The sequence below is a fragment of the Nicotiana tabacum genome, chromosome 6, assembly GCF_000715075.1.
Source record: "Nicotiana tabacum cultivar K326 chromosome 6, ASM71507v2, whole genome shotgun sequence".
In the NCBI taxonomy this organism is placed as follows: Eukaryota; Viridiplantae; Streptophyta; class Magnoliopsida; order Solanales; family Solanaceae; genus Nicotiana; species Nicotiana tabacum.
The window spans coordinates 215,602,829-215,674,917 of NC_134085.1; the positions used below are offsets into that span (position 1 = coordinate 215,602,829).

General features: G+C 37.2%; 3 protein-coding genes across 4 annotated transcripts; all 3 read left to right on the forward strand.

Annotated features, from left to right (window-relative positions):
• Positions 1-14,513: 14,513 nt before the first annotated feature.
• Positions 14,514-30,015, forward strand: LOC107763529 (protein LEO1 homolog). Of its 2 annotated transcripts, none has more exons than XM_016582014.2 (12): positions 14,514-14,775; positions 15,787-16,151; positions 17,523-17,655; positions 17,746-17,928; positions 19,327-19,503; positions 20,616-20,747; positions 23,151-23,330; positions 23,417-23,548; positions 23,793-23,903; positions 23,991-24,227; positions 28,744-28,902; positions 29,742-30,015. In XM_016582014.2, the coding sequence occupies exons 1-11, from the start codon at positions 14,647-14,649 to the stop codon at positions 28,873-28,875; spliced, it is 1,911 nt and encodes a 636-aa protein (XP_016437500.1). In that variant the 5' UTR covers positions 14,514-14,646; the 3' UTR covers positions 28,876-28,902; positions 29,742-30,015. The 2 variants fall into 2 exon arrangements, with proteins under 2 accessions (XP_016437500.1, XP_016437501.1); XM_016582015.2 differs by having other exon boundaries at positions 17,526-17,655.
• A 1,776-nt stretch (positions 30,016-31,791) lies between these two features.
• Positions 31,792-36,919, forward strand: LOC107763527 (chaperone protein ClpB1). The gene is made up of 7 exons (XM_016582013.2): positions 31,792-31,950; positions 32,603-33,780; positions 34,303-34,484; positions 34,572-35,194; positions 35,384-35,663; positions 35,767-35,964; positions 36,235-36,919. The coding sequence occupies exons 2-7, from the start codon at positions 32,628-32,630 to the stop codon at positions 36,532-36,534; spliced, it is 2,736 nt and encodes a 911-aa protein (XP_016437499.1). The 5' UTR covers positions 31,792-31,950; positions 32,603-32,627; the 3' UTR covers positions 36,535-36,919.
• A 4,367-nt stretch (positions 36,920-41,286) lies between these two features.
• Positions 41,287-47,193, forward strand: F3'H (flavonoid 3'-monooxygenase). Its single transcript, NM_001325161.1, is given in 3 exon segments — positions 41,287-41,772; positions 43,639-44,091; positions 46,294-47,193. Coding segments are annotated over 3 exon segments (1,545 nt in total). The 5' UTR covers positions 41,287-41,322; the 3' UTR covers positions 46,936-47,193.
• Positions 47,194-72,089: the final 24,896 nt, after the last annotated feature.

Consider the following 72,089-nt stretch of genomic DNA (forward strand, 5'->3'; position numbering starts at 1 on the left):
AGGAGGGGCAACTTATCGTGAGATCTCAATCAGGAATCAGGAACGCGTGCCGGATGAGTAACTAGATGCACCTGTCTCATATTCTGTACAGTTAAGTACATAAGCATAGTATTAGTACATAAACAATATGTATCCAGCAAGTATCCAGTCTAACCTCGAAAAAGTAGTGACGAGGGTCGACTTGACACTTACTAAGGTCAATGTCAATTATATGTAAGGCTTACATTAAGCATGGTTAGAATGAGTATAATAACAATCTCAGAATCAAGGAGAAAAGGATATATCAATTTCAGTCATGTCATACAATACTTTACACTTCAAGGCATTTAAATAGAGTAAATCATGAGCTAATTCCACATAAATAACATTACCGAGGTCTTATGGCCCGGTCCAACATAAAAGTAAATGTGCACTGCCAGAGAGTTGAATGGAACGAACCATAAATGCATCTATTTCTACCGAGACGATCGGGCCGATCCACATATAGCAATTGTTATCAAGAAGGCACATAAGGACACATTTATAGTCAAGTAAATTCATACAATTCTCAAGTAAGTGCGTACATTCGTTTACATTTATTTTCAATCCCTAACATGTCCTAAGTGATCTCATTAGCAAGCAAGAACATAAGCATTTGCAAGTATGGCATGATACGGGTCCTAAACTACCCGGACAATTAGCATTATAGTAGCTACGCACGGACTCTCGTCACCACGTACGTACGTAGCCCCCCCCAAAGACAATCAAATACATTTATTATTTCACTTAGGGGTTTATTTCCCTCGTACGAGGTTAGAAATGATACTCACCTCGTTCCAAAGCTTACCCCAGTATCAAGAACGCGCACAAACCTTCGATTCGAAGCCAAACCATCCAAAATTAATCAAACGGGGTAAGAAATGGTCAATACAAGCTCAAGAGATCATATTCTAACTATTAAAGTAATTTTCCAACCCTAACATACAAGTTTCCTAAAATCCATCCCCGGGCCCACATGCCCGAATTCCGAAAATTCTCGAGGAAAGTTGTTACCCATAACCTAAGGATCAAGAATATATGATTTTTACTTCATTCTCTAACAAATTTCGTGGTAAAATCTTGTTTTTATCAAACCCTAGGTTTTACTCTAATCCCCATGATTTTCACCAATTTTTGTGTGTTAATCTACCCAAAAACCAAGTATTAAACTCATATTAAGTAGAAGTAACTTACCTTACAAATGCTAGGTTGAAATCCCCTCGTTGGAAGCTCCCAAATCGCCAAAACAATGAATGAAATGTGTCATAAATGACACATTCCAGTATTAAATGAAGGCACTGCCTGCAACGATTTCTGCACCTACAGTTAGGAGACCGCATATGTGGTCTCGCTTCTGCGAGGGAAGGTCCGCATTTACGAAATTGGACCAGTTTGAGAGACTGCATTTGCGGTCTAGGGGCCGTTTCTGCGGTTAGGGGACCGCATCTACGAAGGGTCGACCGCTTCTGCAGTCTCGCACCTGTGGCTGGCCAACCGCAGGTGCGGTTATGACAACAACCTGTAGCATCAACTCTTTCCAAATTTATCTAACTCAACTCGGGCCTTGCCCGATTGACGCTCGGGACCCCCGGGGCCCCGCCCGAACACACCAACAAGTTTGAAATCATAAACGAACTCGCTCGAACCCTCGGAATGCCCAAAGCAACACTAAATCTAAGAATCACCCCTAAAACCAATTGATTCAAACTTATGAACTTCAAGTTCTTCAATTCACATCCAATGCGACGAAACACACCTATACTATTTGGATTGATACCAAATTTTGCGTGAAAGTATTAAATGACAATACAGAACTATTCTCGGTCTCAGAACTCTGTTAGGACCTCGATAACACAAAAACCCACTCCAAACCAAATATTTAAGAACTTCAAAAATCTTATGGAATCAACTTTCACTATTAGGCGTCAAAACACTCTCAGGTCATCCAAAACCTGATCGAGACATACTCTCAAGTCCGAAATCATCATACGAATCTGTTGGAACCTTCGAATCCGAATTTCGAGGTCTTTTACTCAAAACGTTGACCGAAGTCAAACTTGGCCTTTTAAGCCAACCTTAAGGAACCAAGTATTCCGATTTCAACCCAAATTCTTCCAAATCTCGAACCAACCATCCCCGCAAGTTATAATTCAGGAAAAGCAAGTACATAAGTCTTATTTAGGGGAAGGGGTTCTAGAAAGAAAAATGACCAGTCGGGTCATTACATTCTCCACCTCTTAACAAATGTTCGTCCTCGAATGGGTTTAGATTCATAATTGAAATGCCAAATAAGCGTGGATATTTTCTCCACATGTCCTCCTCGGACTCCTAAGTCGTCTCCTCGACTGGTTGGCCCCTCCACTAGACTTTTCCCGCAAAAATCCTCTTGGATCTGAACATGCGATCTTGTCTATCAATAATGGCAACTGGCTCCTCCTCATAACCCAAACTCTCATCCAGCTGAATAGTACTGAAATCTAACATATGGGACAAGTCGGCATGATACCTCCGAAGCATAGATACGTGAAAAACTAGATGAACTCCCGATAAGCTGGGAGATACAACAAGCTCATAAGCAACCTCCCCAACTCACCTCAACACCTCAAATGTGACAATAAACCTTGGGCTCAACTTGCCCTTCTTCCCGAATCTCATAATACCCTTCATCAACGAGACTTTCAAGAGGACCTTTTCACCTATCATGAATGATACATCATGTGCCTTCTGATCCGCGTAACTCTTCTGTTTAGATTGTGCTGTGCGGAGCCTTTCCTGAATCAACTTTACCTTTTCTAAGGTATCTTCCACCAAATCTGTACCATACAACTTAGCCTCACCGGGCTCAAAACACCCGATAGGAGAACGACATCACATGTCTTATAAAGCCTCAAATGGAGCCATCTCGATGCTGGACTAATAACAATTGTTGTAAGCAAACTTGGTCATGGGCAAGAACTGACCCCACTGTCCTCCAAAGTCAATCACACATTCTCTAAGCATGTCATCCCAAATATGAACTGTCCACTCCGACTGTCCATCGGTATGAGGATGAAATGTTGCGTTGAGCTCCACACAAATCCCCAACTCACTCTGAACGGCTCTCCAGAAAGGTAAAGTGAACCGAGGGCCTCTATCTGATATGATGGAAATAGGCACACCATGCAACCGAACTATCCCCTGAATGTAGATCTGAGCCAACCTCTCTGATGTATAAGTAGTCACCACTAGAATGAAGTGTGCCGACTTGGTCAACCTATCGACAATGACCCAAATTGCATCAAACTTATGCAATGTCCGCGGTAACCCAACTACGAAGTCCATTAATGCGCTCCCATTTCCACTCAGGTATGGGTATCTGCTGAAGTAGGCCATTTGGCCTCTGGTGCTCATACTTAAACTGCTGGCAATTCAAGCACCTTGCCACGTATTCAACTATGTCTTTCTTCATTCGCCGCCACCAATAGTGTTGTCTTAGGTCACGATACATCTTTGTAGCACCTGGATGAATAAAATACCGTGAATTGTGTGCCTCCTCCAGGATCCTCTCCCTTAAGCCACTGGCTTTAGGAACACATAGGCGGCCCTAGAGCCAGAATAACACCATCCTCGCCAATATAAACCTCCTTGGCACTACCCTGTAGCAACGTGTCTCTGAGATATGCCAAGTGTGGATTATCGAACTGTCGAGCCTTGATCTGCCCCAAAAGTGAAGACTGAACAACAACATACGCAAGGACTCGGCTGGGCTCTGAGATGTCCAACCTCATAATTCTGTTAGCCAAGGACTGAATGTCCAAAGCTAGTGGCCTCTCCTCCGCTGAAATAAATGCCAAGCTACCCATACTGTCTGCCTTCCTACTCAAGGCATCCACGACCACATTTACCTTGTCTGGATGATAAAGAATGGTGATGTCATAATCCTTTAGTAACTCCAGCCATCTACGTTGCCTCAAATTGAGATCCCTATGTTTGAACAAATGCTGCAAGCTGCGATGATCAGTGTAAACCTCACATGACACCCCATACAGATAATGCCACCATATCTTAAGAGCATGAACAATCACTGTCCATGTTGTGCACAGGGTAATTCTTCTCATGAATCTTCAACTCACGTGAAGCATAAGCAATAACTCGCCTCTCCTACATCAACACACATCCTAAGTTGATGCGTGAAGCATCACAATATACCGTATACATCTCCGAACTAGAAGGTAACACAAGAACCGGTGGTATAGTCAAAACTGTCTTGAGCTTCTGAAAGCTCGTCTCACAATCATCGGACTAACGGAAAGGAGCATGCTTCTGGGTCAATTTAGTCAGAGGTGATGCAATGGATGAAGAGCCCTACATAAATCGGCGGTAATAACTTGCTAATCCTAGAAAAACTCTTGATCTCGGTCATTGAAGTAGGATGTGGCCAACTCTGAACTGCCTCAATCTTCTTGGGATCCACCTTAATACCCTCTCCCGACACAATATGCCCCAAGAATGCCACTGACTCTAGCCAAAACTCACACTTAGAGAACTTAGCATATAACTTCTACTCTCGCAAGGTCTGAAGCACTACTCTCAAATGTTGCTCGTGCTCCCCTAGGTTACGTGAGTATATCAAGATGTCGTCAATGAAGACGATAACAAAGGAATCAATATAAGTCCTGAACACCATGTTCATCAAGTCCATAAACGCCGCTAGGGCATTAGTCAAGCCAAAAGACATCACCAGAAACTCGTAATGGCCATATCTAGTACGGAAAGCAGTCTTCGGAACATCCGGAGTCCCGAATCTTCAACTGATGATACCCTAATCTCAAGTCAATCTTAGAGAACACCCTAGCACCCTGCAACTGGTCGAACAAATCATCAATGTGCGGCTACATGTTCTTGATAGTAGCCTTGTTCAACTGACGGTAATCAATGCACATCCGCATAGTCCAATCTTTCTTCTTCACAAACAACACCGGTGCACCCTAAGGTGACACACTCGGTCTAACAAACCCTTTTCTAGCAACTCCTTAAGTTGCTCCTTCAACTCTTTCGGAGCCTTACAGTACGGTGGAATAGATATAGACTGGGTACCTGGAGCCAAATCAATGCAGAAATCGATATCACAATCCAGTGGCATGCTAGGAAGGTCAGAAGAAAACACATCGGCGAACTCCTGGACTACTGGAACTGAATCAATCATCGGACACTCTACGGTGGTATCCCGAACATAGGCTAGATAATCCAAACAACCCTTCTTGACCATATGTCGAGCCTTCAGAAAAGAGATAACCCGACTAGATATACTAACTGAGGAACCCTTCCACTCCAATCTCGACATCTCTAGCATCGCTAAAGTGACTTTCACAACATGTGCCCATATGCCATAACATTTCCTCAAAATGGTTTCAATACCACAAACACACATAGCCCTCGGCTCAATAACTCTAAGTATAACAACAATAACACTAGAATACGGTAAGTAAATCAACTCGGGAACTTCAGAAAACAAAGAAACAGTAGAACGAGCTCACAAGGACAAACAAAACAAGGAATACTGGTCTGAACAAGAATAGCTCAACAAGGGAGAGATAATACGTAACAATGATTCCACAAAAGTATAATTCGATAATAAGAGAGGGATAACATGAATCAGTGATTCCAAATAAGGATAAGTCAACAATGAAAAAGGATAACAAAAAACCTTCATTTAAGGCCGAGCAATTACAGAAGAGATAACAAAAAATTCAATTAAGGATAAGTAATTTCGGAAGAGATAATACTAATAACTTCAAGTAAGGATAAGAAATTACGGAGAAGATAATAATAACTTTAATTAAGGATAAGCAATTACGAAAACGACAATAATGACTTCAATTAAAGATAAGCAATTACAAAAAAGATAATATAACTTCAATTATGGATAAGCAATTACGAAAAAGATAATAACGAGTTCAATCAAGGATAAGCAATTACGGAAAAAAACGTATGAAAAAATAAAAGAGGCAACAACTTCAATTAAGGCACATAAGGGTTCAATTGACAACAAAGGTGAAACATGAATCAATTAATTCCAAATAAGACAAGTAAGGGTAAACTTAATAAGTGGAGGATTTAACATGATAAAACAATTTCATATCTAATGAACATAAGAACCTAAGGCCCTAAACGGTCAAATTTCCACAATTTAGCCCGAGTACGTGCTCGCCACCTCGTGTACACGACCTTCACATGAAACAATTAGCACAAATGACTCAAATCCTAAGGGGTAGTTCCTCCACACAAGGTTAGGCAACATACTTACCTCAAAGAAGCTAGACCGATACTCTAAAATGACCTTCTCGAGTGAAACAACCTCCGGATGGCTCAAATATAGCCAAAATAACTTTAAATCTTAAATAAAACTCATAAGAAATAATTCCAGATAATAAAGCTTCGATCTTTAATTAAAACAAAAAAGTCAACCCCCGTGCCTACACCTCAAAACCCGACCAAAATTACAAAATTCGGATGCCTATTTGATAACGAGTCCAACTATACAAGAATTACTCAAATCCAACCTTTAATCGCCTTTCAAATCCTCATTTTACACTTTTGATAGATTTTACAAACTTTTCCCAATTTTCCAACTTAATTCATTAATTAAATGATGAAAATAGCAATGGATTTATGAAATATAATAAGATTCGGGTAAAGAACACTTATTTACCCCAACGAATTGCTTGATAACCCCTACGAAAAATCCCCCAAATCCGAGGTCTCTAGCTCAAAAGATAAAAAATGTACAAAACCCTCGATTTTGGAAATTATATTCTACTGCCTAGGTAACATGAATCGCAATCGCAAAGACTTATATGCGACCGCAAAGAAGAAAAATAGTAGCTCCCAATTATGCATTACGCGATCGTGAACAAAAGGATGCAATCGCGAAGGTGAAATATCACTGCCCAAAGAAAAGCACTACTCGATTGTAGAAAGAAAAGTGCGGGCGCGGTTCATCACAACCTTAAAGTACACGATCAGAGACCTATCCATGCAAATGCGATAAAGAAAATGTGGCAATTCAACAATACACTACGCGATCGCGGCTAACACTACACGGTCGCGAAGAAGGTTATCAGACACCAGCTAGCAGCAACTCCAAAACAAGGGGAATTGTCCTGTAACCCATCTGAAACACACCCGAGGCCCCCGGGATCCCATCGATACATACCAACAAGTTCCATAATGTAACACAGACCCGCTAAAGGTCTCAAATCACAGCAAACAACGTTGAAACTACGAATCGCACCACTAATCGAACTTATGAATTTCCAAATTTTCTAACTTCCAAAACTCATGCTGAAACATATCAAATCAACCCGAAATGAAGATAAATTTTGCATGCAAGTCCCAAATAACATAACAGAGCTATTACAAATCTAAGAATCGCAATCCGAGCCCGATATCAACCAAGTCAACTCCCGGTCAAACCTCTCAACCTTTCAAACATCAACTTTCCAATTTTCGCTAAAATGCTTCAAATTATCCTATGGACCTCCAAATCCAATTCTGGACGCACGCCTAAGTCCAAAATTACCATACGAAAATATTAGAATTATCAAAATGCTATTTTAGAGTCATCTATACAAAAGTCAAAACCCCGTTCAACTCTTACTCTTAAGCTTTAAAAATAAGAATCTCTCTTCCAAATTGATCCTGAATCATCCGAAAACCAAACTTGACCATACACGTAAGTCATAATACACAATATGAAGCTTCTTGAGACCTTAAATCACCGAACAAAATGCTAATCCTTAAAACGACCGATCGGATCGTTACAATGTACCTTAACATCATCCATGCGCAACTCTCCATTGCTATTGACATGGCCTAATAAGTGCACTTTTGATTGTGCAAGCTCGCATTTCTCCCTCTTGATGTATAGCTCGTTCTCCCGCAAGACTTGGAAAACCATCCTTAAGTGCTCTATTTGCTCCTCCAAGGTATTGATATAGATGACTATGTCATCTAGGTAGACCACCACGAATAGATCAAGGTAGGGATGGAAAATCTTGTTCATAAGGGTGCAAAATGTAGCTGGTGCATTGGCTAAGCCGAAGGGCATCACCAACAACTCAAAGGCTCCATATCTCGTCATATATGTTGTCTTCAGCTCATCCCCTTCTGCAATACGAACCTGGTAGTATCCTTTGCGAAGATCCACAATGGTAAAGTACTTAGATTGCCCATGTCCATCGAACAAGTTATAAATGAGCAAGATCGGGTACTTATTCTTCATTGCGACTTTATTAAGTGCTCGGTAGTCTATGAATAAGTGCATCGATCCATCCTTCTTCTTCTGAAACAATATTGACGCATCGAAAGGTGCCTTTGATGGGCGAATGTGACCAACATCTAGAAACTCTTTCAATTGTTTCCTAAGCTCCTCTAGCTCGGGTGGTGTCATACGATATGGGAAAAATGCGGGTGGCTTAGCCCCTAGCTCCAACTCAATCTTGTGATCCACCTTTCGCCTATGTGGCAAGTGCTTAGGCAAATCCTCGGGCATGACATCTTTATTTTCCTCAAGTAACTTCTCTATGCAAGGCAATAGTATCTCTTCAAAACCTTTGTCTTCCTCCAGAATTACAATGGTTGCCACGAATGTCAGCTCCCCCTTCTTGATTCCCTTGACAACCTACATATATGAAAGTTTTGCTTGGCTTTGTCCGTATGGCATAGTCACTATCGGTACCATGCAAGATCCTTCTCGCTCCATAACTAAGAGATGTTGGAGGTAGGGTCAATTAAAGTATGACAATGTCTAAAGAACTCTTGCCCCAGTATGATGTCGAAGATATCCATAGCGGTTACGGTAAAGTTTGTCATACCTTTCCAAGTTTCCAATTTGATACCAACTCCATTAGCTACCCCACGAGAATTTTGTACCTAGGCATTCATGGTCTTGACGCGAGAGTTGGTTGGATCAAGCTTCAATTCTAGTCTCTTTGCCGCAGCCTCAATCATAAGTTGCTCCAGTATCTACCATTGCACGAGCAAACTTGTTATTGATGGTAAGATCTACGTATTGATTGCCATTCTCAGTAGGTTGATAGCTTGCTTTGTGACAACACCACATAATCCGATCATACCCAACTGCAATATTGATCTTGGCCTCGTCATCCCTCACTTTGTCATGCCTGAAGTAGTTCTCGAAGTGCCAAAGGATGTTTTCCACTTCTTGTGCATCACAAACACCTTTGAACACCGGGGGTTTGGGAGCCTCGATATTGACCTCCCTTGTCACCACAATATTGTTGGATGCCTAAGTCAGGCCAGCATCGACATGCTCCTCTAGTAACTTTATCTTTGCCTTCATAGCATCAATAATATTCAAAGCCTCCATGAGTCTGCACTCTAAGGCAGTGATGGTTTGCCTTAGTTCACTCTTGGTTTGTGTCGTCCCTCTAAGTCATTTCGGATACTCTCAATGTTTTCAAGAGTGTGTCCCTCGAAAACGCTAAGGGTGACTTCCATCTTACCCAAGTATTGGCTAAAGATCTTCACAACGTCCATCCCCGTGTTCATCTTCATCACCCACTCTTTACCGAGCGAGACGTCCTCGGTTGGAACCTCCCGGCTCTTGTTGGTGGCATTACTCTTCTTGTTACGACCCTTCTTGCCAACAGTATCTTGGATGACGTTGGCTTAGGTGTTGGTAGCATTAATTTCTCCGTAGTTCGTCATTCCATTAGTTGTAACCTTTGATCTAATACCGCTTTATCACATCCTTAGTCATTACATAAGTACCCGTGCGGCACTTGACAACTCGCGCACGATCTTGCACAACTTGCTCACTTTCTTGCTATGCCAAGTTAGCCTTACTACACTCAAGATCGCTAAAAGAATGTTAGAAAGAACACAAGAGAATTGTTAAAGAAAGCTTTGTATTAGAGAGAACTTGAATTGTTTGCTTGATGAATTATAAATGAATGGCCCCCTTTATATACTAGTTTCACAGGGGCTAGTGTGTAAACATTAATTGTAGCACAAGTCCTTAATATTTACAAGATAAGGGGTCCTTAATATTTACAAGATAAGGTCTTTCTCTATAATTCTCTACAAATCTAGAAAATTCTAAGGAATTTCCTAGCAAATCCACAGGAATCTAGGGTATTTCAAAGGAAGTGTCCATACTTCTCTAGAATCTTCTCACAAATGCTAGATTTCCTCCGATGTAAGCTTCCAAATAGCATTAATATATGCCAAATGGTATTTATGCAGCATAATGGCATGGCGGGTCATTACATAACAATCAAAACCCTTCTTCTCGTTCAGTTTTTTGTGGGCTTCTTCTGGGTTTAATCAAAAAATGATCTTGGGACGAGATTTTTTATTTCTTTATGTGAGAAGCAATTGCAATTGAATGTTTAAAAGTGGTGAATGAAGAGATTAGAAATAGCAGTAGTCCTCTCTAAATTGTAGTAAAATATAGAGAGGAAACAATAAAGTCTTCAACTCGATCTCACCGAAAAATATGGAGAATGCCGGGGCTAATTTCCGACCAATTTATTAGTAATAAAATTGGATGAAAGAAAAAGAAAAGTAAGAAAACAAGATAAAAGAAAAAAATAGAAAATAGTACTATAATATAAAAATAAAATTTCACCATTCTCTCTCTTTCTCACTCTCCCAAGGAGGGTGACATAAACTCTCTTCTGCTACATCAACACTAAGAGTATACTATTCCATTTGAAAATAGTTATTGAGTAATATAATCCCCATAAATATAATGTATATAGTTAGAAATCCAGGTTAGGGGTACTTATGCAACATGTTATAAAACAATAAAAGAAGAAGAAGAGTATTGCGGAGAAAACTAAAGAGAGAGGGAGAGAATTTTTATTGATTTTGGGATGAATTACAATGGAATATAACCCTCTATTTATAGGGGGAAAATGACTTAGCCACCAAGTAATAAACCCTAAAATCTCTCTATAATATAGACATTCACCATAAATAAAATACTATTTATAACACCCCCCTTGAATGTCTATTAAACAGATAATGTGCCTCGTTAAAACCTTAACTAGAATAAAACCTACTGGGAAAAAATTATTGTGACACATATCTGATAATACGCATTTTGGTTGCCTTGTTAAAAACCTTGTAAGAAAAAATAATACAATGTGTATTAACTCCCCCTGGTGAGAGCATCAATTCACATCCTTGAGCTTTCACATTCCAATCATGTGAATCATCTTCAAAATACCGTTGGTAGAAATTTGATAAATAAATCAACCATATTAACTTGAATGAATATGTTGCACCTTAAAATCATTCCCGATAGAGATGAATTGTCTTCATATGATCTTGTTGGAATCGTCATTTTAATATCATCACATAGGGGGAAAAACTCATGCTATCATATTATCATGTATATAATTATATCAGGACACATTTGTACACAAATTGCATTGAAGATGCGCTACTTCAAGATCAAGAATTGTATATGCTTTAAGCAATTTAAATCTTTTGGGGATTGTCATATAAGTATAGTCAAATAAGTAATTTAAATAGACTTTAGATGCATATCAACTTTTCGAGTCATGCTAAACATATAAGATAAATAAAAATGATTTCACACACCATTGACTTTATAATTTCAAGTGTTTGAACCACATGTCCAAAACAACATGTCTTTCATATGAAACCAATTCTACTTGAATTGTTTCTCTATACTTAAGATGCTCATATATATATTTAGCACTATCATAGATGTTGTCGACAAACATTTGATATCGGTTCCAACCTCCTTATTTTTCATAAAGACATAACATAGAGATATCTTCATTCATATATTCAGGTACCTGAATCTCTCATGAGATTTTATGAACCGTTATGTCATATGATCTTCTAGATCACTTGCCTCCTTATTATGATCATAGCTCGTCTTCTCTATCAAGAATTTTATTTGAAACTGATTTGTCTATACGCTTTAAGCGTATCATAGACTTTGTCATTCTAGAACTTATTCTAATAGGAGCATTTGTAGTGAGAATGTAGTTACTTTCTTTGGGTCAACAAATGCGTCTAGTATGCTTTGCTATATATTGCAGATGAATTATTTTTTTATGAACTTCAAGTTCATATTATCTTATTCGAGGATCTAGATGTAGAAATGATAATTCATTCCACACAACTTTTTCTCAAATGTTTATCATGTCTCTCCCTCATGTTAGAAAAACTAACTTGTTTCCTCAACTTTGAGAACTCATATTTGTGCGTTATGGTGTTAATCAAAATATATACCGTACATCAATAATAATAAGATGGAATTATTTGGTTCATGACCCCGAACCACCTGTGAGGGGAGAATGTAATATATTTTCGTATATAACGTATATCAAACTGATATACATAATTTTGTTCTCATAAGCAATAGTTTAGCTATTAAGTGGAGGCACTCGATAAATCATTTTGCTAAACTAGCTGTGATAAAACCAACTTATCAAGATAAACTGTCTTGAATAGAAAATATGAAAAATATGCTCGAAATTAAATTAATGAGCAAGTTACCTCGCAAACACCAGTCATGTTGTGAGTTAATAATAATCGCACATGTAACCAACTCATAGATGCATCTTATGTGGTATACATGACAGGTGAATGAGTTCATATTCACCTTTGATATTTCCAGCATTCACGAGATTCAATCCCAACTTTAGTTGGTCTATTAATTAGTAAGAACAAGCAACATAAGAGAATTCTTAAAGAACTTTCTAGTTTTTTAATATTTACCCATGTGATTTTTTATTTTATTTTTTGATACATCATACTTAAATTAACATGACTAAACCAATTATGCTAGCTGAATAAATTTTTAATATTGATAAACTTCAAGTTTACACCATGACGTGTGCAATTATGAATAAACTCCAAGTTTATTATGATATGAGTTTTTATATCAATAAACTTCTACTTTATTGTGACATTTTTTTTGTTTGTGTAGTACAAACTGGAGAACAAAGCGGGTAGCTTTTCACATACACGTCGCCCCAATACAAGTTGTATATATATATATATATATATTAAATCTTTACTTTATTTATAGTTTCAATATAACCAATCGCTTCACGAATTTAGAAACTAAATAAGTTTCTTTGAGACTTACGATAACATAATGCCTTATTGATAATTAATTTTGTTTCTCTAAAATAGTAATAACTGGCTTTTCCAGAGCTCTCAATTAATTTTGTACTACCACATATTCATCAACATCCATATGATGAATATCTATTTTAAAGAGAAAGTTATACCACTATGGTTATGGTCAAAATTATATGCAAGATCTGTTTCTTGCATTACCGTTGTCTTTTAATAATCACATTACCAAAATATTTTGGTATACAATAAGTACGTGATCAATGATCATTTATGCCATAATAATAACATTATTTTCTCATTTCCTCTCAAACCTCCTTCTAGAGGTGAGTGTGGTATATACTACTAGCACGCTCATATTCTTCCAATAATGAATATGTATTCATAAATCACATATTGTCACATTTACATCATGAATGTACCATAATCATCTATATGTGCTTTACAAAATCTCATGTCAAATCGATGACAAATATTACTTTCACAAAGTGAAGGATTATTTTGAGAATCTTTATTGTTCTCATTACCACAATGATGACGATTATAATTTCGTATATTGTCACGTCCACATCCATTGATACATTCATAGTAATAATTTTGTGTTCTTTCAGACGTATCACATACTACTATCACATTCTCTTAAAGGAACGAGAATGAAGCAAATTCAATGGGACGTGTTTCCACTTCTTGTGCTCATAATTATACATGAATTTGATCATGGCAAGATATAGAAATTTTACCACTTCGTGTGGTTCTAATTTCTTACAAACTCTATTAAAGTTATAATCAAATTTTTTTGTTTTTACTTGTATTTAAAATCAAATTATAGAATGTTAAGAATTTAAAAGAGAAAAATAAAGTAAAATACTTACCTTAAATCCAAAATTTAATCATGAAGTGAGTTCCTGGAACAATTGACAACCATTATGCTCAATCCCAATGCTTCTACTCAATTGGTTAGAGTATCGTACTGATAACGTGTTATAAAACAATAAAGGAAGAAAAAGAGTATTGCAGAGAAAAGTAAAAAGGGGTAATTCTTATTGATTTTGGGATGAATTATAATAGAATAGAACTCCTCTATTTATAGGAAAAAAGTTACTTAACCACCAAATAATAAATCCTAAATTTTATTTAGAACATAGATATTTATCATAAATAAAATACTATTTATAACAAAACGAAAGTTATTTTGAAATTTAACAACAATCCAACTCAGATTTTAACTAATACTTAAATAAATATCCGAATGAAAATAGGAAAAGACTAATTACTTCGTATTTTATTATTTTCTCATTGGCTATTCATATTTTAAACCTAACAAGCAGTCAGTTTAATAAAAACTTCGAATACATGTGTGATATTACTCAGCTTCACAGTTTCTAAGAGGCGTTACAAAACAGTCTCAGCAACTCAGAAAAAGGCCAAAAAAGCACCGAATTGAATTGAAGAGAAAAAGAGAGAGTGAAGCAAAGAGGAAGAAGAGAGCAAAGAGGAGCGATGGTAGGAGAAGAGAAGAGGCATCAGATGATGCAAAACCTATTCGGAGACCAATCCGAAGAGGAAGAAGAAGAAGAGGAGGAGGTTGAATCCGAACATGAATCAAACCGTCAACCCGATTACGCTTCGGTTCGAATTTTTTTTATCTCAATCCCCTCTTTTGATTCATCAACTTCTTCTTTTTTTTAAAATTTTTGTTAATTAATTAATGTGATATGGTTTTGTTTGATTTTTCGCTGAAGTGTTAATTTGGCCCTAATTGGTCATCGTTTATATTTATTGTTTAACGTGTAGAAGAATGATTTCAAGCTGATTTAATCCAATTTGCTACTCCCTTCATTTCAATTGGTCATCGTGTATATTTATTCTGAACCTATTTGAGGAACACAAGAATTTAAGAAATAAAGAAATACTTTTAAAACTTGTGGTTTAAAAATTCCGTTGGCTATAAGACTTCAGATATAAAAGTTTGTTGTTATGGATAAAATGGGTAGGTTCAGTAAAATTATTTCCAAATTTAGATGTTCTTTTTGGAACGGACTAAAAAGGAAATAAGGTCACGATAAATGGTAATGGAGGGAGTACTTTTTCTAGCAAAAAAGCAAGAAAGAGAGTCTTGATGAGTTGTGGTCCTATTTAGTTAATATTTTTGAATGTGTGTAGTCAGCTCAGTGGTCTGAACAAAATGGCTTGTTCTATGGCATGCCATCAGAGTGAATGTTGAAATGTATGCTACTTTCAAGATAAATTTGGATTTCTTATGAATCAGTACGTATAAGTAATCCTATTTAAAAAATGAGGACTAGGGAACACTTTTTGTATCGTCATTGGTATATGCATTGGCATTATTTGTAATTTGTAGCATATGAATATTTGTTTGGACATAGTAGTTTAGTTTTCTTTGATTTTTTTGATTTTTTAAATTCTGTCTTACACCCTCTACTTGATGATGTCACTTGAAGTGATCTGACATGATATGTGTTATTGTATTGGTCAAAAGAAAAGAAAGCTTCAGAATTTCAATCGATGTAAGCTTTGCTTCTTGGGAATTGGAATTCACATTCTTCATTCTTATTTATGTCTGGTTACATAAACATTTCGGACTTTGAAACTGTTCTTGTGCGAATATTTCGTCTTCAGGATGATGGGGATGGAGGGCTAGAGCCAGAAGGAGAAGGTGAAGCCGATGTTGAAGGTGAAGGAGAAGTAGAAGTGGAAGGCCAAGGGGAGGCTGAGATGGAGAGTGAAGGTGAAATGCAAGATGTTGATCCTGGTCACGGTGAGAGTGAGGGTGAAAGAGATCAGAGTTCTCAGGAAATAGAGGTTGGTGATCAGAAGGTAGAAAGTGAAGGAAGAGACTCAGAGAGTGATGAAAAAGAAGAATATGGTCAAAGAGTAGTGACTAGTAGAAGGAGGGAAGTAATTGACAGTGAATCAGAAAGATCTGAGGAAAACCGATTTGGTGACAATGAAGACGAGGAAGTAAATCAAGCAAGAAGTCCAAGGTAATTGGTTGCCTGTTCCTTCCTTTCTCCACTTTTTTTTTTCCTTCCCCTTTTCTTCCAGATGTTTTTTTGCTTTGGAGAATGTACAGACATGTTCTGGTCTCTTTCATCACCAGCCCATGGTTAATGTTGTTGATCATTTGGATGGTAAAGTGTGCCCACTCTCTTTACTCTCATTACTTGAGTACATGTACTGGCAGAATGCTGTTTTACTTTGCGTGCTAATCAAACTTTTATACTCCCAAGGATCTGGTGCGTACAAGGTGCATGCTTGAGACAACAAAACTCGAATTGCTTGGAAAGAAAATGGAATTGCTTGCATTTTTGGCTCGTTATAGGAGCTTTTTGTGAAGTCTTACTATCTCAATTGTGTATATGTTCAATGTGACAAGGAGTGTGCAATTTTGCTAAAAGTTATTTTTGAAAGGGAACCACTAGATTGAAAGAAAAGGTATCTAGGATAATGGCACCGACAATAGTTTTCTCGATCTCTCTCCGTCCTTTTGTGATTCTAAATCCAATGACGAGTCCTAACAAAGTTGAGTTTCCACACTACCATGCATGGAACGGAATTTCATCTAAACAAAATATTTGATCTTGCCTTCTCTTCATATTTGTACATTAGTCATGATTTGTCTCTTGAACTTTCTACGCCTTAATTCTATCCTGCAACCTCTGTTCACACTTTTTCTTAGTCTACTTATCTGTGAAAGTCCTAACAAATTAAAGTTGCTTGTGCTCATACCTGAGCATTTTAATCCAGTTTGCGTCCCTTAAGCCATAGGAATGAAGAGGGAAAACTGCCAAACCACCTTAACCATTAAATTAACTGGAAAAGCCTGGATCCTAATGGTTTCTCCACGGGTTGAGTGGTTCCCAAGAGGGTTTGAGTAACTGGTGTAGAACTTCAGTTTGGCGTTTAGAATTCAAGAACTACAACACCTATATGTACACGATAAAGGTTCTCAAGAACTATAGTCTTGCAAGTTTAACAGTTTGCAATAACCTTTGTTTTATTTCTCAAGCGTATGGGTTCCAAATTTTAAGTTTGTAAGACATCTGGACAGATTATCTGCTTATTCCATTTGGAGTTGGCACATCAATTACTTTTAGGCAATCTACTTGATTGATGACAACTACATGTTGGCAGATTGTGCGTGAGTTTATCCGTTGTAAATCCTTCATATCACTCAGATATATTATCACATACGTGGACCAATTGTAAAAAAACCCAGACACATCGTAAAAGGTTTGGTTACATAAGTTGGTCAGTGGAATTTTGATTTCTTATTGTGGAGGAAAGGAATTATTTTTTGATGTTGTTTTGTTGCATCCAAAAGATTTTGAACACAGTGATTTTTTGTTTTGCAGTAGGTCCCCTGGGGAAGAGAAAGATGAGGCTCACATATCCTCTGCCCCAGAAATTCGTGACGTGTTTGGGGATTCAGAGGACGAAGAAGAGGCTGATTATGTTGTTCAGGATCAAATTGACGAGGAGCAAAATGTTTGTATAAGTGCTAAATGAGCGGTGCTCTTCAACTTCAGTTCTTCTGTGGTACCACTTATGAGTTTAATTTTTTTTTTTCCACTGCAGATATCCCCTATGGAAGAAGAAACTAGCTATGGGAAAGTTAGGCCAGAAGATATTATACCCGAAGATGATGGCGGATACGAGTCTGAAGAAGAGCAAGTGGAATCTAAAACTAAGGAAAAACCAGTTGGGCCCCCATTAGAGCTGGAGATTCCATTGCGTCCACCTCCAGCTTATTCAGATAAGGTCAGTATTCTTTCTTGTTACTTCTAACCTAATTCAGAACTTTTTTTCATGTTTATTCCTTCTATTTTTCCCTTTTGGTTGCATCAGTTTGCAGCTCAATTTTGAAAGAACAATAAGAAATGAAAAATCATTTTAATCGGCACAGGTACCGAGTAACTTTGTCCACCAAGGCCTAAACAGATTGGAAGAAATAACCTAAATAACCTAATGTTGCCTGGCACCTCATGGTTCTCCACCACTTCATTGACCACTAGGCTGCACTCTTGGGTGCTGCTTACAGAAAGTTTCAAACTGCAAAATTCTGTATTTCTACGACTTAACTTGGTTGATATTGCTCAGTGGTTGCAGTTTTTTCTATGATGCTCTTGGCAGTTTACCCCACTAGTGGATTTTATTGGATTGTTGTTGTTGCTCTTGGTAGTTTACATTTACCGATTAGCTTTAGAGAAGCTTGTTTCATCTTTTCCGTGAAGGTTCAGAAGTCCAGTCAACTTAAATTTGTAGGACCATTTTTGCAGACTGTATTGCACAAAGTTTCCTTGAATCATTCATATCTAGACTTACTAGTGAAACACACGTCTTTTATATTTCTCACTACATCATTACCATCAGCATCTTCTAATTCTATCATCTGTGATAGAGAAGGGTTCCTTTTGTCGATTTATAGTTTCTGATAACCAAAGAGGCCATGTATTATATGTTTTTCTTTCACTCTGAAATTTGAGGATCAAAGAACGTTTCCACACCTTTACCTCATTTGAGTTTTAGACGATCTTTTGATAAGTCAATTGAGTGGTAGACATGAAGTTGTTCTCACTTTTCGTTTTATGGGAAGTGGTAGACATGATTAGTCTTTTTATCCCTCATTTTGTAAGAGATTCAGTGGGCTTGAAGTTATCAAAAGCTTGACCAGAGAACGAATGATTAGGAGGAATCATTGTGTTTAAAGGATGAGAATAGACTAGACACTGGAAAGACTTTTTGCAAATACCGGACCTTAATGCAAGTTTAACAACAACAACAACTAAGTCTTCGTCACAGCTTAGTCTTTGGTTGTAAAGCTAATAGTTTATTTTCCTTCCATATGTAAGCATCCAATTTATCACATGGATTCTTTATATCCAAGGATGTTATATCATGGCTTATCCTCTGAGAACCTTAAACAGATTTTAAGTTTTTATTGGGAAAAGAACTTTCAATCGGACTAAACTCTGGTCCAGTTATTTCTTTTACACAAGCAAATTCAGTTGATCCATTTGATGCTATGGCTCATGTGGGGGTTGTCAAATATTTAAAACTTCATTCATACTGGTCAGTGTTGTCGCTGCCTTTTCTATCAACCACTGGAACCTTTAATGATTGAAAAAAGTTTTACTCGTTGACTTTCTTATAATGCAGATGAACTTGATCAAGGTTTCTAACATAATGGGCATTGATCCTAAGCCCTTTGATCCTGAGACATATGTTGAAGAGGACGTCTTTGTGACTGATGAATCTGGATCTAAGAAACGCATCAGCTTAGTTAACAACATTGTTCGATGGAGGAAAGTTAAAAAGCCCGATGGAACAACAACTGTAAGTGAAGTTTAATTAACTTGGTTGTATCTATATGCCTGGCATGGATCAGAAAAGCAGCTCTATGTCTGATTTTCCTAATGAAATAAGCAAGTTTATTCCTTTTCACCTTTTGCACTCTTTGATTCATCAGATATTAATTTAAGCTTTTAAGATCGTTGGCATGGCGTTGTCTGATGCTGATAGGGGACATATTTCTATAAGAAAAAAGGAAAATTTTGTAGTTCTGAAGTTATTCTACGTAATTCACCTCATTACAAAAGTCTATTCACTTAATTAAAGAAATTAAAAATCATAGTGGTGTTATTCCTTGATTATAGGAACTGAATCAAACAATTGGGGAGAAGAAAACATGAATAATGACAAGGGAAAGGGAAAAAAGAAAACAGACCAGAAGATGACGTTTCTGTGACAGAAGAATCTGCAACTAATACGCGATTTAGCTTAGTTAATAACATTGTCTGATGGAGGGAAGTTAAAAACCCTGGCAAAATATGCAAGTGAATTTTTGAATAAACTTCGTTATATTTATATGCTGTGGTGTGGTTTCAGAAAATCAGATCATGTCTCTGGGTGTCCTGATGAAATAAGCAACTTTACGCTTGTTTATGTTGCACAGCTTGATTCAGTAGATATTTCTGTAAGTTAAGCTCATCCGCATGGTGTTGGCTGGTAATTTTTTCTTTTACGAAAAAGGAAAATTTTGTTTTTCTGAAGTTCCACATAATTAAAACAATAAAAATGTTAGTGGAAGGAAGGATGAATAATGACAAGGGAAAAGGGAAAAGGGAAAAAAAGAAGAAAAGAAACAGAAGACATAAGGTACATCAAATGAACATGAAATCAAGAAAAGGCGGTAAGTTATCTTCTAAAAAAATTAGTAGGCTATCTTGGCTTTAATATTTTTTCTGTGCTGTCAAATATTGCTGATGTTTATTTTGGAATAACTCAAATGGCTGGACAGCTTGTTCGTTATTTATCTCATTGGTGTAACTTTGTGATCACTTTAATATTGCATGTGAGTTTGGATTCAAAGATCAATGAGAAAAATTCTCATTCATTTAGCATTTCTCCGTACACACTGAAATCTGAATGAATGTTTCTATATGTAGGTAGAAAGCAATGCACGCTTTGTGGAGTGGTCTGATGGCAGTGTACAATTAATGATTGGAAATGAAGTTCTGGACATGTCTGTGCAAGATGCCCAGCATGATCAAGCACACCTGTTTCTTAGACATGGAAAGGTGAAATCTCATGTCTGTTGTCACTTGTCATATGTGATGCACAATCCTAGTAACCGGGGATGGGAATTTCAGGGAACATAGTGATCCTTCATCAAAACAGCAGATATACACTCGCAGCTTCACAAAAAGAAAGAAGAACTTGTAATAGTTTAGCCCTATGAGGTTCTCACAAGTTGTTTTTAATCAGTGGATGATTTGTAGGAGATTAAAATACGCAGGAGTAGTAATTTTTACTCCGTATTAGTTAGGAAATTGTACCCTGGACTTCATAAATAATAGGATTAGTAATTGGCAGATATCTGGATTCTGGACTGTCTTGCTGGGCTTGGGGGGGGGGGGGTTGTAAGTAGATTATGAGGTTTAAAATCAAAATGAATATTTATTCCTCTAGCATCAACAAGTTAAGCAAACACTCTCTGCCCATCTCTGTCCTTCCTCCTCCTGTCAAACCTAGCAGCAGACAGTAACCATCTTTTCCCCGCTCCATTCTGCTGTACTGGTCCGACTCTGGTGACTTTCCTCAACCCCAGTTCTCTCTTCCCTCCTTCCCCACCTTCCTCGTCCCTGTTCTCTCTTCCCTCCTTCCCTACCTGGTTGTCTCTTTATCCGTCCGCAGATTCCTTCCCTCCCAGATTGCATATCTTTCCTTCACCATCGGAAGGCTCCTTTCCTCTTTACTTTTTTGCGAGGTCAGTCCCTCAACCTGTGATTTTTATCCCTTTTGGAGGAAGCTTGGCTGCATGTCTCGCCGTTTCATTCCTTCCCAATTTATGGGCTTTTTCTATTTCGGATGTGTTGGATATCATTCAATTATTTTTTTCTTCTATACAGCTTACACGACTTTGAAGAATTTACAGCCATTTAACTATTCAAATTTAAAACTCTGATAGTAATTTTTTTCTCTTTCAAACTAACTCGCACCCAATACATTAATACTTCTTTCAGTACCAACTAATAGTGTAAAGAAAATGTACGTTGGGAACTCAACCTTAAAAGCTAGCTCATGAAGTGAAAATTGTCCAAGTTCATGCAAGGAGACAACAATTTAATGTGGAACACTCTAACACCTCGTTGCTGGCCAAGATTGGACATCTGGAGTGAGTAACATTACATGGAGCTAAACTATTCCCCTAAGGCTTTGGTCTAGTGGTAAGAGCAGTGCGTGATGTTGTAGGTTAGGCACACATCACGGTTTTGAACCCTGTCATAGTCCTGGTATTTAAATGGAGAAGGGTAGGGCAGGCTCATTGTCCCCCGAGTTTTAAACCATGCATCACTGTCCCTTCGGGTTTTCTCGATCAATAAGCTGCCGAGTTTTAATCCGTGCATCACTGTCCCTTCGGGTTTTCTCGGTCAATAAAAAACTTGGGGTGCAGTATTGAGCATGGTTAAGCTTAGGTACCATGTAAAGAAGATTGACCTTTGCCTAACTCAATCTCAAAAGCTAGCCATGAGATGAGGACTGTCCATATGAGGAAATTACAGCCCATTCCCTCAACCAATGTGGGTAAAATGTTTAATTTATATGTCAAAGTAACATCTTAAACTTTGTCTCCATTCACATACTGTGATGTGAAAAGGATGGAATGGGTACTTTTTCTGGGTCAACAATTTTAATATTTTTTCCTTCCATTATTTGCTGTACTTCTCGTATAGGAAAAAGGCCTGAAGTTGCTGCAAGTTTCTCCAGGGAAATATGATGGATGTTGCCTGACTATCGAAAGGTCTTAAAGAAACATGTTGAATTTTGATGACCGTTGTCAAATTTATGGCGAAAATACAACGTTAGTTGGTTCGGTAATCAATTGGTTAAAGTACTTGATGCAACTTTTGAACGCAAAAGATGGAACTGCGCCAAGGGAATTTGAGTAGTAAAATTTTCTCATATTTCAAATTAAATGCCCAATTGAGCTACAGAGTGGATATCCCATTTTAATTCAATTCCCTTGTCAATGGATTCTGGTCCTGTCATCTCCTGCATTCCACAAACAAGACTTACTTCTTGGTGCTGTTGTACTTTTAATCAGTGGCCCCATCATGCTACTTTATTTTCAATGAAGACTACCATTTAGATGTTTTGGCTAGCTATGGTGTTCATTTGCTAGTTATCAATTGATTTTTTTATTTTTTTGCTATTGCTTTGTCCTATTAAAGATTAAGTGAATCAGAAGCTGAAGGCTATTCCAATACCAGTGAGGTAGTATTAAGTGTGAGATCAGCCTACATACTCATTGAGATTAGGTTGACGCCTATGACGTGCAAATATAAGCATTTGCTGCAATTGATCTTTGATGATCATATTTAGATTGAATACAGTTTACTTTTTCGTCTTCAATACAAAAGTCTATGTAATTTATGACGTTTATTACCCAGTGATCCTTAGCATAAACACCTAACTCGCAGGGAATACTACAATCACAAGGGAGAATTTTAAGAAAGATGAGGTTTATGCCTTCATCCTTGACATCAAACTCTCACCGTCTATTGACTGCCCTTGTTGATTCGCGTCATAAGAAGGTATACAAAGTGAAGAACTGTTTCACTGACATTGACCCTGAGAGGGAGAAAGAGCAAAAGGAGAAGGTAAAATTGATGAGTAATGGATTATGCTTTGCTTTTGTCATGTTATAGCTGGTAAGTTGACTTTGACATTCATTTTGTCTATGAAGGCTGAAAGCCAAACAATCAGAGCAAATGTAATCCTCAACCGGAAAAAGGAGAAGGTCAGCCGTAAATACATGCCTGCTGTACGTAGGGAGCGCCAACTCTCTCCTGGTTTCTTAGAGGATGCACTTGAGGAGGTAAGGTTTTCTTATTTTCATCTACCATGCATATTGTAGGATGCAGTAGACAGTGGCATTGTGCATAGAAACCTCCTGATCCCTGCTTTCTTTGAAGTGGATGAATTATATGTTCACATCATTCAGTGTTTATATGGGTGTTGCCTTGTGGGAGACGTTAGTTGAACTACTCGGCATTCCTTAGAAGAATTGCCACTCTGATCTATCTTGATATCTGCCTATTGGAATTTTCTCTCATTATCAGGAAGAGGATACAGATTACTATGACTCTCGACGGTCTGCTGCTCGACGTCGCTTTGAAGAAGATCTAGAAATGGAAGCTCAAGCTGAGAAACGAATCATTAATGCGAAAAAGGTGCAGAAGTCCCGTAGAATTAGAGAAATTTCCCCTTATTTTCTTTGTTACTTTCTCAGCTAACATGAAGATTTTCCCCTTGTTCAGAAAGATATTCCTAGACAAACATCATTGTCTGCTTCAAAACATTCTCGGCGCCCTATTGATTTTGAAGATAGCGAGAAGGAGGAGTCGGAGTATGAAACTGAAGAGGAGGAAGAGGAAGAAGAGAGGTCTCCCCCACGTAGAAGGGATGTGCAGGAGGAGCAGGAATATGAAGAAGAGGAAGAGCGTGATCAGGGAGAGGAGGAAGAGGCATATGAAGAGTCAGAAGAGGAGGCTGAGGTAGGAAACTGATCTTCATTGTCCAGTAAATCCCATCTGAACCTTTTTGATCATGTATTGCATTTAATAAATAGGTAATTGTGAAGAGTTTAAACTTTTACTGGAAATCTTTATACTTTTGAGTGGTATTTCTTAATTTGCTAGTTTGTAAACTGTCGTGCCAGAACTGCTGTAATCTTTCCAGACACATAGGCCTTCTCATATAAACCGGTGAGATGGTTCAACCAGATGCATATAGTGTTTGACGTTGCGTGCCATTTTCCTGGGCAGCCGAGTCAGATGTTTGCTCAGTAAAATATTTTGAGGATAGTTTTATAAACATGTTAATCAGGGTAAGGATTCCTCATAGATGCTGGAGTGGCTTAGCAAGCTCTTGACCTAATGTTTGCTAGATATGCTAATGAGACTTTCAAGACCACGTGGGCTCCTTGCTGTATCCCTTGTGCAGTAAATTGGTGGCACTACAAGCTATCAGCTGCAATATCTGGTTATTTTGTGTGCTGCCAGTGTAGTAATTTTGAGATAAGATTGTCTGAAGTGTGAAACTTGTTATGTCGTATTAAATTAAATATCTAGGAGCAGGACAAAAGCTACAAGCCAAAAAGAATGACCTCTTTCCCTATTTGGAAACAATTTACCTTTATGCAATGATTTATAGGAGACACATCGCACTTCCGCTCGGGTCGAGGCTTCCACTCCGTCCTATGACGGATCAAAGAAGAGTGGGGAACCCCGGGGAACCCCTCGCTGGTTTTTGGAATTCGACATCGGGAAGTGTTTTCGCACCATCGACCGACATCGACTCATCCCAATCTTTAAGGAAGAGATTGACGATCCCAAGTTCTTTTACCCCATTTAGAAAGTCTTTTCCGCCGGACGATCCACACAAAATATATGTGCCTCATTTTACACCACAAGTTCAAAAGTCTTCTCTCTTTTCTTAAACTCCGTGCCCAGTCAAATGGGTTCACATAAATTGAAACGGAGGGAGTATTAAATTAAATATTTAGGAGCGGGACAAAAGCTACAAAGCTGCCAGCTTGATTTTGGAACAGATAATTACCTTATCTACCTTATTCTTCTAATCTTTCAAATTTTTAGTAAATGCTAATAATTGTGTTAGATTAACAGCGATAAGTGATTTTAGCTTAAAAGAACACTTATTCAAGTGCTTAAAAAGCAGTAATTCTTCGTAGAGATTTTGAAGAAATTCTCTCTTTCCTCGCTAATTTAACATATGGAATTTCAAATTGAATTTTACTTTGCTAATGAACAATAAAAGCGCACCATAGAATAATTGTACCAAACATAACTAAGGGATGGCATAGCGATAGAAGGGCTGGAGACCTGGAGGAACAACTTCGGGAACCAAGGTTCGAATCCCCACAGAGCTGACTCTAAGTGACTCTTCCTATCAGCCTTAGCATTGGTGTGTAGCAGGTACCCGATGGCTCAGTTGAGGCATACACAAGTTGGCTCGGATATTACTCTTACTAAAAAAAGAGAAAAAGAGTAACCACATCAAACTTTAATTAAGTGTTTGTATGCACCCTATGCTCTCCAAGACGCACTGCCTCCCAAAATGGGTCTTACAAGTATATCAATGATTGCGCTGGTATTTATTGTCACTGGATCCCTTTTGGTCAACAGATGGAAACTTATTTATTGATAGAGTTATATATGGACTAATTCTGCTTACATGAGCTTTGCAATGTTTGGCTGGTCCCAAACTCGGGGAAAAGAGGATTATGGTAAATAGACGGCCAGTGAAGGAAAACTGACTATTATGAATCCTCTTAATTGGGCCTGATTAGACCGAAATGGATATAAAGTATTTATATAGCCAACGCGGGACTAGTTTTGCATTGAGGCTTAATTGATTAAAATTGGTCTTGCTATTATGGACTATAAAGATGCTCTGTTATAGATGCCATTTAGAAAGTCTATATCCATTTGCTATTATGGACTATAAAGATGCTCTGTTCACTGCCTTTTTAACCGTAGAACTTTAATGGAAAAGGGATTCAGTTTTGAAGCAATACTGCAGCTTGATATCCTTAATAGCTGCTGCAGCGAATTTTGTTCGCGGTTATTATTGCATGGAAATGAGGGATATATTACCATGTGTTCTCAAGACGAGCTGTTGGATTCGTTAACCCTAGATGTCGTTAGAATGAGAAATTGTATCATGAGATTCAAGAGAAGCAACAAAACAAAGCTGGCAATTTTCATACATAAACATTTTTCGTGAAGAAGACTTTCTTTTTAAACACTAAAATCTTGGGCAAAGGTCATAATGTTACTACCGTTCAGAAGAGGACAATGCAAGATAAAGGGAAACAAATTGAAAGATGAGTTGTATCTTCCCAGGCGTTATTTCAATAGCAGAAGAAAATGGTTTTCCGGTGCTTCAGAGTTGAAACTTAAGTGTCTGTGGCATTAACAGAATCAAATCTGTTCAGTGCATCTAAGATACCGGAGTTATCAACAACAATAAATGTCCTCTTCATTTAGTTTCCTTGAGGGAATGATATGATCGGGGTTTTGATGGAGAAAAAAGAGTTTTCTGGTTTTGCGGCAATTTCCTTTTATGGACAATTGTAGGTAAATTTGTTATCAAGGGAGGAAGAATATTGGGCGATGGATGCTAGCCTTTTCATCACTGATGAGATATAAATATCTCATGAGGTGTTCCTGGTGTTGCATTTTTTTGCTGTCGCTTGTGCACATGCAACGAGGCCTTTATGGCCTGTTTCTAAAACTTTCTATTTTAAATGCGAAGGCACATTTTTCTGGAAAATAACTGGTTTTTAGAGAACTATACGCGATCAGATAGTAGCCTCTAGGAAATAGATGGTTTTCCACTTGATGTTTCTGAACCATTCCACTTTTAGAAGTCAGCATTACTTAATTTACTTGTATGAGTGAGCTCTTGGTGTCACTTCATCTATCAGATTAGGGCCTAATGCCTGGATATGAAGTTTTTGAGACGCTAGATGGCACAATAGTAAATTTGATATATCGGTTCCGTGGAGAAGTTGGTGAAATCAAAGCAAAGTGTAAACCGTTGTCAGTGCCAGCATGTGCAAATATCCATTTTGCGAGAAGTTAGTGGAGTCATGTACAATGCCTAGTTATTTGAGGCGTGGAATATCAATAAATCAACATAGATTACACGTAATGTAGGAGTTAAAAATTTACCTGTTCAGGAAAAAATATGACTTAAAACAAATGGGTAAAACGAGGTTTCTTACGAGTTGGCTATATTGATGTCCGGAATAGTTCAGCTCATATTATTTGATAAGGCAGAATACTTAAGCTCATCTCTTAATTTTTAGTGCGTTCCAATTTGGGGCTGGCTGTATGACTTCTTTTTAGGTAGTTGTTTGGTGTAGTTTTCTATGAAATTGTCTCTAATTTCCTCCTTTTTTAAAAAGTGAAAAATGTATCAAGTTCCATGTATAGAAGTTCTTGAAGTTGAAAGGCAGAACTCCAAGTTCGATGTTTCGGTTTTCTTCAACGATAATGAAGAATTTGGAGTGCTACTCAAAAATTGCCGAAATCCAAATTCTGTGCTCACCTACCAAATATCATCCTGGTTCTTTGTATATACTGCTTGCAGATTGCCACCATATCCAACTTACCAAATCGTTGCATCGCATTTACCTAAGCCAAAGACTGCAATCAATGGCAGTTTCCTTGTCAGCACATAAATTTGCCCAATCTCCACTCTTCCCTATTAGCAAAGATTTCTGCAATGACCATTGATCACCATGTGAGAGCCAGAAGAAGATGCGTGTTCAGTGTTCCGTGCTCCTATGGTCATGCCGAGGCAGCATTAGCGACATCAAAGGATGAAACAAGGGGGAGATTTCGGTGCATAAGTATAATGGAAGAAAAATGGAATCTAATTTCTAATCAAAAAAGATCTTTTCAAAAACTAAATGAAATCAATTAATTTATTAATTTTAATGGAAGATGGAAAAACATTTATGGTACTATCTTGTAATATTTTTACTGCCTTTTATATGTTTCACTCTCTTTTCTATGCAGCCTTTGTTTAAGTTCCCTTTTGAAGTTTGATTCTTCCGAGCATGATAACCATGGTCATCATGTTTGGTGATCAGTCTGTTGAGATTCAACAAATGCAACAATCAGGGAAACTCCCGGTAAAATTTGATTACTCAAGAGGGAAAACTGGAAAGGAACATAGATTACAGCGAAATCAATCTAATACTTCAACCTTCAGAACCAGAACGTCCCCCTGTTACGTGTACAAATGTGATGGATCACAGAAATATGCTTTCGACGGAGACCTTCTAGTTCTCTTTTGGAGTTCCCTATTATGGTTATAATCTTGGTTCTGTGCTGATTAACACTGTTTTGTATGCTAAATATTTAACTTGGGTTTTGATGCCATGCAGTTTGAAGAATTCACTTATCTGAAATTTGATTGTTAAAATCATTTACTTCATATCTCTCACTTTTCTTTCTTGTTTTTGTCAAAACTCATCAGGAGCCGAAGCAAAATGCTAGGGAATCAGCACCAAGTAAGCGGAAAGGGATTGAGTCGGATGAAGAATCTCCTCCAAGGAAGACGACAACTCATCGCAGAATGGCAATTGTTTATGACAGTGAGGAAGACTAAAATGTAATAGCATGGAATCTGAGACAGGTGAGTGTTGGATGTGAACCATTTTAAGCTCCCTGTATGACATGCTTCTTCTGTGATAAGATGTCAAGGCTTCTTTTGTGATGGATGTATAACATGCTGAGTTTTGTTTTCATCTTGCATATAAATGTCTCTACTCTTGAGAGCATTTTTTGCCCCATCATCTTTTCTCTTCAGCTCTACTAAATCAGAAATTTATTGCATCCATTGAAAGCTTATATGCTGAATGTTCTATTTTTCTTGTTAAATGGTTACTGGAGTTTTATATGTTACCATCTCAAAAAATAATTACTGGAGTTTATGCATAGTTGCTGACGTTTAGCTGTACCAATGAACTAGGTCAGTTTAGGAGTTTTTGGTGATATTTGTAGACTGGTTGCAATAGATTTTTGCCATTCCAAAGACTGATTGATGGTAGAATTGCAAAGTAAAAGTTGAAGAACTTGTTGATAACTTGATATTGATAATGTTTTTGGCTGCATAGTGGTCAAGTAGTTCTGGTGGTTGTAGTAGTAGTAGTAGAATTACCTATATGAATCATCATATTGGTTCTAGCATAATTCTAGTGGTATATCTGTATTTTAATATCTCTATCTGTAGCTAATATGGTTCTATACCAGAGTTAGAACGATGGTGAAATCCTGATGCTTCCTTTTCTTCGAGGGATACATCTTTTATCCACTTTTAACTAGAGTTCCTTTGAATCCTGAGTGCTAAATTCTCATCTATAAGAGAACTACCTTTGTAGTTTTCACAGAACTGCGCGCGCACCTTGTAGATTTTTCAGATTAAAGTTTGGAATGTATTCACAACCTTTCTTGATTCGGCTTTGTATTTGGCAGGCAAATTTGCACAGAAGATTGTCACAGGGTGGATGCTCGAAGTCCTGGGGACTTGAAAAGAGGCATCAAGTGCCTGAATGTTGTTCAGTTATACATCACCAACCTACCTTAGATTTATACTTTCAGATGTCTTTCTTATACTGAAGTTGCTGAAGAGCCGTAGCAGAAGTGATATTACTTTTTTTTTCTTTTTTCTTATGTTGGAATTGTTTTTTAAGATGGATATAACCTGGTTCTTATCAGCTACCTATTTATAGATGACACTTGAAACTTAGTACAGCTTGCTTTCTTTACATGTTCAGCAGTTTTTGTTCCCTGGTTTGATTCAGCAGTTATTCTGTAACCATACCAAAGAGGCAAGGAGGGTAGCAAAAGCATGCCCACCTGCTCCCTTCAGTTTCTGCTCCTTTAGTTTGCCTTCTAAAAAAGGCTGTCTTAAAATATAATGTGAAATTGCTTCAGTAAAATCTGGTAAGATTGATTTCATTCTGGCCTCAAAGAACCAACAGAGCAGCTTGAGCTTCTGTAATCTGGGATGATTGAGGTTTCCATGTGTGTCCGTAGACTGTAGGAGCATCCTCTCCTTGTGATCAAAGTCAGTTTTTCACGGCGAGTTGTTATCTAGAGTGGTTAAAGTAAAAGGTAAACGTGGGTGACACATTGATGAGGGCACTCTTTGGGGAGAAATTCAAAAATAGTCTGATTTACAAGTGGTCATTTAAAAATACCACAGTTTCAAAAGTAATCGAAATTTAGCCACTTTTCATGTAAAGATAAATTTAAACAAAAATACTGTTCAAAATCCGGAAAAATACTCAAGCATAATATACTGGAGTTTGGAGCACCGGTGCTCCAGTCTCTAGTATATTATACTGGACCCAGTAAAGTATACCGGTCCAGCATAATATGCTGGAAGTTCATACACAGGTGCACCGAACTCCAGTATATTATGCTGGACCGGTCTTTGTTGCAGCAAAATAGTGGCTATTTTTCATTGACTTGCTAAACGTTGGCTATTTTTGAATGAACAGTTCGAAAACTGGTTAGACCGTGCTATTTTTGCCACTCTTTGCTTATCCGTTATACCTTGTGATCCCTTTTTTAGCAACTATAGGAAAAGGTATCATTCTGCTGTTCTTGCCGAGGGAGTTCTGAATCAAAGGTGCCAAAAATAAAATGCGAGCTAAGTTTATAAATTAGTTTGTATTCTTAACTAAGAACGTGCTTGTAATCTATTTGGCTCTTTTCAAGATCTATAATAGGGGTGGCAAACTAGTCGGGCCGGGTCAGATATGAGCGGGTCAAAATGGGTAATACAAAAAAAAGAAGATAAATTATTCGATCCGATCCATATTTAATACGGATAAAAAATAGGTTAACCAGCGGATAATATGGATATTCATACTTTACGAGTGTAAAAGTTAAATTCATTGGTTATCCATTTTCTAAGTGAATAATATGGTTCTTATTCATATTTGATCCGTTTTTAAAAAGTTTATTATCCAACATATTTTTTAATAGATAATATGGGGGAATAACTGTTTTCTTTCAATCATTTTGCCACCACAATATATAATTATGAAAAGATTTTTTCTAATCATTGTTCCATTAAGCCATTCTAACCATGTTAAAAAGACGGATGATTATACAGACACCTTTGTATTGAAGAATCCGATAAATGCAAGATTTTTCATTGTTTAGTAATTTAGTGTATCTCATAAGCGTCACATGATTCAAATTGTAATATTGTAGCTTATGGAGTAATAGTTTTGATTCTTTGAATGCGTTTCTTCCTCTTGAAAAAGAAATTTCAAAATAGACCAAATGTGTAAATTCCCCGAAACTATTTCAAAAGAAACTTTTTTTTTTTTTTTTTTTTTTGCAATAAGACTGGGACCCAAAGTGAATTATGTAAAAAATGAGGGGAGGCAAATTTATATTCCAGGTCAGTCTAGTAGTTACCAAGAGAAACACTCGATATTCCACGTAATCATTGTATTGCCACGTGGCAGTTAAGGAAAATAAAAAAGGTCTGGTAGTTTCTAGGCTCACCTTCTAACTTCCAGACTTCTCTGTTTCGTTAACATAAGCACCGTCTCCTCCCCCTTCTCTGCGCATTTGAACAAACACTTGAAACTGTACTGTATTTCACCCAACAGATCTTAAGGAATTGTCTTTCTGCTCTCGGAAATTCTATTTCTTGTTTAAGGTATGCTTGCATGTCTCTATTGAGCTTATTTTTCTTCTCTTCGATTTTGAGTTTTTTTTTTTTTTTTTTTTTTTTTTTTGGGGTTTGCTGTTCAGAATTTATTTTTTTGGCATTGTGTGCGTACTTGCTATTCCATTGAGAATTTGTGTTGTGGTTTTCGGCTGTATGCGTTTGATGGAATTGCACGTACTTTTTCCGTTATTGAGTTGCTTCGGAAAATATAACTGGCTTTGCTATTGATCGTTATGTTCTGTTTCAGTTTTTATTTGGTTTTTGTTAACATAAGTAGATCAGTTAGTCTGATAGTATGCTTGCGGAGCCATTAATTCTAAGGGGAATTCAAAAATCTGCTTTTATCCAATTTAGGCATTTAACTTTGCAATTCCCTTCATTGCATGTGGCTCCGGCGTAGCCACATAGTGAAGGGTCGTCAGTTGAACATCCTTCTTTGAAAAAGTATACTGCATATGTAAAAAATTACTATATTTTGTCTATGGTTGTGGCTATAGGTCAGAAATTACTTCTTATAAATATATATCAAACTAGACTCACTGTGCTCAATTTAGTTTCTCCCGTTTTTCTCTAGGTAAGTTTCATGTTATGGCAAATTTTGCTATTAAATGATTCCTCACATTCTGTTCTTTTATTGCAGTTAGTTGAAACACACATAATTAGTCATGAATCCTGAAAAATTTACCCACAAGACCAGTGAGGCACTTGCTGAGGCACATGAACTAGCTATATCAGCAGGGCATGCTCAATTTACACCCTTACATATGGCAGTGGCTTTAATATCCGATCACAACGGTATTTTCCGGCAAGCAATTGTGAATGCTGCTGGTAGTGAAGAAACAGCTAATTCAGTTGAAAGGGTATTCAAACAAGCCATGAAGAAAATCCCTTCTCAAACACCAGCACCTGATGAAATCCCACCTAGCACTTCACTGATTAAGGTGCTCCGACGAGCACAATCACTGCAGAAGTCTCGTGGCGACACCCATTTGGCAGTTGATCAGTTGATATTAGGCCTTCTAGAAGATTCCCAAATTGGTGATCTTTTAAAAGAAGCTGGGGTTAGTACAGCAAGAGTGAAATCAGAAGTAGAGAAACTTAGGGGAAAAGAGGGTAAAAAGGTAGAAAGTGCTTCAGGGGACACCAATTTCCAAGCACTTAAGACTTATGGTCGTGATCTTGTTGAACAAGCAGGAAAACTTGATCCTGTGATTGGTAGGGATGAAGAAATTCGAAGAGTAATTCGGATTTTATCGAGGAGGACAAAGAATAATCCGGTGCTTATTGGTGAGCCTGGTGTTGGTAAAACAGCAGTAGTTGAAGGGCTAGCACAAAGGATTGTTCGAGGAGATGTCCCGAGTAATTTGGCTGATGTTAGACTTATAGCATTGGACATGGGAGCATTAATTGCTGGAGCAAAATATAGAGGTGAATTTGAAGAGAGGTTGAAGGCAGTGTTAAAGGAAGTGGAAGAAGCAGAAGGGAAAGTGATCCTTTTTATTGATGAGATTCACTTGGTTTTAGGTGCTGGTAGGACTGAAGGATCTATGGATGCTGCCAATTTGTTTAAGCCAATGCTTGCTAGGGGCCAATTAAGGTGCATTGGTGCAACAACTCTCGAGGAGTACAGGAAGTATGTGGAAAAGGATGCTGCGTTTGAAAGGCGTTTCCAGCAGGTATACGTGGCTGAGCCTAGTGTTCCTGATACTATTAGTATCCTTCGTGGGTTGAAGGAGAAGTATGAAGGGCATCATGGTGTCAAAATTCAAGATAGAGCTCTTGTGGTTGCAGCCCAGCTTTCGGCTCGGTACATTACAGGTATGTCATTTTTTGGATTGTTGTTGTATTTGATGAATTTCACCTTTGATCAATAATCAAGTAAAGATGCCACTACAGGAATATAGTAATGTATTTAACGTTGAAATGTGATGCGTCACAAGTCAGTATTGTGGTTGTCAAAAAATTTCCTTAAATTGTAAAGAGATGGTCCCTTTCCTTTACGTCTAAGCAGGATGGGTGTGAATCTAGTTTTATACCTAATTTAGCCGAATCATGTCCCATTTGAATGATTAAGTTATATTCTGCTTCTTTGTGCTTTTCAAGGTGATAACCTTTAACCTTTGGTTTGTAGTTTCAGACTGATAGAAGTATGATTGATGCATGCTCACCTTAATTGGTTGGATGGGATTATGTGTTTGCTCTTTATTAATACTAATTTTCTTTAAAGCTTTTTCTATCCCTTGCTATGGAGAATCACTACTGTCGTTTTGCGTATCATTTTCCAGTTTGCCATAATTTTGTGCATATAGGGATTACTAATCTGTGAATTTTTACTTTCAGGTCGTCATTTGCCAGATAAGGCTATTGACCTAGTTGATGAGGCTTGTGCAAATGTAAGAGTTCAACTTGATAGTCAACCTGAAGAAATTGATAATCTTGAAAGAAAGAGGATTCAGCTAGAAGTTGAACTTCATGCACTTGAGAAGGAAAAGGACAAGGCTAGCAAAGCTAGACTCATTGAAGTAAGTATTACATCCTGGAAATGATTTGACCTATAATTCTGGAGCCTGTATATTAAATATGGACAAATAACGTAATTACTATTTCAGGTGAGAAAAGAACTTGATGATTTGAGGGACAAACTTCAGCCTTTGACGATGAGGTATAAGAAAGAGAAGGAAAGAGTTGACGAACTTCGCAGGCTCAAACAAAAGCGCGATGAACTCACGTATGCTTTACAAGAAGCTGAAAGGAGATATGATCTTGCTAGAGCAGCAGATCTTAGGTATGGGGCTATCCAAGAAGTGGAAGCTGCTATAGCAAATCTTGAGAGTAGCACAGACGAGAGTACAATGTTAACTGAGACTGTTGGACCTGATCAAATCGCGGAAGTAGTCAGTCGCTGGACTGGTATTCCTGTCTCAAGGCTTGGTCAGAATGAGAAAGAGAAATTGATTGGTCTTGCTAATAGATTGCACCAAAGAGTGGTTGGGCAGGATGACGCAGTTAGAGCTGTTGCTGAGGCTGTACTAAGGTCTAGGGCTGGGTTGGGAAGGCCACAACAACCAACTGGTTCATTCCTTTTCTTGGGACCAACTGGTGTTGGAAAAACTGAACTTGCTAAGGCTCTCGCTGAGCAGCTCTTTGATGATGACAAGTTGATGGTCAGAATTGACATGTCCGAATACATGGAACAGCATTCTGTTGCCCGGTTGATTGGTGCTCCACCAGGGTAAGGACCCTTTAACTATTGATAGGATAAAATAACAAATCATACTTTTACGAGTCAACTATATCTGCCATAATGAGATTGTGGTGTACAATTGCACCTTCTGTAGAACTGTGTAGCCCCACTTCTCTGTAGGTATTTAATAGTTTAACGTCTCAAGGGACGAATGCTGAACATGTTTTGTCTGTGCAGTTATGTTGGACATGAGGAGGGAGGACAACTCACTGAAGCTGTGAGGAGGCGCCCTTACAGTGTAGTGCTTTTTGACGAAGTGGAAAAAGCTCATCCTACTGTGTTCAATACCTTGCTTCAAGTGCTGGACGATGGACGATTAACAGATGGTCAGGGTCGTACAGTTGATTTTACTAATACAGTCATTATTATGACCTCAAATCTTGGAGCAGAGTATCTCTTGTCAGGATTAATGGGCAAGTGCACCATGGAGAAGGCTCGCGATTTGGTCATGCAGGAGGTAAGTTCGAGCAGCCTATTTGCTGCTAATTTTTTTTGGCATTGTTTGCTAGTTTACATTATTATTAGAGTTTCAATTGTTCACATATATGTTTTTGTGATAGGTGAGAAAGCACTTTAAGCCTGAGTTATTGAATCGGCTAGATGAGATTGTAGTGTTTGATCCTTTATCGCACGAGCAGTTGAGGCAAGTATGCCGTCACCAACTGAAAGATGTAGCAAGCCGTTTAGCTGAGAGGGGTATTGCCTTGGGCGTTACTGAGGCCGCGTTAGATGTCATACTTGCTCAGAGTTATGACCCTGTAAGTATCACCATCTGGTATTTCAACCTGACATTTCATGGTGATTAGACTAGGGTCTGAGTTAAGATACCATGTAGATTTTTGTATTAATCTTGTTGTGGCGGGTTACACTTGTTTTTTCAGTTGCTAATTTCACTTATTATGACTATTATTTGTAGTTACATTTTAGGTGATCTAACATTGTAAAAATTATCTTAGAACTGTTGGTGTATAGAAGTGAAATACTTTTGACAATTGATTGTGTTAACTTTTTTTACAATTGCATTACAGGTTTATGGTGCAAGACCTATTAGAAGGTGGTTGGAGAAAAGAGTGGTAACTGAGTTATCCAAGATGCTCGTGAAAGAGGAGATCGATGAGAATTCAACCGTCTACATCGATGCTGCATTCGATGGGAAAGATCTAAGCTACCGAGTGGAGAAAAATGGAGGGCTTGTCAATGCTGCCACTGGGAAAAAATCTGATATATTGATTCAGCTCCCTAATGGACCGAGGAGTGATGCTGCTCAAGCAGTGAAAAAGATGAGGATTGAAGAAATAGTGGACGATGATGAAATGGAAGACTGCTGAGGCCGTAAAATCACTGGGGTAAAATGAAGAGAAGAATACTTCACTTAACTCTTTGTGATGGAGTCCAATAACATTCTCAGGAGGTGAATGTATATGATCACAGATTTTTGTTGAATGTACAGTGGTGTTTTATGAATTGAATGTCTAAATGGGGATGCATTCCCTAAGTTTCTGAAAAACTTATCCTTTTCTCTTCTGTTTTTCTTTGTCCACGTTTTGAGTTTGGAGCGGTGTCGTTTAAGTAACTGTGGAGTGAAGTGTTAATGTCAAAAGTTGAAGAGGGCTTGTGTTGAAAATGTTGGAGTGATGTAAAGGTGAATTCACGATTCAGTGTCAATGAGTCCAATTTTATGGTATATACATATTCTAAGTAGTTTGTTTGGCACATGTATTTTGTGTAGGTTACATTTTCTTCTCGGCGACACTTTCTTCAGGGACCATAGGATTGGATTATGTGCTGCGTATTTCCTTTTCTCCATGTACCTTGTCCAAACGTAGGGGTGTTCTTGGTTTGGATCGATTTTTCCCTAAAAAAAAATCAAATCAAGTAAGTCGGTTTTTCAAATATTAGAACCAAACCAATTAAGTCGGATTTTTCTCGATTCGGTTTATGTCGAATTTTTTCGGTTTTTTCTTAAATATAAGATATACGCTATCAAACACATATTTTGGAGACCACATTTTCAACGTAACATTATCAAATCAATTGCCCTTTGAGAAATCTATTAATAACCAAAATATATTGATAATAGTTGAATCAAATAGTGATGAATAATTTAAGGACTCAATTAAAAATATATTATTTTTAACACGAAATGGATTCTTACACTTAACAAAAGAAAACTACCAATCAAACTAGAATGTAAAGATAAAGAACTATACTAAAAGTGCAAACTATTAACATTTATCATAAAATTTTTGAAACTTTGTATAAAAATATAAATATATATATAACAATATACATATATATAGGTGTAATAATAAATTTGAAATAGCTACTCCTATAGTCGGTTTGGTTCGGTTTTTTTCTGATTAAAACCAAAACCAAACCAAATTTGATCGGTTTTTAAAATTCAAAACCAAAACCAAACCAAACCAAAAAGTATCGATTTTTTTGGTCGGTTTGGTTTGGTTTTCGGTTTGGTTCGAGTTTTCGGGCTTTTATGAACACCCCTATCCAAACGTATGATGCCTTGGATAAAAAAAGTCAAATTAATTAAGTGAAACTAATTAAAATATCAGTTCAATATTTTGGTTCGTGAAATCTCAATAAGTTGTTTCAATGAGGTTTGATTTTTAATCAGGGAGAGAATTGACCTTAACAATATGGCTATTATACACATTAGTGGGGACATGATTCGATTGAACATTATAATGTTATGTGGCTGCGTTGAAAGACACGTATGTTAGTAAGAATAAAGGCAAATAAAGTAACCAAGTTTTTGTGTCTTAAAGCTTATGTTCTTTTAATATGATAATGCTCATGTTTAACTGCTTGAATACTGTAGTGTTTTGATTCTACAAAGAAGTGATCCTTTTTTTGTGTGTGTGGACGAAACGACCGACGAAGTGCTGAATCTCACAAGATCAGGGAAGTTGTATGGGTCAAAATTTTGCTGTGAAAGTTGGGCGTGGGAAGATCGTAAGGTAAAGAGACTGTGTTTCGATTTGGGCGGATAGGACGAGGTCGATCAAAGCCCAACAATGAGCAATTGTTGAGCGAGCCGTAAAGGTCGAGATCGAGTAGCGAAGAGTAGGAATAACGGCTAGTATAGTCTTGGAACTAGTGACAAGAATATTCTCCTGGATATTCCCCCTGTTGTACTTTTTAGGATTTCTAGAGAATATTCCATATAAATAGAAAGACAGAGAAAAGAAAAGGGGGGACGTGAGATTGAATTAGAAAAAACTATGGTAAGAAGTTGACCTTTGAGAGAAAAAGAAAAGTTCACCTTTCCATAGTGATTGATTTTATCCATTATTCTCCCCTTTCATTTTTGCGATCCAAGAAAGCATTGTTCATATTCTTGTCTACTGCCACATCTCGTTGTCAGAAGGAAGAATCTTACACCTCATTTGATATTTGGTTGAATTGTTCTTCCTATTTACATTTATTGACATCTCCCATATTTATTGTTCATCATTCATTCTTCATTTATTCTCTAAAGTGTGCATTTAATGATTGAATACACGACTTTGAACATTAGATAAACGGTATCTCCCAAACTCTAAGCTATATATAATTTGTATTAGTTATACACCCTATTTGGCATTCATATATAATCATACATAGCAAACCATGATATTAGTGATATCCAGACTATTAATACATGCACAAACATGGTTAAAGACAAAATTGCGCTTGAAGTCCCTCAAAGCTAAAGAATATGGAGAATATTTTTGCAAACAAATAATTTTTTAAAAAATTATACAATGCATGCCATTATTAATATATCATAACAAATAGTCATAAGAAACAATCACAAAATAAGTTGTAGGTAGACTATGTGGTTGATGTTAAATTGTACGAACCTTTTTATATTTCAGATTCCAATAATATAAGATGCAGGGAGGGGCAGATGATACTTCATGTTTCTTACCTAGTGCAATTCTTAAATAACTTCCGTATGATTTATGCAAATTTTTGCTCCTTAATCCACGAAATTCAAGTCAAGTCAATTAAAATGGAACAGAATATTATTTGTTTACTGCGTCTTGGTAATATGTGACTTAACAAAAAATATCGGAAGAAGACATGTCATCATGTCTTAGATTACAAAGAAACCGACCTTGTTTTACGACATAACCCTTGAAAAGCTTTGAAGCTTTAGCTTTGTATTATCGAGTTTTATATGGAAAGAAAAATAGGTTGTCCTAAGTTTGAAATATTAGCTGTTGAGTTTCAAGGTGTTATTTTTTTTTTCTGGGTATTTGACACTGCATGATAACCAAACTTAATAAATGGATAAAAAAGTGCAACTTATAATTATTGTCACCTTATAGCCCAAGTGTTAATTTCGAAGAAAAGGTAAGCCCTTCATATATTAATTATTTAAATGTCATATTAATGTTCACGGTATATTGGCTTCGCAAAATTAATTAGCATTTCTACTCTAAAATTAAGTTATACTCCTAGTGAACATATTAGTAATAAAATATGCAAAATTAACGAGCAAGACTGTTGCTGGCTGTACACTAGTCTTTTTTTCCTTGTCTGCTAGCAACTGCTTCGTGTTTCATCTGTCACCAAGCAACTCAACCGATTAAAAGAAAACCATTATATTGTTTGTACTTATTAGAGAAGAATTTATTAGTATTAAATTTTGAAGGGATAAAAACAACTTTTCAAAAGCATATTTCCCATTGATCCAATGGTTACGAATACAGGAGATTATACATTTATGATCTATCCATTTTTAGTACTTCCACGTGGAGCTCGGATTTTGAGAGTTTGAAATTTTTATTTGATTGTAAATTTAGATAAAATTTTTAAGTTTTCAAAATAAAATTTATATATCTGAAAATTACATAAAAAATATGAAAACTCGTTTGGCTCTCAAAATTCGAACTCTACCGTATAAATTGGAACGAAGGGAGTAACAACTAACAACATATATTAACAAAAGTCTACTAAGAAAATTTAAAGCGAATTGCCAGTAAGCTTTCGTATTTATTACGTAATCATCAACTCGCTCCAAACGGAACTTGAAAACCTTTGATTCAACAAATCTCACATTAATTTGACACATTCAGGAAAAGAGAAAATACAAAAATACAAAAAGAAAAAAAAGAAATTATAATGGAAAATCATTAGAGAAGAATATTATCGGATAATTAATGTAGAAATTCAAATCATGCACATTTAGAAATTTTCAATCACAATGTTTCCTTATTTTTACATATTTCCTCTGATTTCCGCTAATAATAATAATAAAAACCAAAAACAAAGGGCATTGCAACATTTTCTTTTGTCTCCCCCCCCCCCCCCCCCGTTTTATCTTTATCGTGGCTATTATTATTATTTAGTAGCAACTAGCATAAATAGGTGAATTTATGCTACATAAATAAACTTAAGTTCCTCAGGTCTAAGAAGTAACAACCATATAATATCAACCCTTGTCAAAACAAGAAAAACAAGAGAATTAATGAAAAAAACTTAGTTATAAGCGAATACAATTAGCAAAATTAGTATCAAGTGTGCTTCTAGAAGACATTATGTCCCAAAGAAACAAGAGTTGTCAATGTAAAATCAAGTTCGAGTTTCCAATTTAACAAACACCAAGCATTAATTCAATCCTAATTTGGCAAATACAGTGAGGCAGAAATGCTGGATCCTCTAACCAAACCGTCAAAAATATACTCGTTCAACTACCTACCTCGTTCTTTTAGAATAAGTAATTTTTTTTTTCAATTTATATTAAGGTATTTGATTAGACACAAAATTTAAAAATGAAAAAAAGATTTTCAAAATTGGTAAATAATCTAAAATATGCCATAAAAATTTCCGTGGTTATAAATTGTCATAATAAAGATAAGATGAGAAATTTGATATAGAATTATTACTAATTATATAAAGATATATTTTTTTTTGGACCGATTAGAAGGAAAAAATATCAAGACAAAGGGAGTAAAAAGGAAATAAAAACTACACCACTCGTGAATTTTCTAACTTTCCTACTTTAGTATTGTAGCATGGATCTCTCTCTCTATTTTTTCCCCTATTTAAAGTCCTTGTTAGCTACATACATTTTTGTCAAACTTTTCCTTCCTAACATTACATATCACCAAATGGCAATCTTTTCCCTACTTCTCTACACTGTCATTTTCTCTTTCCTTCTACATTCCATTCTCACCTTATTTTTTCGCAAACGTTACCCGTTGCCACTACCACCAGGTCCAAAACCATGGCCAATAATCGGAAACCTAGTCCATATGGGTCCAAAGCCACACCAATCAACTGCAGCCATGGCTCGAACTTACGGTCCACTCATGCACCTTAAGATGGGATTCGTGGACGTGGTGGTTGTGGCGTCTGCATCGGTGGCGGCTCAGTTCTTAAAAACTCATGACGCTAACTTCTCGAGCCGCCCTCCGAACTCGGGTGCGAAACACTTGGCTTACAATTATCAAGATCTTGTTTTTGCACCCTACGGACCAAGGTGGCGTATGCTTAGGAAAATTTGCTCTGTTCATCTTTTCTCTGCCAAGGCTTTAGATGACTTCAGCCATGTCCGCCAGGTTTTTTTTACTTTACATTTACTACTGCCCAGGTTTTATTGTATTATATTGTCATTTTATGAATTTTCTATACTTTGAATGAATAGGTAATGCTTGCCAAGAATATATACATACATACAATCATATATATATATATATATATATATATGGCATACTTCTAGCATAGATCTTTGTTACACGATAATATGACTTTGGCTTTATCAGGAACATACGTATTTTTATAACTCTTTCCTTTTTATATTTCAAATAGAATGATGTATACTTTATCTGTATTTGGAAATTCCTTAATTTCAAATTTTCCATTTTTCCCGTAATGATATGCCCTCCTAGGCTTACAAATGTTATAATTCGATTATACCACAAATCCAATTTGTACTAAAATGTTTTTTTTTTCTTTTTTAAACTTTATCCAGTTAAACATTATCATATAAAATAGGGAAAAGATTAATTTTACCCTTGAAATATTCGAAATTGGACAACTTAAAATTCCTATGTTTCATTTTTGGCACAAAAAATATTCGCCGTTAGCCATGTAGCTCAAAATGCCTTCCCTACTAACGATTGCTTCAACATGGATAAAAATTGTTAGGGTCGATTTATGATATGTAAAATTGACTAGAGGTCGAATTGATTATTCCAGATTTTTGGAATGATATAAAAATAACGTCACCCCATTTCAAATTGTTCAGGCCAAAAATTGAACATTTTTCCTATAAAATAAAATGGACGAAGTATTTTTGTTTTTTTTAAAAAAAAGCTGAGGATTAATCTCATCTTTCATTCTCTTAATCTTCCTTAATTAACTTTCTTGTCGTGGGAGAGGGTAGGTTGACATACAGTCAAGGACGGATCTAGAGCAAAGGTTACAGGTTCACGTGAACCCAGTTACTTTTGTATAGACCCTATATTTGTACTAAAAAATTCATTAAAAGTATAAGAATATTTAGATTGGAACCAGTTCATTGGTTCAGTTATCATGTAGATTCAATTAAGATTGTTATATGAACTCATAAGCTTAAAATTCTAGATCCTCCTGGCGTACAGATTACTGTTCTCAGATGGAATGGCCAGTAAAAGGGCTTTTACTTATTATGTCGAAACTGGGTACAGTACTTCGTTTATAGAAACACCAGGCTATGCCTAATTAAATGTTTGTATGAAATTTCCTTTTCATTTTTCATTTTTCTTCCCATTTTTTCCCAAACTCTCGTGAAAGCGGTGGCATACCTGTCAGTTACATGTGCGTGAGCACACTGAATACTTTATTTGGCTGTCCCTGTTAGATTACTGCACAATTGGTGCGGTTTTATTTTCCTCTTTCGTTCCCTCTTTTAATAGGAAAGTGACTGAATGTAAGGTCTATCTTTACGTGCGAATCTGTTTATCTTGAAAAAAAAAAGGTCCTATTAATACACACACTGAGCATTTATTTAAAGAAAGATTAATGGAGTGAAAGATCAAAGAAGGAATAAGGACAAATTAATTAAACAACTTTTTTTTTAAAAGCGCAAAAAGATTAGTAATATGACAAGTAAAGAGAACCTGTGGCTGTGGCTTTAGAAGCAATAAAAAGTTCTATACGGTGAGGTTTAAATTTAATTATTAGGTCACGTTTTAGATCGTACTTTACAGTTGTAGTGCTTAATTAGGAGCGAATTTATTTTAATTTATGTGAATTTATTTCCTTTTTAGTCTTAATAATTTATGGGTACATAAAATATATACTGTATATCTTATTTTATATCGCAAGTTAAAAAAATAATTCTATCTTAAATTGTCTGTCGAGTCAAATAGGTTCTTGTAAATTGAAACGAATATGGTATTATTTTCACCAGTTACTAAATGTCGTCCTAATCACAACTGCAGGATGAAGTAAAAACACTTACGCGCGCCCTAGCGAGTGCTGGGCAAAAGCCGGTCAAGTTAGGCCAACTGTTGAACGTGTGCACCACGAATGCACTTGCGCGAGTGATGCTAGGGAGGCGGGTGTTCGCTGACGCAAGTAGCGCTGATCCACAGGCGGAAGAGTTCAAGTCAATGGTGGTGGAAGCAATGGTGCTCGCCGGCAATTTCAATATTGGCGATTTTATTCCGGCACTTGATTGGTTGGACATACAAGGTGTAGCTGCAAAGATGAAAAAGCTCCACGCGCGTTTCGACGCGTTCTTGACCTCAATTCTAGAGGAACACAAAAGCAAGCAATTTGAAGAAACGAAAGAACATGAAGACTTGTTGAGTACGTTAATCTCTTTGAAAAAAGAAGAAGGCGATAATGAAGGAGGAAAGCTCACAGATTCAGAAATTAAAGCTTTACTTTTGGTACGCCTCTCTCTTTCTTAAACCAAACATCTCAAACGATCAATTAACAATTGCTTTCCGTTCTAATTTCCATGTTTAGTCAGACGCGGATCGAGGATGTTAGACTTATGAGTTCCTACCGTAATTTCAGATTAATATGCAATAATAATTGGGTTCACAGTCAGATATTTACTAATATTTGGTGAATTTCTTAATATTAACACAGAGTCTACCCAAAATTTATTGGGTTCCCTCCTTCCCGGAAACTCGTCTATGCACTGGGTCCGCCCCTGTGTGTAGTGATGATACTAGGCTTAAGATCGTGTTTAAATACTAAGCTAATTTGACTTATGTGTTGTATTATGATAGTATAAGAAAATATTGAAGTAATGATTTAATGTAACATCAAAAGTAAAATTTATATATCTTAGCCTATTTGAGCATCGCTTAAATGAAGAATTGAGGATTCATATATGATCCAAACTGATGTAAAATTATTATTGTTATAATTATGAAAAGTTATAAAATACATAGAAATGAAATGGAGTCGCTGTCTTTAATGTCACAAAATGAAAAGAGTGATATATAATTTGAATAACAAGAACTTAACGAATATGTAATGTCTAACTTTTTCGTACAAGTAACGTTATACATTATACAAGTTTGATAAGGTTAGACTGACACTTAATCTGACAATGAGTGTATTATTTTTTAAAACAAATAGATTATTTAATTATTTGAATAAAATATGGCTGGATAAAAAAAAAAAAAAATCTTTATGATGTTAATGTTACTATAATTTAAATTAATAGAAAAACATGAAGAAATGCCCAATAACGTGAAGGTTAATAATGTCATCACAGAAGGGCTAACATGTAATTTAATAGAACTAGGGTTTCCTTAGACGTAGAAACATAGCCGCCAAACATACTATAGTAAAACACAAATCAACGGCTGAGATTTTCTTTACCATTACCCCATTCAGCTATATAAACCTAGCAACCTTCTGAAGCCGGTCATCATTCATACCTAGTTTGGTTCATTTCTCTTTTTGCTTCAGCAGCTTTTGATAGCCTTTGTATGTCAAAGCTTGATACGCACCTGAATCGGCAACTACGTACAGACCAATACATATGCCGATCTGGGTTCGTATCAAACTATGATATACTTTAAAGGATGATATATATTGCATATAGATTTTTTTATTCAACTTGATGTGTTTGATATATGCAAAGAAGAACTGGAGGATTGGTTACGAGTTTATGTAAAAGTAGTTTTTTATTACTCTATTAAATATTTATATATATTTTGTAGGAATTCATTAAGTTTAAATTCTGGATTTGTTTAACATGCACATCTTGGAGCCATTCTGCTTGAATTTTGCAACATTCTCATGTTTTTTATCCAAGAGTGTTAATGGAATAAAGATGGAGATTTTAATAAACAGCAAAAATAAGGTTAAGCAAACTCGTGAAAGAGATCTCATTTTTAGCGTTTCTTTGCTATATCTCAAACTGCTTTGGTACGTCCTGCCTTTCCCTTACTTTGAGCCACCCCTTCCAAATGATTCAATGACTTCGACAAAAACTTTTTAGAAGAAAATTGTGGAACGTAAGAATAAACAAAGATTTCAATATTAAAATAGAGACGTCTTTATGCTCGCAAAAATAGGGTAATTGTAGCAGCCAATGAGAATACTAATAAGTGGATTAGTATTTGTTAAGAGGGGCTGTTGAGGTAAATGGTGCTGTCAACCACTTAACACTTGTTTGATATCAGGGATAATTAACCTTAGGGATAATTAACCTTGTGATTAAAGTTTATTTCATGTTTGATTGAGATAAAATTGTGGTATAATTAATCTCGGGATTAGTTTTCCTGAGATTATAGTATTTTTTTATCCCATTGGAAGGATGGGATAACTAATCCCAGTTTAATTAATCAAAGCAACTTTCTTAATTTTGTTTTGGTTTTATTGATTTAGAACGAGTTAGTGCTTATTACTTAAGGGAAGGGATGTGGTTATCACCGTTGAGAAATTCATGATATTGTCAATTTGGACGAATAAGTTTCGAAGACCAGATAATTTTTTTTCCGTATTTAGTAGTTGATTTTTATTTTTATTTTAGTGGTTTCTACAGTAGGGTACTTTTGATGGTGTTCTTCCAATGAATGAATGCTTGTTCCCATAACTTTAAAATCTGTGTTGGTGAATTATTGCAGAACTTGTTTATAGCTGGAACAGACACGTCCTCAAGCACAGTAGAATGGGCCATTGCGGAGCTTATTCGTAATCCAAGAATACTGGCCCAAGCCCAACATGAGATTGACAAAGTGGTTGGAAAGAACCGGCTCGTGATGGAATCCGACCTAGCCCAATTAACTTATTTGGAAGCCATAGTCAAGGAAACCTTAAGGCTTCATCCATCCACCCCTCTCTCCCTCCCTAGAATTGCATCCGAGAGTTGTGAGATTAATGGCTATTTCATTCCAAAAGGCTCAACACTTCTCGTGAACGTTTGGGCCATCGCTCGTGATCCAAATGAATGGGTTAATCCATTGGAGTTTAGGCCCGAAAGATTTCTGCCGGGTGGTGAGAAGCCCAAAGTTGATGTGCGAGGAAATGACTTTGAAGTAATTCCATTTGGAGCTGGGCGTAGAATCTGTGCTGGAATGAATTTGGGCATACGAATGGTCCAGTTGATAACCGCAACTTTAATTCATGCATTTAACTGGGATTTGCCTATTGGACAATCGTCAGAGAAACTAAACATGGAGGAAGCATTTGGGCTGACCTTACAACGGGCTGATCCGTTAGTGGTGCACCCCGGTCTTCGCCTAGAAGCCCAAGCATACATTGGGTGAACAGCCATGTCCGCTTAATGTAATAGTCTCCATTTCGTCTATGCTTAGCATTTACAAGTCTATATTGAAAGGTCAAGATGTTGTCTCGGTCTCCTTTTCTCAAAATAAAGAGGAACGGATATTGAGAATTCATATAGCCGATTCCAACTATATTCGTGGAAGAATAACTCTTTCCAGTCTAGTTTCGTGTAAGGCCAGCATTTTGGTTGCAGAAATTTGTTATCTTTTTAATATTCCACTAAAAAGATTGCTAAAAAATCAAAACCAAGTAGTAATTCGTTGTGTATATCGTGATATTAATTGTGGCCCAAAGGACTGCTAGACACTGATTCAGACCGAGACATCTAAGGAAACGAGGAAGCATTTCTGCAGTTTATAAAAATTTGCATAAACGGAGAACCATGGTTTACAAATATCATAAATTTCCTAGAGAAGTAAAAAGATACAAAAGTAAAGAGCAGTAATAACTAGAAAGTGGTAAAATTAAATTCTTTCGCGGTACCCATCAGTCAAAAAATATTTTTCTAGCTTATTTAAATTTTTTCAAATGTTCATTCACTTTTCTTAGATGAATCATTTAATATTGCAAAAAGAATTTTATGGGACCTACTTTCATTACTTCAAATGTAATTTAATCTTTTATCTTATTTCCAAAGCACAGAAGTCAAAATATTATTTATTTACTGCGTCCTGGGAATATATGACTTGACTTAACAAAAAATATCGGAAGAAGACATGTCGTCATGTATTAATTTTAAAAAAATAGACCTCATATTTTGTTTTACGACGTTACCCTTGAAAAGTTTGAAGCTTTAGCTTTGTATTATGGAGTGTTATGGAAAGAAAAAGAAAGAAAGATAGGTGAGTTTTGAAACAGTAGCAATTTTATTTTTTTTGAACTTTTTGCACCGCATTGTTTAACCCAAAAACAGATTTCTCGGTCAAAATCAATATTAAGAAGAAATCAGTTACCGGTAACCTAAAGTTACTTCACTTTCTCAATAAACTGAAGAATAAGACAAATAATGAAAATAATTGACAAGGAAAGAAAATTCAAAGCAGATTGATAATCTCTCCCACAATTGAGGTTGAAACCTTATGAATAAAGTAAAGAATAATTACATATATTCAATATAAATCAGATACCATTACAAATGAGGATTAGACCTTTATATTATAATACATTATTATAACGGTTTTCTTACTTAATCCGGACTTGTTAATAGCATTAATTGCCTTGATTATCCGTTACCATATATGACGGAAGCATATATAATTGTCGATTTCCCTTCCTTGTTTATAACAGATTCGTACATCTCCCATCCTTAATGGTCTTTATACATTCCGTTCCTACTTCTTCATTTCCAGTTGTCAAAGCCAGTTCCTTTCTCAGAGAAAGCCCGAGGGTGTTTGTCCCGTGCCTCCTTGAATTCTTAATTCATCTAATTGGAAATGCCACTTGTCACCTTGTTGATAGTCCACGTGTCATGCCCCTGTCACCTTGATGATAGTCCATGTGTCATACTTTTTTCCCACCAATACAGATAGTCTCTCCATTTTCTGAATATTCGGAAAGTGGTAAGTATTTATGGGGGGAATTCCTTGTCGCTGTTTCTCGAGTATCATAATGTCTTTTTCAGAATTGATGTGTCATACGCACGTCCATTAATGCATAAGACACGTGTCTCACTATGATTGGTTTTGCGATTTTCAGTGCTTTTTTAGGGTTTTTCTATGGCTGTATCATTTACGAAGTGACGGTTCCATGATGACAGTTCATAATGATCAACCCCGATGACAGTTGCTTTTCCTTATTAATACTTCGTCATTGATTTTGAAAATCTCTTCCTTCTTCTTTGCATTCATCTTCCTAACTTTTCCTTGTATTTCTTCATCTTTTTTCTGTATTTTCTTTGGTAAAGATGACTTCTTCAACACCAGACCCTCGTAAAGTGTTGATTGTTGGTCAACTTGCTCCTTCTATTGCCCCTACTAGGAGTAGGAGAGGTGGCAAACTCCGTAGTCTATGTTCATTATCTACTCATAGTTATACTCCCCAAAGTAGTATTGTCAAACCATCTTCTTCTAGGGCTAAAGCTCCCTTAACTCCTCGATCTTCTTCTCAGAATGAACCCATACGTGAGCCTACAGTTTTTCAGATTGTCCCTTAAGAGTTTTCTTTCATATCAGACTCCGAAGCTATGAAAAACAAGTTTCTTCTATAGCATCTCTTAACCCTGTTGAACATTACCCAAGTTTAATCACTCTATGATTTCGTTCTTTAGTTGATGTACCATTGGAAACCAGATTTTTCAATTTTGATTCCTCGTGCTAATCAAAGAATCACTTCTTACCATGCTGGTTTTTCTTTTGTTTACACCCATCCTTTCACTTTAGCGTTTAAACCTCCCATTGAATAATGTCGTTATTACAATATTTGCCTCGGTCAAATTGGTCACATCGAGTGGAGGGCAGTTGCTAGCCTTCGCTACTTGTCGGATTTGGTTTCTGTCCCCTTTACCTTCCATCACTTGCTTCACCTTTATTCTCCATAACTGTTTCGTGAAAGTATCTTTTCTATCATGGCAATAAGTAAAAGGATTTTAGTTAGCCCCGAGGATGATCGTGACCGTGGCTAGTACGCTCGATTTGTTGTTGCCCCACTCGTGATTAATGGGTGACTAAAATATGCTTTTCCCTGAAAAATGGAACTTTACACGTAAGTATTTCACTCCTTTTCCTTGATGTTCTGATTTTCTTTACATGAACGTATGTTCATTATTTCAGCAACCATAGAAATTTTTGAAGAAATTACTGACTTCCGTGCTTGGGCCGAAAAAATGTTGACTGCTACTCTCATGGATAAAAGATCTTGGAAATTTCTTTCACAGAAATTCGGATGGAAAATGAAGACACACGGTACCTTTTTATTCTCGTGACTTCCTTTATTCCTTTCTTTTAATGCATATATATTTTTTCCTTTTTTTAATTAGTGTTTGTCATTCGTGGTATCAGCCCCGCTTCTGTTTCCTTTGTGAGACTTTCTATAAGCTCTGCACAAGAACAGATTGTGAGTGTATTATCCTCCAATAGGAAAATTACTGAAGCCCGTTGATACCCAATTTTTTTCCATAATATTTTTAAAACTATGCATGGGCATCAATTTGTATTTTTTCATACAATTTTTGCATTTTAAAATATTTTAATTACTTTATCCCAGCATTTATTTTATAAAACAATCACTAATTGCAGCACAAATAGTTTTATAATAATTTTTGTGGCTTAATTTTATCATTTGCATTTGTACTAAGTTTCAATTATTGCACAAATAGACACATTTGTATTCTTAGGATGCAATTGCAATTACTTTGCAATTATAGCCTATGCTTGCATTATTATATTATTTTACCGGAAAATAGCCTTTTATATTTTTAAAATATTAAGTAATTATTTTAAATATTTTCATGCATGAAAATCATTTTTTACAACCTATTATTTATTTTTAATTTTTTTTATGGGTATTTAACAAATAGCCCTCTTATTTTCGGATTTAGCCTAATTACTTAGCTCAATTTCAACCCCAATTCAATTAAACCAGGCCCAAAATCTACCCAGCCCAAACCCCTTATCTACCTGACCCATTTCTTGTTAAATCCTAGTCGTTGATCATTTTGATCAACTGTCCAGATCTCCCCTTACCTAAATTAAACCCTAATGACCTCCCCCAAACCTCTCATTTCCTCTCCTCTCACCGCCGTCATTTGTACCTCTCCTCCTCTCAAATGCTCTCAAATCCTAATCCTAACTCACCCTCATCGCCACTCATCTGCTGCCGTTCAATGTGGTTTCTCACCACCATCAGACCTCTAATGGCCTCTCCTATGCTGGTATCGTCATCTCTAAGGTCCTCGAGGGACCAGGGTCAGTTCGCTTACACCTATGGCCCTTTCTTGCCTATTTCAGGCTGTTCCGGTTCGATTTCGAGTAAGATCTTCCTATTTCGCCTTAAACCTATGGATTTCTAAGCCTACTTCTTCATCTCTGTGTTGTTTTTCTCGAAACTTTAATTTCGTCCTTTGAACTTCTCAGATATGTGCAAGATCTGAGATGGATCGAACCTAATTCACATGAGTTTTACAACAACTTTCTGATTTTTGAATGGTTTTCCATTTTCCTAAGTTAGGGTTTCCCGAAAATTTCTTTTTTCAAAATGTTATGCTAATTTTGGGTATTTAATCTTCTATTCTTATGTGTTTTTAACCGATTTCGTAAAGTTTGCTTCAACCCTAACTAGTTTATGCTAAAACTCCAATTTTTTGACATTTTGTTTGGATTCTGAGTTTGTCCGTGTTACTTGTGCACCGACTTCTATGCTTTGGTTCCTGTGATTTTTCTTTAGCTTAACTCGATCTCTTGTGATTTTTATCCTAATGTGCCTCTATTAAGGTTCTTGGTTCGACTCTTCTACTGATTCTATGTGTCTATATTCATTCTGTCTATGTAAACCTATTTTTCTCTCCTTAAATCAGCGTTGTTTTGAATTCTTGATTTACTAATTTGTTCCGTTAAAACCTACATGTTGAGTCTTGACTATTCCTTTATTTGCAGCCTTATTTAGTTTCTTTCCTTATTTGAATTGTCTACGATACTTGTTGATTCTTACTAATTTTTTCCTTAATTAAACCTCTGTTATTTACCCTTAAGTTTCACTCGATTCTTCTTTCCTTAAATATATTTTGCCTTTACCGTTGGGTAATTACCCTTAATTAAGGGAAAATTACGCTAATTTGTGTGATTGATTCTGTGGCTTCCTCAATTTACTAAATGATTGATCTCCTTTACCTTATTCTCCTTGCTCTTAACTACTATATATACTCTCCTTTATTGTCACTTCAAGACACGAACATTAGTTCATCGGCCACTACTTTTTACACTCTAAAAAAGCTCTCTGATCTTTCTGCTACTTGTGATATTTGTTAGTCTAGCCGGCTGCAAGCCAAGGCTTGAAATTGCACAACACCTGTCTTACATCTTGTGTTTTCTTTCTCTAACTGGTATGATTCTGATTAAATTTTTAAGAATCTAAACCTATGTGTTTATTTACTACCTTAGTTCATCAGACTTAAGTTTATTCCAGCTTCTGTTTACTGCTTACCTAGTATGCCAAATACTGCCTTATTCAAACATGTAATTAGCATGTCTCCACTTTACTTACCTGTTTACTATCTTGTTTAACATGTCTTACACTATCTTATTCCACATGTGACTAGCCTGTTTGTCTGACTACTGTTTATCTAGCATGCCTAAACTTTATTTTGTAAGTGTGTGATTAGCATGTCTACACTTGTTAATATTTGCCTAGCATGTCCATTTCAGTTTTTGCCTGTTCTGCCTTACTCCTGCTAAGTTATCTAGTCTCTCCAGTACAACTCTAGTTATGTTGTTTATGTGCCCTCAACATGTTTCTGCTGTGATCTTTGCTTCATGTTTCAATAACCTACATTATATCTAACCTATTAGTTCTGTAGAACTCCCTTGAGAACTCTATACACCCTGTTGTTTATGTGCTCCACCAAGGTGTATTCTATGTGTCCCCAACCCCTCTTTCCTTGTGTGGAAACTGTTTGCCAAAGTGTTTTCTAAAGCTGTTTGTTCTGTGAATTGTGTTCTGTTTGCAAATTATTTCCCATGCTTTTCTAATTGTTGTTTTACCACTAAATTAGGACTGATTTTCAGAAAATCCCTTCACTCCTAAGACCCTTCTTTATACTGTTTACCAAACTCTTTCAAATCATGTCAAGCACTTTCACTTATTCTTAGGTTATTAAGTTCTGCCCCTCTGGTATCTGTACTGCTTAGAGGTCCCTGAGATCTCTCTGAACTCTGGCATATCAAGGTTGGCACTTCCACACTGCACATAAATTAGTCCTTATTTAAGGAAGGTCTAGGTGTGAGCACTGCCCGGGATCCTTGAGGTCCTTAGGGAACTCTAACACACATAGACATGAAATTTGCTATGAAACTTTGGGCATTTGAGACTACTGAAGGCTTGGTACACCAGAAATTACTTTGGGCCTGCTTCAGGCTCCCTATAGCTTAATGTATATTTATATTTATGTAACTTATTCAGTCCTTGGTCTGTAATAATTAATTGTAAACAGATATTGGGGTGACTAGTGTAAAGGGAGGGTAGTTGTATACTGTAGGTAAAGTTGGGTAGATATCATGCCTATAGGGTTTATTTTGGTTTACATGCGCTGAGTAGATAACATGCCTATATGGTTTATTTTGGTTTACATGTGTTATGTTAGACAACCTGCCTATAGGGTCTACTTTGGTTGAAATAAGTTCTACTTTACTTTACATAATTAGACACCATACCCATAGGATCTAAAACCAGTTTAATTAGAAATCATGCCTATAGGATCTAAAATCAGTTTAATTTTAACTCACGCCTGTAGGCCTTGATTCAGTCTTATTAATTATCCTACTCGTTTCTTTAATAGCCCTTCAACGTTGTGTTAATTAATATCACTAGAAAGCATGCCTATAGGGTAAATGACTTCAAAATGTCTTCCCAGAATTATGACTGCATATACGCACTTAGGCAAGCCTTAGGGCGTTAAATAATTGTGAAACTAGTTCTGTTTATATGTGAAATTATCCAGGTTTAACAAGATGTAAAACCAGTAGGCAAGCTGGTTAGGATCCTACCACTCCCCTAAAAACAAACACCGCATGTTCTGTTTTTGTTCATCTAGATATCATGTTCTTAGGATTTCTGAACTTCTTTTGAAAATCTGTGCTTTAAAAGTGCTGTTTGATTGTCTATATACATGCAGAGGTAAATGTGAGCCTTCTAACTGTTTGTCCCTATTTTCTTGTCCTACATGTTATTTGCTTGTCGCCTAGATTTTTACCTTTTAAAAACCTTAGGTTGTTTAGAACCGTCCAGATTTAGTGGTCCTAAATTCCTCCAAGACCATAAGGAAGAGACGGGTAGCAGCACGCTTAGAGGTCGTTAATTAAACTCGCTTATAACCATTGAGGGGAGGGTAATGGGTAGTAAAAGTATATGATGGCTGTGTGCTAATGTCACGTGTAGCCACTCATTGAGGAGTGATTACCGGGCATTGCATGGGTATGATCCTGTAGGATAATCAACTTAGGACTTCCCTTTCCCGATTTCCATATGTGTTTAAATTCTATAAACTCCCTTTTCTTTACATATACATGTGTAAGCTGTTCAAACCTCTCTCTTACTTTCATTACTTGAATCATACATATACTTAGAATGAGAAAACATGCCTTTATTTACAAATATGTGTTAAAACTGTTTACTTGTTAAAATGACTAATGCACAGAGTTTAAGTTCAGCCGGGACCCACCATTGTGACCGCGAGGGGTGCCTAACACCTTCCCCTCAAGGTTATTTCGAGCCCTTAATCTAATCTCTGGTAATGCAAACTAGTTACATGAGTTAATTGTTCTAGGTGCCCTAACACACCATAATCCGTTAGGTGACAACTCTTAAAAATACCTAATTCCCAAAAGGAAACGAGTTGTTCCCCCGTGAATGTCGAAACCCGAACTTCCCCACAAAGGGAAAAAAGGGGTGCGACAGCATGGCGACTCTGTTGGGGATTATTTTAGGCTCTTACCACAACAAACTTATTTTTTGCCAATTAGTCTAAGCATGCTCTATCCTACGTACGCTTTCCCCTTATTTGAATTCAACTATCTATTTTCAAGTATTTATGATTTCTTTATTTTCCTGAAACTGACTTGTCTCTTTGTTTTCTTTTCTGTAACTGTCTTTTAATTATTTAAATACTGCATTTATTATTTTTCTTACGTGCAAATACTTGACAATATGCTATTTATTGCTGCATAAATAATGCTTAACATCATATTTCACTTGTGCGTAATTAATCCTATAGCAACGCTTGATGAGTGTTTGCGCTCTTCCTATATATCACCCTTTAAATTCGGAAAGGCGTATTTGCGGTAAAACTAGTTGATCAGCGGTACGTTCGACGGTTCCGTGCCTTTCCCACTCAAGTTGTCCGCTTGAGGGTCCCAGTCTAGACCTCTATAGCAGCCTTACTCTGATTAATTGTACATGCATCATGGTCAAACCTAGCCGGGTTAATATGTTGTCCGCATAATAGCCCTTTAAGACAAGCCTTGTCCAAAAGTCCATCGGGTTTTCCATAATCCCAATGGATGCAATCACGAATATGTGCATTAATTTAGAGAAGTAAGTGCCAATATGCTAATCATTACTGTATAAATAGACAAACTTGGAGGGGGAAAGGGCCTAACCCACTTTTGTTTTGCAGAAAATGAGGCACGAAGTCCCCAAATTTGGTGTGATTGGTAGCATACCCTCACTTTTGCTAGATTGGTGGAGGGATCTTTCTTCATGTGACCAAAATCATGTGAAACGAGTCTTAGGAAACTTGCGTTCTCTGCTGGATCTTCAGCTCAACAAAATGCTGATCGATGCTGCAACTATGTTTTGGGACAAGAAAAGGGATGTGTTCTATTTTGGGAACATAGAAATGACTCCCCTTCTAGAGGAAATCAGAGGATTTACTGGGTTGCCTTGGGATAACCCTAATCTGTTAGAACCTAAAAATCGCACTGCTAGGGGATTTCTGATGATGATGGGGCTAAAGAAAAATGACAACTTGAAATGCCTGAAGGACTCCTACATACCCTTTGAATTCCTTTATGAATGATACGGTTATAGTCGCTCTTACCGTATTTTTGATGATGAGTTCTCAATCACCTCCTTGGGGTTGATTCATCGTAGGGTCTTCGTGTTTATTATGTGTTTCTTGGGTATACTGGTATTCCCAATCCAAGGGGATAGAATCCACACTAGGTTGGCTATGGTAACCAAAATTCTGATGGAGGGGATCGAGAGGGAGACATACACTATCGTCTTTATGATCGTTACAGACATGTACCGGGCTTTGGAGCAATGTCAGAAGGGGTTCGGGTTCTTCGAGGGTTGCAACTTGCTATTACAGGTCTGGTTGTTGGAACATCTCCAAAAGTGACAATACCGTCAAGAATATTTGCGAAGGCCGTAGAATGATCACATAGCCTTCCATCATCCCAAAAGAATGAGCTATATTCCAGACATGTTTGCTCAATCAGAGTATGTTGTAGGATGGGTACATCTTTTCAAAAAATTGACCAAGGATCAGGTCCAGTGGATGTTCGAGTGGTTCCCTACCGATGATTTCATCATCAGATCCAGAAATTTTCCACACTTGGTGTTGATTGGGTTAATGGACATATACCCTTACGCTCCTCTCAAGGTTATGAGACAAGCTGGCAGGATACAGATCATACCACGGGTCGCTAAGATGTGTCACTTCAGAGCCGATTTCCAAGGTGACGCCATCCCGTATAAGAATGAAGCACAATATATGTGGACTTTGAATATTATTGTGGAGAACGATACTATCGATCCAGACCGATATCACGCGGGCCACTCGTACCTTTACCCTTCGTGGTTGGAGGACAACATAGCTAGGGTCTTTGAGCCAAGGGCTGGGCCAGGAAACAGGGTCATAGACGAGGTTGCTGAAGCAGAGGTGAAGTACAACAAGCTGTAGAAAAGAGTTCGAGAGTCTGAAGCTGAGCATATGGTACAACATAAGGCTGACATGGAGATGATTAACGAGTGAAAAGAAAGAGTTGTCAGATCCAGCGAGAGGCTGGAGTATCTGGAGTATAGTTTAATGGAGTTGGAAGGGAAGATGAAAAAAAGGGTTACTGACTGCCTGAACGTTGAAGGAAATGAAGGAGGGCATCTGGGAAGGGCATTCCTACTGCTGAACCTGCGCGAGTTGGGAGAATTGATCAACAACGGCATCCGGTCTGGAGAGGGTCCTTCTGGGAACGAGTAGATTAGATATACTTGCTTTCCTTTCAAATGTAATAAGGCCAAGTTCTATTAGCAACATTATCTTATTAAGTTTCATTTTGGTTCATTTACTTTTACATTAATGAAATAAGGCAATTATTGGCACTAAATTTATCCAAATTTATTTGTCGCTAGGCCTACCTCGGGCAAAACGAGGTTCTAAAATTAGGACACGAATTTACATTCCCACAATATGTGTTTGATTATTGCAAACATTTCAGGATCCCTACTGACTTGTTTACCTTTTTTTTTTTCCTTATTCTTTATTCCTATCCCCTAAGGTTGGTTCACTCATACTGGCATCATCAGCATATCACACCAGATCTAGAGGCCCTCCACCTCATCCTCCTCCAAATAATACAAAAGGCAAAGAAAAAGCAAAAATGGATGAATTAAGTTGTATTCAAAAGGAGAATATTGAGAACGCAAAAACTTCAAACGGCCGGAGTACTCCGGCACCAAATGATCTAGTCTAGAGTTTGGAACAAAAGATATTGGAGCTACATGGAGAGCTTGAGCATGTCCGCAACTTGGCAAACTTATCACTCACCCTGAATGTCCCCGACATCAACTAACAAAACACAAAGAACCCAGCACTTCTCCAAAACACACCAAACCAACATCCATAAAACCCTCCTGCACCGCATCAATACGCAACCCCACCCCAAAATATCAATCCCCTACCGATACCAACTCTGCCATAACATTGTAAGCACGTGATTTTTGACCCTCCCCGAGAATTTTCACATTTTTAGCGTGAATATGTGAAATTGGGTCTAGTATAGTTATTTTAACTATTTTTACTTTATTTCGTTGCAAAAGAAAAATTTCAAAAAAATATATATATAAATTTTAGTTTATGTATCTCTCATAAACTTGAAAAATACAAAAAAAATTGTACTTTATTTTGGTACTTTATATAAATTCGAAAATTACAAAAAAATATATATAGTTCTATTAATGTTTGCAGTCGTTATAATTTTGAAAAATACAAAAAATATTACTTCATATTTTATCTTAATATTTAAAAAACGAAAATTACAAATAGTTTTATTAATATTTTGTAGCTATTTTAAACCTTGAAAAATATTTAAAAAGATATAGTTTTGTTTAAATACTAGTATTATTTTGGTAGTTATTTTGCTTACATAGGACTAGTTAAGCAACGTGTTCCTATTTCTCGGGTCCGGGCAAAAGAATAATATTCGGGTTCAAACTACCCGGTTTTAGGCCTAATTTTCGGACCTAGCCCATAATAAACCGTGTCCAGGACACATGGGGAACCCCACCACGCGTGGGAGACATATGCCTCGAACCCCACCACGCGTGGGCTCATTTTTCTGGGCAAAACCCAGTGCAAAACATGGACAAAAGCATAAAAGGACAGGGGGGGACCAACAAAAAGGGGGAATTTGAAAAAGAGGGGACTTTGGAAATCTTAAAGAAAGAAAAGAACGGGCAGGAGGATTTTGGATTTGGAAAAAGGACTATTGTTCCTCTTTCTTCTTCAAAGAAGAAAGTAAGAAACCCTACGAAAACCAGTGAAACCATCCAGCTCCCCTCCCCTCGTCACCACTGTTCGCCACCTTCTTCCTCATCGTTACGACCACCAGTCCAAAACCAACAACCCGTCAGCCACCTTCCTCGTCGGAACTCCATCGTCGACCACGTCCAAACACCCAGCAAAACCCAGCAGCCATCGTCGACCACTATACATGACGACCTCCGTCGTTACTGTCCCCGACCCACTGTCCAAGCGCCAAACCCTCTTCCTCTCACCTTCACCATCATCGCAACCCAACTCCCTCCAGCTCCATCCTGTCCGACACCACCAAAACGACCAACGAACCAGTCGAAAACCCTACTCCAAACACCAACACCAAACAGACCTCCATAGCTGCTCCTCTCATCACCTCCAACGACCCCTTTGTTGCAGCTTCTCGCAACAGTTGCTGCGTCGAAAAATACAGCAGCTGTTGCTGCGTCGCTGCGTTGCTGAGTAGCTCAGCCGTTGCTTCAGTCCGGTGAGGTTGTTTTGTTCGTCGATGTCTGGTACGTCGAGGCGCTGTCCGAGGTTCCGTCGTTGTTCTTCGTTCAGAAAGGTCCGGCTTAAGTTCCGTCGGAATCGTGTTTGTCGCTCTGAGTTGGTCGAGGTGCTAAGGTTAGTAAACCTCGATGTATTAGATAAATAAACTTACGTTGAATGTTTGAGATGCAATATAAAAATTGGTATGAAAATTTTCTGCCTATGTTTCATTGTCTGCATTTTGGTTCATTCTCATGTTATGTTATTCTTATTTATTTGATGTCGTTTAATTAAGTTTGACTAGTTGTTCTATGACACAAGTTTGACGTTAATTTGTTCGTCCTTTACTTCGCTTAGTTCATTCAAAAAAATTTATTATTAGTACATGTTATTAATAATCCCGAAATACTCATTCGCTAAAACTCTTTTATTAAACCTCTAACAAGTTATGAGATTTTAGTTGTAAAGAAGCTGTAAGGTTTAGTATGGTTAAAAGCGTAAAAATGGCATCCCTTTAAAAATATATAAAAAAAAATAATAATAATAAATAAATAATAATAATAAAAAAAAAATGAGACGAGCCTCGCCAAATAAAAGGGACAAATTGCGGGGCCCTCACAAAGTATATGTATTAAATACTTAGATTCCGGGATGGGTCGTTTAGCAAATTTCACGGCCCTACCCCAAAATAATAATGCGCTAGTTGCTTTAGGCGCGCCTTTAATAATGTTATCTCCCTAAACTCGGGTGCACATTTATGTGACCCAAATCCAAATCTCAACGGAGTCGAAATATGTCTCTAGTCACGGGCGCATTGATTGTGGCGTGGCCCGAGATGCATTTCCATGACGTTGCAAATTCTTTAAAAAATAAGAATGAGATGAGCCTCGCCGAATAAAAATACAAATTGCGGGGCCCTCAGTAAATACGTGTTTAAAATTACTTAGAATTCAGGAGGGTCGTTTAGCGAATTTCGCGGCCTCCGCAAAATAATAACGCGATAGTCTCTTTAGGCGCGTGTTTAATAATTTACTTTCTTAAGCTCGGGTGTGCATTTCATGCAACCCAAATCCAAATCTCAAAACATCAAATAAAATGCGTTCCGGATTGTGGGTGCATTTCATATGACGCAGTCCAAAGATGTGTTTTAAGCGATGTTCCCATTCTCCTAAAAACAATAATAGTAAAGCGGTTAAAAGATAAATTTGCACATAAGTTCATATTGTATTAAAAATCAGATAAATAAGCCAAATATAACAGTTGAGCGACCGTGCTAGAACCACGGAACTCGGGAATGCCTAACACCTTCTCCCGGGTTAACAGAATTCCTTATCTAGATTTTTGGTACGCAGACTGTAATATAGAGTCATTATTTTCCTCGATTCGGGATTAAAATTGGTGACTTGGGACACCCTAAATCTCCCAAGTGGCGACTCTGAAATAATTAAACGAATCTCGTTTCGATTGTCCTTTAATTGGAAAAAACTCCCATGCGCCCTCGCGGGCACGGAAAAAGGAGGTGTGACAGCTCTGGCGACTCTGCTGGGGAATTATACCCAGAACCACTGGTTCAGGGTTAAGAATTCGAGCTTGAAATAATTGTTATTATTTGGCTTTATTTATTATCTGGTTTTTTACGTGTTTGAGCCTAATGTGCTAAATGCTGCTTTTACTGCTTTGATATTATTTGGACTGTATATATAAACTGTGCCGAAACCCCTCTCTTCTCTCTCTTGAGGAGTGCACGCTGGTCGTGGCTTCTTTCTGTTAGTGTCATATACCAAAATAGAACGAGGATTCGGTGGAGTTGCAAAATCGGATGGCCTTTTGGTTACCGGTACACAGCTCCCATCCTTGGCTCGAGTTGTCCGCTCGGGTAAGCCAGGTCTAGGACAAATACCCAGGTTATCAACTTAGAATAACTCAGCTTCATGCCGGATCCCTAGTAGGAACGTTTATTTGCATCATGTGCATTTGACTTAGGGGACTCAACACAGGGGTTGGGTCCGTCTAGGACAAGCAACCTGAAAATAATAGACCATCTTTTGGCATCCTAAGTGCTACATGTTGTATTTATTCAAGGGTGAATGGGTCGTTTGGCGGACCAATAATAGTTGCGGACAAATAACACACCTTGTTAGGTTGATCACATTTAAATAAGAAGGCCGCACGTTTTTCCAGCATGATGTTATTTTAATCAAAGCATGGGGAACATTGGTGGAATCCAAGAATTCTTGGAATTCCCTATGTCCCCCACGCTTGCTTTTTGGGAAAGCACATGGGGAACATTTGTGGAATCCAAGAAGCCTTGGAAATCCACTATGTCTCCCACGCTTCATTTTGGGAAAAGCACATGGGGAACATTTGCGGAACCCAAGAAATCTTGAAATTCCCTATGTCCCCCATGCCACATTTTTGAAAATATAATAAATATAAAAAATAAAATATATATGTATATATGTATATATAAAAAAAACGTTGAAAAATTCAAAAAAAAAAGATTTTGTATGTTTTCATCATCATCCACAAGTTAGAAATAGTGGAAAAGAGGAAAAAATAACAGTTTATAAATGTGAAAAAAACAAATGTCCAAGTAGTATCGGAACTCTGCCGAATTTTTGAGAAAATAAGGAAAATATATGTCTTATTAGTTAGTTTTATTAACAACAAAGGAAAAGTAGAAAAATCATCATTGTTTGGTTTTGTTTTTCAAAAAAAAATAGTTTGTCTTGCCATAAAAAAAAAGTAAAAAAGGGTCTTGTTTTTAAAAAAAATATGTTTATTTACTTGTTTATGAAAATGCTGAAATTACAATAATCCAAAAATACTTTCCATTATTGATTTCTTTAGAAATTCTTTCTAATTGTTTTAAAAAAAAACATGTATATATAATAAAAAAAATCCGAAAATATTTTGATTCTTTTTCAAAATTGAAAAGAAAATTCAAAATCCAAAAAAAAAACATTTTTGAGAAGCATTCCTTTTATTAAAAGCAAAATTCCGAAAAATATTTTTCTTCTTCTTCTTTAGAATAAAGAAAAAAAAAGAGCAAATGAAAATTCAAAAAATATCTTAGAAGTCTTTCTTTTAAAAGAAAATCAATCAAAAAAAATACTTCCTTGCTTCTTTTATTTGCCTTCCTTCGCAAATTCAAAAAAAAAGTTAGTTCATCTACTTATTCTTATTTGCCTACTTATTCTCATTCGCCCGAACTACGCGGGTTTAATTCTCATCGGATGTGAGATACGTAGGCAACCCTCATCGGGTCCAACCCCCTTTTTGCTAAAAAAGCCAAAAACAAATAATAATAATTAAAAAAAAAAAAAACATGTCAAGTTTTTATTCATAAATAAGTCGGGTGATGTCCAACTTCCCCTTTTACAAAAAATAGCAAATATGTCAAGTTTCATAAAGAAGTCGGGTGATGCTGTTTTATCAAGACATAGCCGAATGTTCCCGAAAGGGACGCCGGAAGGCTGACTTTGCATAAACAGCCACTTTTGGGTCATTTTTAAGACTTGGTCCATTTGACCCCCACAGCCTAAAAATCTTCGTCCCCGAAACGTTGACAGACCGTGTTTGCAATATTGAGTTTCCTATTTTTGAAAAAAACAATAAAAGAGCCATAACTAAGTCAAGAGATGTTGTTTGTCATAAATAGCCGAATGTTCCCGAAAGGGACGCCAGAAGGCTGACTTTGCGTAAACAGCCACCTTTGGGTCATTCTGAGATATGGACCCACACAGCCTTAAAAATCTTCGTCCCCGAGGCGCTGAAGGGCCGTGTTTGCAACACCAGGTTCTTATTGAAATTTGAAAAGAAAAAAAACAAAGAGTCGGCGGTCAGGTGAATACCGTTTGAATTTTGTCATAATGAGCCGAGCCAGCTTCGGCCGCGTCTTAAACCGTTCTTGCCGAAATAGCCTTAGAGAATCTTTCAGTTGTCGAAAGGTTATTTTCGTAAAAGAATGGACAAGCTTGTAAAGTGTCAAAATAATCCTCCCCAGCCTCAAAATTCATGTGAAGTTTGCCAGGGGCCACATTTGCAAAAATGACCGTTTGGTTTCATTTGTCAAACGGAGAAAGGGAGCTGGCCTTTTGTTTTGAGTTTATAATATTTTAGAGTATGCGGGTTATTTGATTTTCGAGACCGTTTGTTGTCTTTTGTCAAAATCTGTTAGTATTGTTAGTGTTTAAACTTTTGTAATCAAGTTTGTTTTATTATGAAATTGAAAATTCAAAAAAAAATGTTTTATTATTATTTATCGTTTATTTGTCCGAACTACACAAGGTCTGATTCATGCGGGGTCATGATACGTAGGCAATCTCCATAAGATTCGACCACAACAAAAAAGAAATGAAAAAAATGAAAAAATGAAAAATGGAAATGAAAAAAAAAAGAAAAAAAATTGAAAAATCGAAAAAAAAGAAAAAATCGAAAAAGAGAAAAAGAAAAAAGATGTTGTCAATAATAAGGACCGACTGAGTCCATTCTAACCTGTTTGTTTTGCAAATAAAATTAAGGTGGTTGGTTTGTGGTAAGCCGGACAATGACACCCGGAATCCTTTACTTGCACCTCATGATGCACACTCTGCGGGGATCAGGCCTGATGACAGAAGCACTCGAATCCTGTTGGAAACTTGTTGACGGAGATATAGAAGATGGTAATGGTCTTGGCAGTATTGATGCAAAGCTCAGTGGTTAAAAGGCCAATTTTGATAAAATGGGAGGACACTCCGTTCCTTGGTTAACAAGAAAGAAGCAGTTGGTGGCTTATTTTGTTGTCATTCCTGTTTGTTCGGATTATTAGGTTTGTAATTCTGATTTTGTTTTGTGTCAATATCTTTCCGCTTATCTTTCCGTTTTGTCATAGCGGTTTGTTTTAGTTTTGTCCAGGTTGTTTAGGATTTTTATTTCGTTTGTTTGTTATTCAAACCATTTCACCGGTAGTCTAATACAAAATCCGGTCTTTTATTATTTCCAGTCATCTTTTTGTTTAGTCCTTTTATCATTTTATTCAATGCCGATTCTAGGGACATGACATGCTCACCCAGTTTGGGCCTAGTCTTTAAAGTTAATCATAAAACCCTGGAAAGGCGATCAGACCATTTAAAGGAAATAAGGACGGTTGAGATTATTCAGAGCTCGAGTCATATGGAACTGGGGCAAGTTAAACACAAAGAAAACCGTTAAAGAAATATTCGCCTAAATTGGCATGAGGGTCGTTCATAATAATGAGAATGAGAGTGTCGCCAACGGTGCTTTAGAAGTGACAAATGAACAAACAGATGTTGAATATAATTGTCAAGTCCAGCGCCATCAGAAGAGACTACAAATTTAAATTCGTGTTGTTTGCACTTGGCATATTTTGAAGACTGGAATGACGAAGGCATTTTGTTCTGCTACCCAAACACTTTTATCCTTCGTTACCCCTTTGAGCCTTATTTATTTTTCTTTCATACCCCTCGTTCGGAATCAGTAGCAACGAAGAAAAAAAGAGAAAGAAAGAAAACAACAAAACGAAAAGAGAAAAAAAAAAGAAAAGAAAAGAAAATTGATAACAAAGAAAAAAAAAAGAAAATCAAATGAAAAAGAGGAATTGGGAACTACGTTTGACCTGATTCCTCAAAGAGGATACGTAGGCGTTTCACGGCTCGGTCATAGTTTTGAAAAATGAAAAAAAAAAACAATTAAGATATCCCCAAGCAAGAAACTGGGGCAAAAGTTGTGTTTGTTGTAAATAAATCTAATTCCGAAGGTTGTAATTAATAACCCAAAATTAATGCATTTTTGAGCCTTTAATACCATTTTTCTAGCCCCATCCAAAACCCACGTTACGGTCCAAAGAAAGACCTTCTGGTCAGTTTTCAAAAAATGCCAAGTCAGACAAATGAAGAGTCTTACCGGCGAACATAACATTCTGTTACACGGCAGAAAGGACTCTAATCTCCAACAGTAAGAGTCATACCAGCAACACTCCAAATCCCCAGCTGGTGGGAGATACAAATGAGAGAGTCTTATTGGTGAAAACCTTCACAGGCATCATAAGGCGATGAAAGCTGAGAGAAAACCCAAAAATGAGAGAGACTTGATAGTGAAAATCCTTCGGGCACTACAAGTCGAATAAGATTGAGAATCAGATGGGGAATCGCCAATTGAAGATCTTGAAAGATGATTGACGGTAGAGAATTAGGCCACATACGCATGTCATGGCCATTAGAGTCGGTATCTGCATTTGATAGGGTTTTTATTTATAGTTTCTTTTGTTAAAGAGTCATGTTTTTTTTCCCTTTGTCTTTTTATTCTGTTCCCTTTTTATCTTTTTCCTTTCATAGAAAAATCCCCAATAGAGTCTGTCTGGTCAGAACAAGTATGAAATGACTTCAAATAGGCCATCAGCTTTCCAAAATGAGATCTGACTGGTACATCCAAGTGGTATAGTCAGCAGGGAACAAACGCGAGGCCAGTGTCAAAAAGATATCCCCAGCAAAGGGAATTGACAGAAGGATTGACGAGCGTCAAGAGAGATATCCTTGCCAAAACCAAGGTTATAAACCTCAAAGGCCAAGGCCCATGAACAAAGCAAGGAGAGCGGCGAGCATGATTTGGCGAAATCTATACTAGACTGAAAGGTCGGGGAAAACGCCAGTTTCCAAGCTATGCCACAAAAGAAGAGAGATATCCCCCAGCAGGAAGGGATTATCCCCAGCACATAATATCATCCCCAACAAGTTGTGCAACGCAAAGCAAGGAAGGAAAAAAGGAAAAGCTATCCCGTTGGGAGTATCACAACCAACCACCATGTTTTCAACTAACAATTTTGTTTGATTTGAAACAGGTAAAGGAAATGACATTCATGCCAGAACTGCGTGCCACAAGGGATATTATCAAACTGGGGCAGAAAATTTTCCTTCCATTTAGAAAATTTTCTGGAAGTCAGGTACCCTCAGCTGATAACATTTTACCCCCAACAGGTAAGTAAATAATTCCTAAACAGTGTCATCCCTAGCAGTTGCGAGGGGTCCAACACGACTCTCAAGGGAGGTAGTATTTGAAGGAAGAAGCTATGCAAAAAAAAAAGGAAGAATAAAAAAAAGAAGAGAAGAATAGAATAAAAAGATAATAATGAAAAAAAGGAAAAAAAGGTAAAAATCCATCCCCATCTAAATAATCCCCAACAGTTTCGAGGGAGGACAACACAGGTAAGTAAATAATTCAAAATAAAAAAAAATAAAAAAGCGAAGGTTTCATTAATAGGAGACGCACTTCCTAGTTTGAAATCATTAGAGTTCTACCCATAGGAGATGCATTTCCTCCTAAGTTCGTTTTAGTTGTACCAATAGGAGATGCATTTCCTCCTAAGTTTTAGTTTTACCCATAGGAGATGCATTTCCTCCTAAGTTCGTTTTAGTTGCACCAATAGGAGATGCATTTCCTCCTAAGTTTTAGTTTTACCCATAGGAGATGCATTTCCTCCTAAGATTGTTTTAGTTTCGCCCCATAGGAGATGCATTTCCTCCTAGGTTTGTTCAGTTTCACCCATAGGAGATGCATTTCCTCCTAAGATTGTTTTAGTTGCACCCCATAGGAGATGCATTTCCTCCTAAGTTTAAGTTTTACCCATAGGAGACGCATTTCCTCCTAAGTTTAAGTTTTACCCATAGGAGACGCATTTCCTCCTAAGTTTAAGTTTTACCCCCTAGGAGACGCATTTCCTCCTAAGTTCATTTTAGTTTCACCCGTAGGAGATGCATTTCCTCCTAATTGGTTGTTAAAGATAAAAAAAAAAAAAAAAAATCTTAGTCTGATGAATCTTTCTCCTAAGATAACCAAAAACAAAAAAAAATGACCTAGTCCGATGAACTTTCTCCTAGGATCAAAATCTTAGTCCGATGAATTTTTCTCCTAAGATAGAGACCTAGTCTGACGAACCTTCTCCTAGGATCAAAATCTTAGTCTGATGAATCTTTCTCCTAAGATAACCAAAAACAAAAAAAAAATGACCTAGTCCGATGAACTTTCTCCTAGGATCAAAATCTTAGTCCGATGAATTTTTCTCCTAAGATAGAGACCTAGTCTGACGAACCTTCTCCTAGGATCAAAATCTCAGTCTGATGAATCTTTCTCCTGAGATACCAAAAACAAAAATGACCTAGTCTGATGAACCTTCTCCTAGGATCAAAATCTTAGTCCGATGAATTTTTCTCCTAAGATAGAGACCTAGTCTGACGAACCTTCTCCTAGGATCCAAATCTTAGTCTGATGAATCTTTCTCCTAAGATAACAAAAAAAATGACCTAGTCTGATGAACCTTCTCCTAGGATCAAAATCTTAGTCTGACGAATTTTTCTCCTAAGATAGAGACCTAGCCTGACGAACCTTCTCCTAGGATCCAAATCTTAGTCTGATGAATCTTTCTCCTAAGATAACCAAAAAACAAGACCTAGTCTGATGACCTTCTCCTAGGATCAAAATCTTAGTCCGATGAATTTTTCTCCTAAGATAGAGACCTAGTCTGACGAACCTTCTCCTAGGATCAAAATCTTAGTCTGATGAATCTTTCTCCTAAGATACCGAAAAAAAAAACATTTTGAAAAAGAGTCATTTTCCTAAAACTAGGCACCCACCTGCATAACAAGGGAATACATCCTAATCTAGTGTTTAGTTCACTCTCAGCACTGCACCAGTAGTATCAGTGGGCTACGATTTTGCTAACGACTCACCAACCTTCCCAGTGCAAACTGGGTTAGGAAATTTTGTTTGTTTTGATTGTCAGGGGCCTGCCTGTAGAGCAGAAGATTGTTATATGTCAAAGATTGAAGAGGTTAGAGGTCCGCCTGTAGAACAGCGGGATCGTTCTAAGTCAAGCCGTAACCCATTGGAAGGCAGAAGGCTACAACAAAAATCCCCAGCACTCAATCCAAGATATAAGCAACAAGAAGCTCGCCCCAAGAATGCGAGTCAACAGTCTGAGAGGGTCAACAAAAGCTAGTCACAAAAACAAAACAAAAAAAAAATGAAGAAAAAAGAAGAAAAATGAATGAATCCAAAGCACGGAAGTGGAGAACAAATGTGATCTGCTCAAGAACTAGCGCCTACAACTAGAAAGTATCAAGGTTCAAATCCAAAGTCTGTATGAAGCACCATTCAAGACTCAAGACCAAGTTTTAGAAGACTTAAGAGATAGGGATCCTTGTAACTAGTAGCTGATAGGCTTAGTTAGTCTTTTTCAGTTTTCATTTTTGATGACAGGACCGCGGACCGGAACCTCAACGGAACGGCACCTCGATCGGCTCTCCACCTCGGTACCCTCTACCATCTCTCTCATTCCCGAACTACACGTGGCCTGATTCCTGTATAACCAAGGATATGTAGGCAGCTCAGATACCAGGGTTCGGTCACATTCCCTCCCTTTCCTTAAGTGTAGTCCGTCCAAGTAATGGTCGGGTCAAAAACACGTCCGGTCGTTCTTTGTCGGAAAACTCTTCGTGTTTCCAGTCAAAGAGGGGCAGCTGTAAGCACGTGATTTTTGACCCTCCCCGAGAATTTTCACATTTTTAGCGTGAATATGTGAAATTGGGTCTAGTATAGTTATTTTAACTATTTTTACTTTATTTCGTTGCAAAAGAAAAATTTCAAAAAAATATATATATAAATTTTAGTTTATGTATCTCTCATAAACTTGAAAAATACAAAAAAATTGTACTTTATTTTGGTACTTTATATAAATTCAAAAATTACAAAAAAATATATATAGTTCTATTAATGTTTGCAGTCGTTATAATTTTGAAAAATACAAAACATATTACTTCATATTTTATCTTAATATTTAAAAAACGAAAATTACAAATAGTTTTATTAATATTTTGTAGCTATTTTAAACCTTGAAAAATATTTAAAAAGATATAGTTTTGTTTAAATACTAGTATTATTTTGGTAGTTATTTTGCTTACATAGGACTAGTTAAGCAACGTGTTCCTATTTCTCGGGTCCGGGCAAAAGAATAATATTCGGGTTCAAACTATCCGGTTTTAGGCCTAATTTTCGGACCTAGCCCATAATAAACCGTGTTCAGGACACATGGGGAACCCCACCACGCGTGGGGGACATATGCCTCGAACCCCACCACGCGTGGGCTCATTTTTCTGGGCAAAACCCAGTGCAAAACACGGACAAAAGCATAAAAGGACAGGGGGGGACCAACAAAAAGGGGGAATTTGAAAAAGAGGGGACTTTGGAAATCTTAAAGAAAGAAAAGAACGGGCAGGAGGATTTTTGGATTTGGAAAAAGGACTACTGTTCCTCTTTCTTCTTCAAAGAAGAAAGTAAGAAACCCTACGAAAACCAGTGAAACCATCCAGCTCCCCTCCCCTCGTCACCACTGTTCGCCACCTTCTTCCTCATCATTACGACCACCAGTCCAAAACCAACAACCCGTCAGCCACCTTCCTCGTCGGAACTCCATCATCGACCACGTCCAAACACCCAGCAAAACCCAGCAGCCATCGTCGACCACTATACACGACGACCTCCGTCGTTACTGTCCCCGACCCACTGTCCAAGCGCCAAACCCTCCTCCTCTCACCTTCACCATCATCGCAACCCAACTCCCTCCAGCTCCATCCTGTCCGACACCACCAAAACGACCAACGAACCAGTCGAAAACCCTACTCCAAACACCAACACCAAACAGACCTCCATAGCTGCTCCTCTCATCACCTCCAACGACCCCTTTGTTGCAGCTTCTCGCAACAGTTGCTGCGTCGAAAAATACAGCAGCTGTTGCTGCGTCGCTGCGTTGCTGAGTAGCTCAGCCGTTGCTTCAATCCGGTGAGGTTGTTTTGTTCGTCGAAGTCCGGTACGTCGAGGCGCTGTCCGAGGTTCCGTCGTTGTTCTTCGTTCAGAAAGGTCCAGCTTAAGTTCCATCGGAATCGTGTTTGTCGCTCTGAGTTGGTCGAGGTGCTAAGGTTAGTAAACCTCGATGTATTAGATAAATAAACTTACGTTGAATGTTTGAGATGCAATATAAAAATTGGTATGGAAATTTTCTGCCTATGTTTCATTGTCTGCATTTTGGTTCATTCTCATGTTATGTTATTCTTATTTATTTGATGTCGTTTAATTAAGTTTGACTAGTTGTTCTATGACACAAGTTTGACGTTAATTTGTTCGTCCTTTACTTCGCTTAGTTCATTCAAAAAAATTTATTATTAGTACATGTTATTACTAATCCCGAAATACTCATTCGCTAAAACTCTTTTATTAAACCTCTAACAAGTTATGAGATTTTAGTTGTAAAGAAGCTGTAAGGTTTAGTATGGTTAAAAGCGTAAAAATGGCATCCCTTTAAAAATATAAAAAAAATAAAAATAAAAATAAAAATAAATAATAATAATAAAAAAAAATGAGACGAGCCTCGCCAAATAAAAGGGACAAATTGCGGGGCCCTCACAAAGTATATGTATTAAATACTTAGATTCCGGGATGGGTCGTTTAGCAAATTTCACGGCCCTACCCCAAAATAATAATGCGCTAGTTGCTTTAGGCGCGCCTTTAATAATGTTATCTCCCTAAACTCGGGTGCACATTTATGTGACCCAAATCCAAATCTCAACGGAGTCGAAATATGTCTCTAGTCACGGGCGCATTGATTGTGGCGTGGCCCGAGATGCATTTCCATGACGTTGCAAATTCTTTAAAAAATAAGAATGAGATGAGCCTCGCCGAATAAAAATACAAATTGCGGGGCCCTCAGTAAATACGTGTTTAAAATTACTTAGAATTCAGGAGGGTCGTTTAGCGAATTTCGCGGCCTCCGCAAAATAATAACGCGATAGTCTCTTTAGGCGCGTGTTTAATAATTTACTTTCTTAAGCTCGGGTGTGCATTTCATGCAACCCAAATCCAAATCTCAAAACATCAAATAAAATGCGTTCCGGATTGTGGGTGCATTTCATGTGACGCAGTCCAAAGACGTGTTTTAAGCGATGTTCCCATTCTTGTCCCCAGCAGAGTCGCCAGAGCTGTCACACCTCCTTTTTCCGTGCCCGCGAGGGTACAAGGGAGTTTTTCCAATTAAAGGACAATCGAAACGGGATTCGTTTAATTATTTCAGAGTCGCCACTTGGGAGATTTAGGGTGTCCCAAGTCACCAATTTTAATCCCGAATCGAGGAAGATAATGACTCTATATTATAGTCTGCGTACCAGAAATCCGGATAAGGAATTATGTTAACCCGGGAGAAGGTGTTAGGCATTCCCGAGTTCCGTGGTTCTAGCACGGTCGCTCAACTGTTATATTCGGCTTGATTATCTGATTTTATACAAGTATGAACTTATGTGCAAATTTTAACTTTTAACCGCTTTATTATTATTGTTTTTTTTACAAGAATGTGAACATCGCTTAAAACACGTCTTTGGACTGCGTCATATGAAATGCACCCACAATCCGGAACGCATTTTATTTGATGTTTTGGGATCGGATTTGGGTCGCATGAAATGCACACCCAAGCTTAAGAAAGTAAATTATTTAACACGCGCCTAAAGAGACTATCGCGTTATTATTTTGGGAAGGCCACGAAATTCACTAAGCGGCCCTCCTGAATTCTAAGTAATTTAAAACAAGTATTTACTGAGGGCCCCGCAATTTGTATTTTTATTCGGCGAGGCTCATCTCATTCTTATTTTTAAAAGGAATTTGCAACGTCATGGAAATGCATCTCGGGCCACGCCACAATCAATACGCCCGTGACTAGAGACACATTTCGACTCCGTTGAGATTTGGATTTGGGTCACATAAATGTGCACCCGAGTTTAGGGAGATAACATTATTAAAGGCGCGCCTAAAGCAACTAGCGCATTATTATTTTAGGTGGGGCCGTGAAATTTTCTAAACGGCCCGTCCCGGAATCTAAGTGTTTAATACATACATTTTGTGAGGGCCCCGCAATTTGTCACTTTTATTCGGCGAGGCTCGTCTCATTTTATTTTTTATTATCATTTATTTTTTATTTATTTTATTATTATTATTATTTTTATATATATTTTAAAAGGATGCCATTTTTACGCCTTTAGCAGTACTAAATCTTACGGCTTCTTTACAATTAAAATCTTATAGCTTGTCAAAATTTAATAAAATGAGTCTAGTGAATGGGTGTTTCGGGCGTAGTAACAACATGTACTAATA

Coding starts and splice junctions, on each gene's coding strand:
- LOC107763529 (XM_016582014.2), top strand. CDS start 14,647: ATGGTAGGAGAAGAGAAGAGGCATCAGATGATGCAAAACCTATTCGGA. Junction 16,152..17,522: donor AATCAAGCAAGAAGTCCAAG/GTAATTGGTTGC, acceptor TTTGTTTTGCAG/TAGGTCCCCTGGGGAAGAGA. Junction 19,504..20,615: donor AGCCCGATGGAACAACAACT/GTAAGTGAAGTT, acceptor TTCTATATGTAG/GTAGAAAGCAATGCACGCTT.
- LOC107763527 (XM_016582013.2), top strand. CDS start 32,628: ATGAATCCTGAAAAATTTACCCACAAGACCAGTGAGGCACTTGCTGAG. Junction 35,664..35,766: donor GCGATTTGGTCATGCAGGAG/GTAAGTTCGAGC, acceptor TTTTTGTGATAG/GTGAGAAAGCACTTTAAGCC. Junction 35,965..36,234: donor TTGCTCAGAGTTATGACCCT/GTAAGTATCACC, acceptor ATTGCATTACAG/GTTTATGGTGCAAGACCTAT.